The sequence below is a fragment of the Cannabis sativa genome, chromosome 4 (assembly GCF_029168945.1).
Source record: "Cannabis sativa cultivar Pink pepper isolate KNU-18-1 chromosome 4, ASM2916894v1, whole genome shotgun sequence".
NCBI lineage: Eukaryota > Viridiplantae > Streptophyta > Magnoliopsida > Rosales > Cannabaceae > Cannabis > Cannabis sativa.
Window position 1 is genome coordinate 9,692,289 of NC_083604.1, and position 72,089 is coordinate 9,764,377.

The window sequence follows — 72,089 nt, forward strand, 5'->3', positions numbered from 1 at the left end:
TTAAATATAAATAATATATTTTTATTTTTTTTTTAAAAAATCTAATTATTTGAATAGTAGAAACTAACAATAATAATTATAAAAAAAAAAAAGTGAAGAACGGTTTGGACGGGTTAACCCGACCAAACCGACGAAATTATTGGGCGGGTTGAACTTTCTCTAATTTTTGATTGGGCGGGTTACGATTAAATATTTGCAACCCAATATTTATATTGGGTTGATAAAAATATGCTATAACCCGACTAAACCGACCGACGTACACCCCTAATATTAACTAGAATTAATAATTAAGTTGATTTTATTCAAGATACTTAATTATTTATTTCTATTTTAAGAGATTAAATCAAATAATAAAATATATTTAAGTTGAAATTTAATTTTGATTAATTTTAGACTAATTTAAATTAGAATATTTTGGATATTAAACTAGAACTAATAATTAAGTTGATTCGTTCAAGATACTTTATTATTTGTTTCTATTTTAATATATTTAATTAAATAAAAAAAATTATATTTAAGTTGGATTTTTTTTTTTTTTTAATTCCATATCAACTTAAATTAGTATAATTTTCAAAGTATATTTTATTTTATGCTAATAATCATTCGAGGTTAAATGAACTTGCTGTAATAATTTCTACTGTTGTGTGAGCGGTGAATGAAACAGAATATAGGTGTTCTTAAGCAGGGCCGACCCTAGTTAGGCTAAGGCGGGCTAAGCCCATGCCTAGAGCCCACTCATTTTAGGGGCCCAAATAAAAAAAAAAAATACCTTTTAAAAAATATATATTATTTTTAATAATTTTTAAAAATAATATTTATTTTTATGGTAAGGGTCTAAATTTTTTTTTACCTATGACTCATTTAAACTCAGGACCCGACCTTGTTCTTAAGGTTAATTGTGATGTTACAATCTTTTTTATGTCATTTTATTTTAATTTTTTGTCAAATCATGATTTGAGAATTATAGGATTGATTATTTAGCTCGTTTTGCTAATTCTAGTCCTAGTCGTATTTCCAATGAAAGATATCCGATTGGATTGTAGACTATTATTTTAGTTAATTGTCATTAATAAAATTCTATTATTTATTTAAAAATAAAAAAATTTGAAAAGGAAATATCATACCTATCATTGTTTATATAATCTAAGCATTTGAATGTAATTATTTTTATCACAGTATAAAATTAAAAAATTATTGAAAAAATATACAAAGTGTGTGATTTGTGATAATGAAAAAGGACTAATTAATTGCTTTTCTTTATAGCGTTTTTTTAATCAATTAATATTTAGAGTACCTAACAACCTGTTTGTCCATTAATATATTTTCAAGAGTTTTATTTCTACCCTCAAAATAATAAATAAATTTCAATATTAAATTAATTTTAAAAAATCAATCTTAAGATTTTATTTTATTATATTATTTTAATTTCATATTTTCTTTTCAAATAATGTATGTTTTTTTTTTGTCTTTTTCATTTTTACATTTCAAAACCGTTTTTTTTTTTTTTTTTTTTTTTTTTTTGTATTTTTACGTAATTTCACATAAAATTTTTTTAACAACTAACGGAGCAACCAAAATTCACGTAGCAACCCACATAGAAATCACTAGAGAAATTTTCGGAGCAATCCAAACCGTAAATTTGAGAAAAAGAAAGTTAAAAAAAAATAGTATATAGGGTAATTTTCTTTTTTTTTTTTTTTTGGTTTTTTTATTCTAATAAAATTTGATATTAATTTTTTTTTATGTTAATATATAAATCATATTTTATGTATGTATTTTTTTAGAATATGAGAAGGAAAAAAATAGTACAAACTAAAAATATATTTATATAAAATAAAAATATTTAAATGGAGTGTCTTTTGTAATTATCTTTTTTTTGATGAACATCTGTTTTATAAATTTTTTAGTGTAAATAAAATTCTTTTTTTAAGAACTAAATTGTTACAATAAAAAAGTTAAAGGGTATTTTTACTAAAGTCCCAATAATAATTGAAAAATAATTTGGCATAACGTAAAACTGTATCATTCTCGTTCCTCCTGAATAAATAGTCATGGAAAACTATATCTTAATTCCAATTAATTGGGATTTGTGAGAATTTAGCGTAACGAACTATAAATGGGATTTGAGATTAATTAAAGAGAGTGAAATGAGGACGTTGCTTAACGCATTTGACATCTGTTTTTCTTTCTGTTTTTTTTTTAATTGTAATTATATTTATAATTTAATTTAATTTGATATTTTTGTTTTATTTTCTAGTCTCGTGTGTTGTGCAAAATCTCAGTAAGCATGCACACGTGGTGACCCAATATTTGAGTCATTTTTAAGGAATCTAAACATTCTCTGTTCATCTTCTTTTTATTTCTTTCTATTTTTAAGAACCAAATTCTTCCTTGAAAATTAATTAATTTAACACTCAAAAAGAGTACTCAATTAAATTACTTACAATGGAGAAAAGAAAAAGGTTCTCAATTGCATTACAGTTTACAGCCCACAAAGCAATTTTACCTTTGGACATAAAGACTTCTTCATTATTGGATATTTGAAATTGGTCAACAACAAATCTTGTTAATTTTGTAGGGTCTTCCTTTTGCTAATTGTAATTAATTGTGTCTAATTTTTGTTTTCTTTTAGTTAGAACTTTGTTTGACTTAATTACCCCTATACTCTTTAAAAGTGGCATATAAATGTATTCATAGAAATATTTTAGTCCACCAATTTTTTTATATCACGTTGTTGTTGTAGCAGAAGATTTCACTTGTTTCTAAAAAATTTAGAGCAATTTGTTGTAATTAAAAATAAAATTCAAACAATTATTAAAGCTCTCTCTACTGAAGCTACAAATCACACAGATTGGGAAAAATTGGTGCATGAAATCAAGCTTTTGAAGAGTTCCTTTCAATCTTTAAATTTTTTATTTTTTTCATAGAGATTGTAATAAAATTGCTAATAGTTTAGCTAGTTGGAGTCGTTTGACTCGTAAGTCCGAATTGTAGACTGATTTGTTACCGAATTGTGTTGCTGCTATGTTGTTAGCGGATGTGCCTAGTGTCGCTTAGTAATAAAATTCTCATTTAAAAAAAAAATAAATAAAATTCAAACAATATTACATTGTAGGTGCAATTAATTATTTTTTAATTGTTTTCAATATTATAAATTAATTAGATTTTTTTAAAAAATAGACAACATATCATTGTGTAAAACATCATATATTATATCTCCAAATATCGAAAATATAAATGTTTTTTTTGGATAGGAATAAAAGTGAGACGCATATTGTAGTTGTTGTTTATATTATCATATCGTACTTAATAGAGTAATGTGATATTAATTGTTTTTTTTACTGCCTAATTTTTTACTTCTATAATTAACTGCTTCTCTCTCTCTCTCTCTCTCTCTCTCTTAATAAAAAATCTAGGTGTTTGATCTTGATCAATTTCAACCTATCATCTAATAAAATCTTCATAATGATTTTTTGTTTTATTTTTCCGTAAATTTATATTTATATAAAAATGAAATGGAATATTAGTTCATCTGATAAACAATTTAGCGATTAAATACATTTATTAATTTACATGTATTTACCATTTTAAAAAAAAAAAAAATTGCATCTATTTATAGCTATGAATAGACTTTCAAAAAAAGAAAAAAGTAAAAACATTCATTGATTTGACTAATTAATTATATAATTATTAAATACTGATGTATGGCTGTAAGCAATTTGTTAAAGTTATTGGGTTGTAATATCTTCAAATACTTTCTAGCCAAAGAGTGAAGAAAATTAAAAAAAAAAAAAAGAGAAAAACCAACGATTCTGTATCTAATTAATTTTCTCCATATTAAATCCTTTTTAGCGTAAATGAAACTGTTGTATGATATATATATATATACTAGCAAAAACTACGTGCGAGGCACGTATACTAAATTTTATGCTAGTTTTTTTCTATGTTATTTGAAAGTGATACAATAAAAAATTAAAGAAAAAACATTATTAGTTATTAGGTGAGATTATTTGAATAAAGAACAATAAATAATCACGTAAAAATTAAAAATAATTATTTGAATAAAGAATTCAATATACACATTTATATATATATGAATCTCATTAATCAAAGAGAATTATTAAATATATGAACAATAATTTGTCATGCTATATGTTTCCCAATAAAGAAATCCACCTCCTCATAGTCAAAAATAAACAATATATGTAATACAGATCTTTGTAATGAAGTACCTAAAAGAAACAAAACTTCAGTTAGCATAATCGGAAAAGGTTTAAGTGAACTAAATAATGACTAAGAAGATCTAAATTACAAAATGAAAATAACATGTCTATATGAGTATGATTTTATTGCTATATGAGCATAATTGATCTAAGAGAAAATAGATAAACTTATAAACATATAAATATACTTAATATTAATTTTGACAAAGAAACAATTCAATTATAAACAATTCTAAATATCAGCCTGACAATTTCAACACACTAATTACTCATTAAATAACCATAATGTATACATCATGATAATTTTATTTTATTTGATATCAAATGATAGAGATTATTGAGATTTTCAGCCATGGAAAACACACTATGATCAAAAAGTAATGCTCATTAATTGTATATTTCAAAGAAACCCTAATTTCCATGAATGTCCCTAATAATATATAAACAATAAAGTTGTAAATTTAAAAAAAAAAAAGTAGCAAAATTTCATTTAATATAAGAAATAGAACAAATTGAAGATTTATACAATACTGGAATTTGAACTCTTAGAAGCCATTAGCGAAGGGGCGAAACTCGTTAGATCTCCTAGTTGAACACTACCTTAAAAAAAATTAAATGATGTGGAGGTTTTTTTATGTGTTTCTGTTTCGATACGTTCTTTTAAAACACCATAAATTGTAAAACAAGCCTAACAGTTGCTTAATGTTTCCTTAGCTTTAACGTGGCACCCACTTCTTAGATTGACTTTTTTATCTTGTATATTTATGTATCTTTGAGATTTAACGGAAAAGGCTCTATTGCCTTGAGATTTAAACCACGTTTGATTTTCTTATTATTTACAGGGCCGACATGCTTTGGTCTATGATATAAATACAACAAATGAGACTTGGGAGTGGGTTGACCTTAAGGAGGTAACAATTGTGTTTTAAAATCTTGGTTCCTGAAGAATGTTTCAAGATACAAGTATGATGGGTTTTTTATATTATAGACGATTTGTTCCAAAACATAATAGAACTAACCAATTTAGGTTAATGATCTGGCTTCTGATACGTCCATATTAAAGATGATTGGGGGTGTGCGGTTCTGTAAATGCTATGAAATAATTTTGTAGTTAGTCTGTGAATATTGCAATGAAAGTGTTGGTTTGACCAGGGCCGTCTTAAGGTGATGAGAGGCCTAGGGCGAAATTTGAAATGAGGCCTTTTATTTTAATAAAAATTAAAAATAAATTTTAATTAAATTTTGACACAGTATTAATTTTAATTCTTTAATCTCTACGTAATAAATATTTTTTTTGCAACGTAAGCTAACTCGATCAAAGTAATATTTAATTACTAAGAACATCTATATTGAAGTCAGGGTCGGCTCTGAGCAGAGGCGGGTTAGGCCTGTGCCTTGGGCCCACCTAGCTCAGGGGCCCAAAAAAATTTTGTTCCTTTTAAAATTACACATTTTGTTTTATTAATTTTAAAAAATACTACATTTTTTTCCTAAATGAGGACCCAAAAATATTTTTTTTCTATGGCCCACTAAATTTCAGGGCCGCCCCTGATTGAAGTGATATATATTTTAGCACATTTGAAAGAAAAAATAATAATGTGTTTAAATAATATATATTTTAAAAAAATAGATAATAAATATAAATCTTATTTATTATTAATATTTTAAAATTAAAAGTACTTTAATATATTTTTTTTATACAATCTAATACAAATATTTAAGTTATAATATTATTATTTATCACAAATAATTAAAAGTATAAAAAGTAGTGAGGGAAAAATTGAACCTTGAACATCAAGTCCAATAAAAGATCCACTTACCATTTGTGCTACATGTTTTTCATGTTTTTTGTTGAGTTAAATATTTATATATTATACGTTTTTATATGTACATATATTAATTTTAATTTTCTCCATATTAAATCCTTTTTAGCGTAAATGAAACTGTTGTATGATATCTATTCTATATAAAGTGTGCTTATATAACTGAAATTCTTGGTTTATGAGAAATTTATGGGTGACTTTTTATTTTTATTTAATAAAATAATAAAATATTATTTATATATAATAAAATAATAATAAAACAAATCCTATTAATATTTGAATTGATATTTAGCATATTTCAACTCTATATATAATTACAACTATAACTCTAGAAATTAAATATATATATATAAAATAATCGTCCATTTTATTTATATTATTTAGAATAATTCATTGTGGTTTAAGATCACAATGAACAAAAAAAGTGGCAAAAACACAAATGTAGTTCAAAATCATAGTAAACTAAGAAAGAATGAGAAGAGATTATTAAGCATTAAATATTCTCAGTAAACACACTCAAAGAATCGCATTGAGAGAGGAAAAACAAAAGAATACCAATTGTGATATATATAAATAAAAATAAAAGCGAAGAATATTATATAATTATTTTTATTCTATATAAAGTGTGCCTATATAATAAAATTCTTGGTTTATGAGAAATTCATGGTGACTTTTTATTTATATTAAAAATAAAATGATTTATTAATAAAAATAAAATGGTTTATTAATTTTGAAAATACAATTTTAAAAATTAAAAAGTAAAAACAAAACCAAACCAAACAGATTTTTTAAAACTACCAACCAATAAAAAATTTTCGTGTGGACTCATCTTTTAAATTTTCAGAAACATAAAACTTTTTTGAATTTTAAACTAATCAAGCCTTTGTATATATGTACAGTTTGATAATAGATATATATGGGGTGGATTTTTAAATAAATTTAATTTTGTAGGTGAAAAAAATGACAAAATTGGTTGTAAATCACAAAGAGATAATTGAGGTTGAAAGGATGAGTAGGGAACCGAATATAGTTTATGATCGTAGATGTATATTTATATTAAAAATAAAATGATTTATTAATAAAAATAAAATGGTTTATGAAAAATTCATAGTTTAAAATATTTAATTTGATATCTTAATTATTAATAAACAATACCATAAATATACATCTACGATCATATAAGAATTTTATTCTAAAACTATACGATCATAGATTAAGTGGTCAAGGTCTAAAGAAAAATAATAATTTCTTATAATTTGAAATCAAGACACGAAAAACAGAAACTAATTGAATAGGACTCTATTCAATTGAGGTATCGACCATGCATGGTAAGTAAAAAGCTATATATTAAATTTTATGCCATGATACAATTAAAAATTAAATAAGAATTTACTACTATTTATATATTATATATATATGTTGCTAAAGATGCAAAAGTATTGCATTTATATATCCCACGATGTTTCAAAAATACTTTGAAAAGTTCATCTTGAATTAATTATTAATATGTAATAAAAAATATTAGTTATTATACTATTACTTCAAACAAAGGAAAGTTCTAGCGGTGCTTCTACTTTCTAATCATAAACCTCAATTTTGGCTTTACCAATTGCCACACACAACTTACTTACTCTGAATTTATAACCATTTACAATTTTTTAACACTCAAAAAGTTACTGAGTTTGTTTTCTATAGCTCTACTTATTAAGGTAGAAAAATATTTTTAGATTGACTCCATTCTGTTTATTAAATGAATTATTTTCAAGTTGACACATTAACTTAAAAATGACACAATAATGACCTACTACAAAGTATACACTTATATTCATTCTATTTATTGAGAATCAAAACTTCAATCTTCTTCACTAGATTAGCCAGAGACACATAATATTTGGACATAAACACAGGACACAATATTATAACTCAAACTCAGAAACACTTAGTCGAAACTTGAATGAATAATGCCACTCTTTTAAGTTTTAAGGCTGTATATGACTAGGCAATTTTGGTTATTGTATTATTATTCCTGCTACATAGTTGATCATTTTTAGATTTTTGATGTGAAATTTCGTATTGTGAGCTTTTTAGAGTTTCTTATAGACTTCAATGAGTAATAGATTTATATAATTATACCTGGAATTTTCATAATGTTGTTTGGTGGATTTCTATTTTGTTATTAGGTAACATAATATTATTATTCGTTAGGTCTGTCACAATTATTATTAAGTGAGAATGAATCAATTTAAAAACCTTTTACTATATTGAAAGGTGAGATTGATTTTAATATGAGCTTAGTTATATTTAATTTTATTTTGTATGTCTATTGTTTTATTTGAAAACAAGTGAATAAATGACTACACTATATACAACAATTAAGGACATCACTCCAACTACAGAAAGTTGGAAGAATAAAATGAGAGTGTTAGAAAAATTTGAAAAGCGGACAAATAAGAGTTCACCACTCAAATATCAAAAGCTTAATGTTAGCAGACAAAAAAATATACAATCAGTTAATTTACTGTTGAAATTGTCAATACTCTACTAATAAATGCTATATTTTCTGAATTTTGTCTGTACTCGCGTTGCAACAAATTATTATTTCGTAAATATTTTTTTTCCTTAAAAATGAACACAGGGTAATGATGTTGAACCTAATAACTAATAATATTATTTTTTTAATTTTTAATTGTATCACTTTTTAATAACGTAGATAAAACTAGCATAAAATTTAGTATACGTGCCTCGCACGTAACTTTTTACTAGTATATATATATATATATATATATATATGATACATCTGTGCAAAAAATTAAGTAAAAGTTAATTAGTCATATAATATATGCGCCGTAACTTGAGGTATTTATTATTGTTAATTTTTTTTTTTTTTTGTAAGGATTATTATTGTTAATTTTAATATTATTATATTTTTACTAATGTTAATGTTTTAAAATAAATTAATATTATTGAGAATTTTGAAGAAATCTGAGAAAGAAAAGTTGGGCAGTAAAGATTGCTTATTGCTAGCCAGTCTTGGGACACCCTTTACTTACATGGTAAGTATGTTAGTGATATTGACCCCAATTTAAGTCTTAACTAACTATAAATTAACTCTTCCAACTGGGCTTAATTATTACCTAATCTTCTACAAATTGTCATTAAAGTTATCCTCTATATATATATTTATATATAAATTTCTTGTAATCATTCTAAACCTTTTTTATTAATGCTGTAAAAATACTCTTCTAATCAAATATACTTATTACAGTGTGAATGTTTCGAAAGTAACTAAAAGTAAAACATAGTAAAAAAGCTTTCACACATTACATGCCATTTTTGTTATAGCTTTAGATAGCATAATCATTATTTATGCGGCCAAAAAATGTTAATTTAATATTTTAAAGATACTGCAAATTATTTGTTTGGGCCCTAATAAAGAGATGTTTATTATTTAATTAGTTAGAAATCTAATAAATTAAATTTATTTGAATGAAATTGGCCTTTCAATTTTATATTTACTTTGGTTTCTCTTTAATTACGTAACTACTTGTTTTTTTCTTCGTTTGATTGTCATTTTCTTTGATGATTTAGGGACTAAGTACTAGCTATATGTACTATAAAATTAACATTCCATAAGAAAAGAGCAACTAAGCTATTACTATAAACATATATAGTCTCATATACTTTAATTAATTTGATGAGTTCACCAAAATTTCTGTGATAAAGAAATATATGTATAGTTATATATAATATATATAGTTACTAAGTAATATAGACAAAAGTACTTTATATTAAATCAACATAGTAAGTGTTTTATTGCTTTGAATCTTTGATGATGAGTATAACTATATATTATAATTAATAAAGAAAATTAAATAATAAAATACCAAAAAAAAAAAAAAGAAAAGAAAAAAAAACACTTATAATATTATTGAAGAAGAAAAAAATTATTAAGTTATGTAATTTAAAATTTTTTATATTGTAAAGTATTAAATTTTAAATGCGATGTTGACTGTTGTTAGATAGATAGTTTGTATAAGATTAACAATATGATATTTTTGTTTTCTTAAGGAGATATTAGTTTATTAGATAACTACGGGCGTTTTCTTTTTCAAGTTTCAACTAATTAATATTTTAAGTTTGTAAATCTAGATCACCTTTCCTATCAAATAATAAAAATGAGTCATAGTTTACCACTTCACCTTTAAGTTTAACATAAATGTATTTTTTTTTATCTGAAAAGAAATATTAAATTAATTATATGTCAAAAGGCACTTCTATATATAAAATTAAAATTTGAAGTTGTTTTTTTCTTTTTTTTTTTTTTAAAAAAGGAGTAAAATCAATCTTAATTTAAATAGATTTACTTATATATATATTTCACTATTTTTCTTTATTTTTAATCACAATAAATTATTTCCAGTCTAAAAAATATCATTAACCTTATGTGTTATATATCACTAAAAAAAAATGCAACTAAAAATATTAATTAATTAGTCACAAAAATTATAATTTATTATCATGAGTCGTGATTAAATTAAATTAGCAAAATTATGTATCTAAATGTGACCTTTTTTTTTGACAAATAAATTTTCTTAATTAATTTGACAAATGATTTAATTTTATGACAATATTATTCCAAAATTTATTGAATTTTAATATCATTGTCAATTAGTTAATTGTTCGATTAATTATTTTTTGACAAAGTAATATACAGATTAATATATTTTTAGTATATCTAATGTCTTAAAAAAATCATATGATAAAATGATTTATCTTTATAAGTTATATCATGTATTTGTCTGATTTATCAATTAATTAACAGATGTATATTTTTGTTTCTAAAAAAATTATTTTACTTTTATTCCAGTAACCTTTTATTAATTTATAAGCTAATTAGTAATTTTTCTCCCTGAATTTTGACATGTATTAAATCGCGCCCTCTGAATTTTTTGGCCGTTAAAAATTCTCCCGAACTATTAAGATTGTTAAATTTACGGACTTTTGTCTAATTTCATTCAATTTTACTATTTCAGTGATTGTTTATGTACTAAATCATGTTCCCTAGACTTTGATATCTACTAAATCATGCCCCTTAAACTTTGATATGTACTAAATCATGCTTCCTGAACTTTTATCCATGTTAGAATTTTTTTACTAAAATTAGACAAAAGTCCTTAAATCTAATAATCTCAATAGTTCAGGGGGAATTTTTAACCGTCAAAAAAATTCAAGGGTATAATTTGGTATATAATTCGGGAGAAAATATTACTAATTAGCTAAATTTGTAATAAATATTTATATATATACAACTATATATACTTACTTTTACCAATTTTTTTATTAGAGAAATTGGGATCACAATATAGTATACTATATATTCAATTTCTCACCCAAAAGTGATTTTTTTTTTATTATTTTATTATCACCACACAAATAAATAAATATTATTTTATTACCGACTTTATATTATATCCTTGCAAGTACAGGCCTTAAATTTTACCATATTTAGTTGTCGTTGTTCATTTGTCTCAGTGTATAGGTTTGGTTAGTAAATAGTTACTACTTTAAAATATTACCATATAATGTAGCAGCTAAGAATTGACATTTCAATTTACAATGCTTCCATTTATGCCTTCTCTACAGTTTATATTATTCCCTTAAACTATAGTTGATTTTATTGTTTATATAGTAAATGAGCAACGATATGACTATGACTGAAAACGACCAATAGAAATAAACATTTAGATAAGTACATTCATTTTTATAAAATTAAATTACGGCATGGTAGATGACAAGGGATAACATTTAAAGGCCTAATGGGCATATTATAATTATATTTATATTATGTATATTTAATAGTCTATGAAGAAAATGAAGTTATTCTATATTTTAAAGTGAATATTTATGTTACAACGTATATATACAGCTTCTAGAAATTAAATAGCACATTACGTAACTCTCGGATTAACATTGAATTATAAAATATAACATAAGCAAGATTGTGTATAATAATGATTTATATATATATATGGCGTATAATACCACGTCTAATTCACATAAAAATCAAAATAAGCATACTTTTCAATCAAAACTTATAACAATGATACAAATTAGTGACGCATACATAGGATTAAGTTAATTAACTCATAAGGAAAATGGGAAATAAGAATTAGCTATATAACAGATGATCACAACAAAAATTTTGTAACAAAAAATAAATTGTGTTACTCTCAGACGTACCTATCTCGTTACTAAAAGTCGGAGCTAATTAAAAATATTGGTTACCAAAATCACACTTGATTACTCATTAAATATATATATACATTACATAATTATCAAATATATTTTTATAATTTTATGTAATGAACCGTGAATAAAATTATATTTGGGACATCTCTAAATTAAGTACTATATAAAAAAAAAAAATTACTTTTAGTGACAACGTTTTTTTTTTTTTTTTAAAATCGGCGTTTATAGATAACATAAATTTTAGTCATAATAAAAAATTATTTGTGACTAAAATATACTATTTACATAAGTTGTCATTAATTTAATTTTAGTCACAATAAATATTATGACTAAAAATATATTTAGTCACAACAAATTAATTGTGATTTTTGTAACTAATACGGAAATTTTAGTCACAACATATATTTGGTGATTTATAATTAGTTTCAAGTTTTGTTGTGACCAAAAGTATTTTTTTTTTAGTTGTACTTTTATAATATATATAGAATAAATCATGTAATTTTATTAATATATAGCAATCAACTATACTAATAGTATGCAATCTAATAGGGACATTTTTTTATTGAATACACAACCAGTTAGAATTATAGAAAAACGAACTAAATAATTAATCGCCTAATTCCTAAATCGTTCGACATAAAAACTAAAAATAAAATAAGATGAAAAAATTACAGTATCTTACTTAGTTTTAATAACATTTATATATTCAGTTTCATCTATCCCTTAAAAGATAAAATACTATTTTCTTAATTATTATGATATAAATTAAAAATGAAGTCAAAAAAAATTTATGTTGTGATGTGTAATTTATATTGTTTTTTGTTTTGAATTTGCAAATTATATAACCGGCCTTAATTAATTATGAACTAGCAAGGCTTATAATATTTGTTCATGCATATCTTGACGAACAAGTTGTACTAGTTCTACTACTATACCAAGTTTGGACGTCACAGTTGAGAGCTCCATATTATCTAACTTTTGCTTATTGTCCTCACTTTTTTTTTTTTTTTGACTTATTTAACAAATAAATTTAATATATGTATATATATAACATGTCCCTAGGCAATGAGGTGGTTCACTATCAAAATGATAATAATAAGGACAATAATAGAGATAATCATAAAAAGGTTGACTAGTGACTATAGCTACTACTACTATATATAATATATATATTTATATGTATGTATATATAAGGTGATGACGGTCGAAGAGGCCGTCCAAAAGACCGACAAACGTATATTCTTGTGTATAAATTGATGAATAGGAGGAGATTAGGTGGTAGAGCATATTAGCAATATTGGGATTCTATATATCAACTCTCTTTGTATACCTAATACAAACAAAATCATGATGTTTTGGTCGGCGTCTAATCTTAATTAATTCATTAAACATATATATATGTACAAAATACAATAGTTGAAGGGCTGTGATTATTATAATAATATTATTATTTTCAATTATTCTGATTTTTATTTTGTATATATATTTCTTTTCATGGGGAGTTACTTCCTTCTTGAGTTATTGAGCTTTTATATAAGATGGGTCATTATCATCACTTCGATCGAGTATTGGAGAAGAAACTAAAAAGTTTATCACCATACACAAGGCTGTTATATACTTCTTGGTTTTTCTAGCTCACTCTTATATATATCTTGAGATTCTTGATTTGGTTGGTCTAGAGTTTGGTGCTATAAGGAGCTAAGAAATGAAAGTGACCACAAGTTTAGGATATATTAGAGTGGTTGGAGTAGTAGTAGGAGTACATATATATAGATATATAGGAACAAATTATATTTATACATACGTATGACATAAATTTAAATTGACATATTTTTAATGGTATATAAGTGAAAATATAACCAAAAAAAAAAATGAAAATTTGACGTGGGACAAAGATATATATTCAGACTTATTAAGTGAAGTTATTATAATGAATTCCCGAATTCGGTTCAAACACATTATAACGTTTCAGTATTTATTTATTTTCTTTTTTGAGGAAATTGGAATATTTAATTAATAGGTGTATAATGATGGTATTTTTAAAGGAAAGAGTATGAGGGTTAGTAACCCACTACTTAATCATATTGCTTAGAGTTGCATGATTTGTACATAATTCCTTGTCAGATGAGAAATGATGTTGTATCCAATTCTAGGAGCCTTATCAATATTATATATCATTGAAAGTAAAATCTCTGAGTGGGATGTCAAATAAAGATGATTATTTAGTGGCATGAAGTCATGAAAGCCTGTCCTATAAATTTATATATATATAACTCTTTTAAGCTTTGACTTCTCATAAAACTTCATCAGTCCGTGTAATATATATATACAAACACACACACATATATATAATTAGAAAGTGTTATTTGTAAGTGAATTCGATGTTGTATATATATCATACTTTTTCAACCAAAAAATTGTTCTAAGTGGCTTGCATTTGGACTAAATTAAATGTCAACTACGTCTAAGAAAAACAAGAGTTGCAGGCATGAACTCATGAGCCTTGACATTATTAATTAATTACATATATATAATAATGTGCAAACTTCATGTACAAACATTCATGTTTATATAAATTTATGTATATATATATTATATTATAAGGCACTAATGGAGTCAAAACACAAGTACATGAAATTGGTACTCGTACGCAAACAAACAAGAATAAAAAATGAAATCCCAAACTTCTTCGACATTTATATATAAATAAGAAAATAAAGTTAGGATATCAACTCAGGTATAAAAAAATTATCTGTCCAAATTAATTAAACAAAAGGTATGATGACCTTATTAAATATGTGATTTGGAATTGTTATATATTAGCATAAAAATTAGAGTAAAAATCTCCAAAGAAATCAACCCATTTATGTTTTGAAAATTGACATTTGAAAAAGAAATCTCCGATCTTGAACTTTTTTCTCATAATAATAATAATAGTCACAAAAGTTAATTAGATAAGCTAAGTAATTAGTGGTTTAGCGGTGTGCCACCTTGGCTACATGTAAGTAAAGAAAAAGGTATCTCAATTACCAATTGAATTATTATTATGAGTCCTAAGCTTTGCATTTCTTGTGATGCAAACTTTGGGATATTATTGTGGATTGGGTTCTTTTGGGATTTTTCATTAGTCCCCACAATCACAATTTTTGAACCCTTAAATATATATATTATGGGTAAATAAAAAAACACCCTACTTGCGGCATGTGAGGTGCATGATGAAGAGGTGTGAACATTAACTGAGAAACAAAATGATTAACTCTTTTGTGGGGTCAGAACTGATAGAGAATCCGACATAATAATCTTTGCTTTTTTTTATTACCAAGTGAGAATATATGAATTTAGTCATCATACCCTCCCAAAAATGTTGCATAAAATCTAGTACTTTCAGAACAGAAACAAATTAAGCTCACTAAAAGAGAGTTTGGTTCTTCTCTCTCTCACTATTCCACAACTCAAATCATTTCCCAGGACTGCTTCTTCGCTTGTTGACTCCGCAACTAAGGATTTAGTGTTGAAGTAAAAAAGGACCAGAAGAAAAAGCTAGCTACTCATTTATGGTAAACTCATTGACCCCACAATTATATTGGGTGACAAATTTTTATATATATATATATAAATAATTATCAAGGCTGATATATGTATAGCTAGCTCAGTGTGTTATAATTTGGATGTGACATAATTAAGTGAGACTGTTTTTATGCTATAATTCTTTTGGGACATAATTGCACTACTAATAGCCAGCACATGCTTGCATATGAATAAAAACTATATTATATGAGGAATCCAAAGCCAAAGGAAACTAAAAAAAGGTGAACACAAAATTGGAAAAATGTATATTAAAAAAGATCTGTTTCTCATTAAGGATTGCTGCTAAATCTTATCAAACATGCCTTGATATTGTTGGTAGACCTTAAACAATATCACTTATTATGATTGTATTGTATTAATTAGACAAAACGTTATATATTTATTAATTCCTAGCTCTTCCTTAATAAAATCCCCTACCAACCCAAAATCTCTTGGCGCTTTACAATATTATAAAAAAAATCCTCTTAATTATTACTTTTTTCACCTCACATATTCTAATTAAGAAAAAAAAAAATATTTTAAAATAAAATTATTAATTATATGCACCTTACTCACATATTATGTTTTGAAATTTGTAATTATCTCAAATTTTGACCCAAAATCACATGTGACAAGATTTTTTTTTTTTTTTTTGTTTGGAAGAAAGTTAAGTGCATGGATGGAATGGAATAGCATGTAGAATGGAGTGACAATTCTTCTACATACAGATATCATTTTTTTTGGTTTGTCAATTTTCACTAATAATTATAATCCATTTTCGAATAACTTTTATTCTTAGCCACACCCACTACCTAGTAGAAACATCACTACGGAAAAGAAATAAAAAAAAAAAATAGAAGCCTTTAGTGAGCACTTTTAGTGACAATATAAAAATTTGTGATAAAAAATATAAGTAATGTTTCATATGAATGAATAGAAATAAAAATAAGAATGAGAATATAAATGTAATAGAATTAAATTTAAAATATATAAAAAAATTAAAAAAAAAATATTAATTTTTTTTTCATTTTTTATTGAAATAATCATTAATTCCATTTCAAAATAGAATATTCATTTTATTAAAATGATGGAAAAGTTTCATTAAAATAACATTTCAATATTTTAAAATGCAACCAAACAAAATAATATAATAAAAATTATATCTATTTTTATTCCATTATATTTCATTACCTCTAACTAAATACCCATATGTGTCTATTTCCATCCTTTTAAAGTAAATTAAAATTTAAAACGAAAACCAACTATCACCCTCTCATTATTTTATTCGTTAATTAAAGTAGCATGAGTATAGATAGATCTAGTTTATTGCAAAATTAATTTCATTCAATTCCTTCAACTAACAAAATCCAATAATTTTGATTCTAATAATATATGCAAACAACATATTATTCAATACTCTTATTGGTAGCTTAAATATAAAGAAAATTTCATTAATTTTGGTATTAATAAAGATTCTCGGTGTAAGAGCTAAAATAATATGTTGAGAAGTAGACATTGACTTCAGATTTGATTTGAGTTAAAACAAGAGAATAGACAAAAGGTTATAATTTTGTCTATAAAACTAGTGCCAAGTGGTGCATGAAGATAAATTGAAGAAGATAATAATGAATTCTAGCATACAACTTGGTGTTATGTGATATTTTCAAATTAGAACTTTCAAAAACCTATCTTCTTAATTGGTGGGGTAAACATTTTTCTGTATTCTTTACATGTACGTTTAGTCCGGAACAAACATATATCTGTGTTGGAGAACCCACTTTTTTTTTTTTTTTTGAAGAAAAAAAAAACAGACATAAAACAAATTGATAGAGTGTCTGAGTCTGATGGGGTCCTCGTTTGGAAATTGGAAAAGAAATCTTCTTACATTCATTTCGGGCTCGTTTGGAACGCCGTATTAGGTCGTATTGTATTGTATTGTATTATATGGAATTGGATTATATATCATATTTTTATATAATACTATGTTAAACTTTAATTTATACTAAAATATTATATATTTAGGTGTCCATAAAAGTTAATACCACATATAGTTTTACATAAAAATATTGCATAAAATACAATTCAATATAATACAATACAATACAATACAATACGACCGCCGTTCCAAGTTGAATTAAGTTCAAGAATAGGAGGATAAAGAATTTGAGAAACTATGTTACACTACAGTTTTGTGTGTATAATGTATATGTACATTCTCATAGCTAAATGATGATAATATGGTATAATATTATTATCAAAACTCATCAATATGGCCCGACCATTTCGGCTGCTATAATGGGTTGGGCCTGATCAGTACTATTGTAATTTGAGGCCCCAATTTTACTCTCCACGACAAACCGTATTTGGGCCAATGACAATTTGCTGGGGGATCTTACAAAAATACCCATTTCTTTTGTCTTTTACAATTTTACTATTTTTTTTTACATTTTTACTGTACTAAGTTTTCAAAAATACTGTACTTAAGTTTCAAAATTACAAAAAGGTGAGTCACGAACAAGACTTCTCCCGAAGCTTGATTAACAATATCCAAGGTGTTCAATATGCACAATTTCAACAAGAAACAACACAGAGTAATACAATAATAAAATACTAAGAACTTGTTGGACTCAAATTCTTCACACAACAAAGAGAACACTCTAACTTTGAAAAGTAATATAGAATTGATACACCAAGAGAGCTAACCAATACCAGTGACTTAAGGGTGTATTTATACACTTTAGAAACCTTCTATGTCGTGGTCAAGCAACCAAGAAACGATCAAGTTATAAAATAAAAAATCTTCCCAAAAATGAAAGTCAAAATCTGTTTAAACAGACAATCAGTCTGTTCAAACAAATACAGAAAACCTGGACAGTTTTTCAATAAAATTTCTATAAATAAATAAGGGGAATTTTGAAATTCTATACATAATAAACCCTAATATTATTTTTCTAAACCTAAATGTTATACCATAGGCCATATATGACTACATTTTCTATATTCCCATAATACCCCTCACATTTGAACCAAACAATTCCAAAGCTTCTCTCTTTCTCTCTCGCCCAAACGACCACCCACAACCTCCACGGCTCAACCAAAGAGCACGACCCCGACACCTCCACGACCTCCGACGACCTCCACGACCTCCGAGGACCACCCAGCCCCTTCTCTCTTCCTCTCTCTCTCTCAACATGTGCAACCTACCGAAAACCAAAAAAACAAAAAAGAAAAAATAATGGGTCCGATGGTCCGATGGTCGGACTGTCATGGGGTCCGATGGTCCTATGACAGTCCGACCATCGGACCCCATGACAGTCTGACCATCGGACCATCGGACCCATTGTTTTTTCTTCATTCCAGTCCGACCAGTGAAATATAGCCTCTGTCCAACTTCATTCCTTCAACCACCTCTAATTCATTTTCCAAAGTTTTCCCATCCTACAAGAGATAAACACGGTAAGGTTTCAGAGAATCAAACACAATTCCTAGAACCCAAATATATATATAAACAGGGAAGAAGATAAAAAACTAAACTAAAAAACATGTACAACAAATAAGATCATAATCCTCTGCACAAGAAAAAAAAAATTGGAATGTGTGTCTAGCAAAGGAGGGAACACCATAAAGGCCAAGCAAAAGTTTTATTACAGCAGTTTATAAATAGAAAATTAGAACTCTGTTTCAGTTATGGGGAAAGAATTTAGAATTGAGAGAGATCTAGCCATCTTCAAAGGTTAGAATAGAAGAGAACCACCGAAAACCAAAAAAAAAGAAAAAACAATGGGTCCGATGGACCGATGGTCGGACCCATTATTTATTATTATTTTTTTTTGGTTTTCGGTAGGTTGCACGGGTTGAGAGAGAGAGGAAGAGAGAAGGGGCTGGGTGGTCCTCGGAGGTCATGGAGGTCGTCGGAGGTCGTCGGAGGTCGTGGAGGTGTCGGAGCCGTGCTCTTTGGTTGAGGCCTGGAGGTTGTGGGTGGTCGTTTGAGCGAGAGAGAAAGAGAGAAGCTTTGGAATTGTTTGGTTCAAATGTGAGGGGTATTATGGGAATATAGAAAATGTAGTCATATATGGCCTATGGTATAACATTTAGGTTTAAAAAAATAATATTAGGGTTTATTATGTATAGAATTTCAAATTTCCCTAAATAAGGCAACTTTGACAACATTAAATCCCATAACTGTACACGGTTTCTCGGTAAGAAATCAAATCAAAGAAATATAAATAAGATTAATAATTTCCTTAAAAAGCAAAGAACAAAATCGAATATTATATAAAAGGAAAACTAATATTTAATTCACCAAAGTCAAATAAGTATAAAGTCTGATTTTTAAAACCCTTTTCACACAAGAAAAGGAAATCATATTTTGGAAAATAATGAATAACCAAATAAGAACAACTTCGAATATTTTCGAAAATACCATAACATTATTTTTGTCTATTTTATCAAATATACCAATAAAAGATTTTACATATATAGTACTAAAAGTGATAATTATTCTTGATTTAAGTTTGGTTTTTTAAGATTAATGTAGCTGCAACACTCTTTGATAGCGACAATAAGTATAGTTTCAAAATTGTTGCCCGAAACCATCTTGGTCACCTTGTTGCAGCACGGGTCGGTTGCCATGGCGGAAGATATGCAGCTGAAGCCGTTGAAGCCATGGGGATTAAAGAAGCTCTCAGTTGGGTAAAAACCAATAATTGGCAACATGTTCAAATTGAGACGGACAGTCTTGTTTCAGTACAAGCTATGCGAAGCAACCAAGCAATGAGGTCCACTTTCGGCCTTTTAATCAAAGACTGCCAACTTTTGTTATCTACCCTCCCAAATGTTAATTTATTTTTCATTAGACGATCAGTAAACCGAGTAGCACATTATGTTACTAGACATTCTCGGTATCAATCTGATCGTAGCATTTCTAATATTTCTATTTCTGGTAAACTCTTACATCTTTTGTATTCAGAATGCTAAATTATTTAATGAAGTTGATATTTCATCTCATAAAAATTGAATATAAGTTTTTTTTTTTTTTTGTTTAATAAACATTGTTCTTTTTTTCAATTCTATGCATATATATTTTTTAGCTATATTATGTTTTAGATTGTCATGTATTTTTTAGTTGATTATATTCAAATTTTAACAATTTTTTTTTTTATTTATAATCGTTACTAATTTTATTTTTGTTTAGATCACAACTTTTTTTTTTATTATTTATTATTTATTTTTTAAAAAACATTGTCTCGTTACCATCGCAACTTTTTAATTGTCTTAGGGAAATTTCATTTTTTGCCCTTAATAAAACCCCCAATATCAAAATTTAGACCCTCCACTAATTTGTACAAATTAATTCCATTGATTACATGAACTTCCCATTTTACCCTTTTATTAAAAAAAATAAAAAAAAATTGTTAAAAACTAAAAAAACTTCCCCCTCTCTCTTCCCTCTCTCTTCCTCTCTCTCTTCTCTCTCGTGCACCCCTCTTTCTCTCTAAAAAAAATTGAAAAAACTTCCCTCTCTCTTCCCTGTTGAATGTTTATTTTTCTGTGGGCGGTGGTAGAAAACCGGAGCACACCCCAATCACTCAAGAATCTTACACCATTATAATGGATAAATTGTGTTTTAAGCATTTTGTTAGATTTTATGTAATTTGCTTTCGTTATATGTGTCGTATTTATTGAAACTGGTATTTTTTGGTTTGAAATGGTAGAGATCTTGTAGATCTAGTTTTCTGTCGAAATTTGGGTTTTCCAGAAGTTATCGATAGTTTATCGATAGAATATCGATGCTATGTCGATATCCTGCTAAGAAAGGTCAGGGATGACCATTATCGACATGTTGTCGACAGTTTGTCGATATCATATCGATTAAAAAGCAAATTAACCCTAAAATTGAAAGTAGTTTGACCAATAAAATTGTCTGTGTTGTTAATGTATATCGATGGGATGTCGTAGGTATATCGATAGGATGTCGACACAATGAGAATAAAAAAAATTTGACCTAAAATGTCGATAATTTGTCGACGGTATATCGATAATTTATCGACAATGTGATTTAATTGCTTTCTGTGTGATAATATCGACCTCATGTCGACATGATGTCGACAATTTTGTTTGCTAAATAGGCGTGATCATACTTGGAATATCGATAGCATGTCGACAGTATGTCGATATGTTGGCGACAATGTGATGTAATTGCTTTCTGTGATTGCTAAGTGTGATATCGATTGATTGTCGACATCATGTCGATAGTGTGTCAACAATTTTGTGTCGAAAAATTCTTAAATAAATTATGTATGTTAATTTGCTTTTTAATCGACATGATATCGACAAACTGTCGACAACATGTCGATAATGGTCATCCCTGACCTTTCTTAGCATGATATCGACATAGCATCGATATTCTATCGATAAACTGTCGATAACTTCTGGAAAACCCAGATTTCGAAAGAAAACTAGATCTGCCAGATATCTACCATTTCAAACCAAAAAATACCAGTTTCAACAAATACGACACATATAACGAACACAAACTACATAAAATCTAACAAAATGCTTAAAACACAACTTATCCATTATAATGGTGTAAGATTCTTGAGTGATTGGGGTGTGCTCCGGTTTTCTAACACTGCCCACCGAGAAATAAACATTTGACAGGGAAGAGAGAGAGGAAAGCTTTTTCAGTTTTTTCTAGAGAGAGAGAGGTGCACGAGAGGGAAGAGAGAGGGAAGTTTTTTTAGTTTTTAACAATTTTCTTTTTTATTTTTTTAAAAAAAGGGTAAAGTGGGAAGTTCATGTAATCAATGGAATTAATTTGTACAAATTAGTGAAGGGTCTAAATTTTGATATTGGGGGTTTTATTAGGGGCAAAAAATGAAATTTCCCTTGTCTTATTTTACAATCTCATCATGAATTCTATTATAAAAATTAATATATTATTATTATTCAAAACATCATTATTATTCTTTATAATATATATATATGTTGTCTTTTAATTTTCAAAAATCTACAAATTTCTTCCTTTAATTTATAAAATGTTGTTATTATTTTTTCAATACATTTTGAATTCAATTTATTGTTCTAAACTTTTTTTTTTTTGAAATAAATTATTCTAAAGTTTTGAGCATTTGTATTTATTTATTTATTTTTTCAAAAATATACTATTATATTTCTTTTTATAGAGTTTTAAATTAAATATTTTTATACTAAAATAATATTATTGAAATTATATATAATATTTTTATTCTAGCCTTTAAAAATTAAAACACTTAAAAAAGTACCTAAACATATAACTAAGTATACGTGCTTTACATCATTTCGAAAAAAAAGTATACGTGCTTTACACGTAATATTTATCTTATAATTTTTTAAAGATAATGATATACATAATTTTTTTTATGAATAAGAGATTTCATTACTTCAACAATCACTTAATACATCTTATAGTACCTTTTTAATAAGGCATTTGTATGCTCTATACAAGAATCTAAGGCTAATAGAATCTAATTATAATAAATCAAACCAATATTTGTCTATTTGAGCAACTTGCTTAGGCATAACACATGTTATCCTTATTTTGACTTGCCATTTTGTTTCTTGAACAATCACATTCTGACTCACAATTTTTGTTTTCCAAATCTTATTGTTTCTAGCCTTCTAGATTTGGTACACCAAAGCTACAATAACAACATTTAGTACTTCCTTCCTGAACTTGCTCATTTTGGACCGATTTATCCACCCAAGAATCCCATGTAAAGTCACTATTGTAGCTCTCCATCCAAGCCAGCTTTTAATCTGGCTAAGACAGGTTTGAGATAAGAGGCATTAAAAGAACACATGAGAGACTGTTTCTACAAGTCCATTGCAGAAAACACAACTCGGCTCTTCTACAATGTTGAATCTATACAACTTTTTCGTGGTTTTAAACTTATTTTGAACATCAATCCATAGCAGAAAACTGTGCTTTGGAGTGTTTAACTTGAACCAGACTTTTTCGCACCAGTGATAGTGCTCGTGGGACTTGGTTAGCAGCTTATAAACATAGGAAGTTTGACATGTTTCTGATGTTAATTGAATTGAATCGAATCCAATACTTTTTTCACTTCATCTTTGAGCTCAACTAACTTCCTCCAATACCAACTGCTTTATGTTGGGGCTTTGTACTCCTACCAATTTTCATTTTTAATGTACACATTATGCACCCACTTGACTCACATGTTGTCTTTTTTTTTGTTGCAAGTTACCATATATTTTTTTATTACAACAACTTGATTCTATTCATGGATGTTTATAAAGCCTATTCCACCTAATTTTTTTGGCGTGCATAGCTTGGTCCAAGCTACATAACCTGATCTAGACATATTTCTCTGTCCCTTCCACAGAATACTTCTACAAATGTCTTCTATCTCAGTAATAATTCTTTTAGGAAAAATCATGATTTGACTCCATTATGCATGGATAGTTAGAACTAAGAGTACAGAGTTGATTAGTGAAGACCTTCCAACATATGACAAATTACTAGGGCCCCATAATTTGATTTGAGCTATCATCTTCTCAACGATCAATCTACACTCAATTGACGAAATCCTCTTGGCACAAATTGGAATACCAAGATATTTGAAGGGAATTTCAAACTTGCTGAAGCCAGACATATCTACTGCTCTTTTGATTTTTTTTTTCATCCATGCCACTTCAATAAATGGTAGATTTGATACTATTTGGTTGTAAGCAAGAAGTGTTTTAGAATATTTATAAGCCCTGTAACATACGATATATGATTTTGAAATCTCCCTTGCAGAACAATAGCATATCATCTGCAAAACTTAGATTAAATAGCTTTAAATTACTGCATCTTTCATGGTAAGAGAAATCAAGTTTTCCCCAACTTTTTGCATAATTCTACTAAGATATTCCATCCCAAGGACAAAGAGCAAATGAGATATTATTCCATCCCAAGGACAAAGAGCAAATGAGATATTAGGACCCCTTGCCTCAATTCACTTCTTGCTTGGAAATATCCATTCATATAACCATTGAACATGAGCGAAAACCTTAGGGTTGTGGCACACTTCATTATAAGAGCAATGGATTTTGAAGGAAATTGGAAAGCATTAAGCATCTCCTCCTTAGTATCATAGACTTTTAAAGATCAAGTTTGTGTTGGAAATTTATTTTACCAGGATCTTAGATCTACTCACAAGTATGTTGATTAACACCCTAAATATGAACTTTTTAAAACGATGAAATAAACACATATAAAGTTTAGGAAACCTTACATTGGGTGCAGCGGAATATAATGACTCCTTCCGTTCAGATATCTAGCCCTTGATTCCTTTCTGTAGCAGAGCATTATCAATATCTGAACTTGGATCTCTTTCTCTAAATCTTTGATGCTGAAACTCCTTCTTGCTGAAAGTCTTTCTTCACGATCTTCCTCACTATGATTGAGGTATCACTTGCTGTGTGTGGGCATTACTCTTACACTAAGAATTTCGAAATATCAATGAGGAAGAGAGAGAGAGTGGGTTCGACCAAAGATAGGGAGAGAGAAGGCTCAGTTTTTTCTGAATCAGAAGTGTAGAAATTTAAGTGTAAATTTCCTGAAGCCTTCACTATCTATTTATAGCATTCCACTAGGGTTAGGTTTGAATTATTTGGCATTAAAATAATGAAAATATCATTTTAAATTTCCTACAAAAGTGGCCGACCCTACTTAGTGGATTTGGGCCTCACTTTTTGCAATTTTGCAGTTTTACCTTTTCTGCATCTGATTTTCTCAAAAACACCAATTTTCTAATTCAACCATTTAAATGCCAATTCTAACTATTTAATAACTATAAATAATTATTAAATAATATTGTCATTTATCATATTTATTAATTGAACCATACAAAGTATCATACTTAACAAATATGCCCCTAAAACTCTTTCTTTACAATTTCGCCCTTACTTAGTGAAAAATTCACAAATAGACATAGTCTAATTTGAGAATTATAATTGATTAATCAAAACCAATTATATGAGTCTTACAAGCAATATTATCTCAACTAGTGCGGGGACCATGGGTCTATATAACCGAGCTTCCAATAAGTAGATCAAGAATTTATTACTAAAATTCACTAACTTATTAATTCTTCGTTGAATCCACGCATAGAACTTAGAATTGTACTCTCAGTTATATAGAATGCTCTATATGTTCCACCATATAGACACATCATTAGTTATCCATTGTTATAATCCTAATTTGATCAATGATCCTCTATATGAATGATCTACAATGTAAATGGATTAGATTACCGTAACACCCTACAATGTATTTTATCCTTAAAACACTTGACCCCGTATAAATAATATTTCAGCTTATGTGAAATGAGTACTCCACCATTTATGTTCGTTTGGTCAAGCTCGAAGGAGATCATCCTTTGCTTACTATTTGCCAGATAGAAGCTATAGATTCCATGTTTATGGTAGCGCTCCCACTCAATTGCACTACCGTGTTCCCAAAATGTACGTATCACCCTGACCTAAAAGTAGGCTTAACTAACAAATCAAAGAACACGAATAGCCTTTCAAGATTGAGCCTAATCATAACAGGATTAAGATCATTTGATCTAGGATCAACTAGGCGATATTGACTTGAATAGATATTACGGTAAGTTTAATAAATCTAAGTCAAAGTTCAATATCGGTCCCTTCTGATGCATACTCCATGCATCCAACCTGAGCTTTACTTTAACCAATGCTCTGAAAAGAACATAGCACTTCTCCAAATGCAAGTAAACTCTGTTGTAGATTATCATATCAGTAAAACCCTATGTCTGATATATTTAGGAAACTTTATTCACATAGTCATGTTTACTTTCCAATGTGTTGACGGCACAATAAACAGGATCAAGTATGTGAAAAGGGTTTCAGATGAATTTATACATTATGTACATATAATCATGAAATAAATCATGTGAACCATGCAACATTAAATGTTATTTCTGATCTATATTAATAAGTAAATCTGAATATATTGAAATGAGTTTTATTTAGGGCATAAAACCCAACAGTTTGATCGTATAATTAGCCTTGATTGATTTCCTTACATAGTGCCTTATGAGATCTTAGCAGATCATTATATTATGAGCAATAAACCTGCCCTTAATAAAGCCCCCCTAATTTTAAGCCACTATATATGGTAAAATACTTTTAAGTCTACTATAAATAAGCTTAGTAGTAACTTTATAAAGAACATTGCAGCAAGCTATAGGTCGATAATCATTTACAATATTTGGGCACTTACTCTTAGGGATAAGAGTAAGTACTATTGAATCGATCTCCTTTAATCAGTGACCCGAGTGTAGGAAGTTAGTGAAAGCTTCAAATACCTCATCTCCAACTAGATACCAGTTATCTTGAAAAAAAAGCTGGTGTAGCCATCTGGACTTGGAGCTTTACTTTCAGGAATACTGAAGATAGCTCGCATAACTTCTTCTTTTGAAAACTCTGCTAGTAAGAGATCTGAATGGGATTTCGTGACTACAAGACCATAAGCCATTAACATAGTGGATACTTTTTTCCTATTCTCCATTTGAGTCCCCAATCGTGATTGATGATAGGCCAAAAAAGTTGCAATTATTTCACTGGGGTTTTCTACTTGAATTCCCTCAGCATTAACTATTGATAGAATTTTGTTCTGATTCCTTCTCTCTCTGATGCTGAAGTGCAAAAGGGTAGAGTTCTCATCACCATCTTTAGTCCATGCCAATTTTGATTTCTGGTACATAAATGAATAAAAGTTCTTGTGTATCGATGCATATAGTCTTTTGGCCTCTATTTCTTGCTCTTGTAACTCAGCATTTAAAGGATCTATCTGCAAGTTATTTTGAAATTCATTTAGCTTTTGTCTAGCTTGAAAATTAGCTGTATGATTTTTTGAGAAATGCTATTTATTCAGCTCCTTAAGTACAGGTTTAAGTACCTTCAACTTGGTTACTATTTAATATATATTTGTACCTTGATATTCCTGCATCCACACACTACCAACCATCTAATGAAATCGGGGATGAGAAGACCATATCCTATAATACTTGAAAGGCTTTCTGCCACTTGGAACAACAGGATGAACAGTAAGCACTACTAGTGTATGGTCAAATTGGCTTTCAGTAAGGAAGGTTGCTTCAACAGTTGGAAACAAATCAATCCAGGCTTCATTTGCCATAACTCTATCAATCTTAGAATAAATTCTATCTGAGGCATACTGTCCATTGCTCTAGGTGAAGAAGCTCCCAGAGTACTTAATATCTTCAAGATAACAGCAGCTAACACAATCCACAAATGCACTTGATGAACCATGCTTAACCCTTTCTCCTATTCTTTTATTTTTGTTTAAAATATCATTAAAATCTCCAAGTACCAGCCAAGAATCAATACTTGCAAGATCTTGTAAGCTTTTTCATAGATTTTTCCTTCCATCTTCATCATTAAGCCCATAAATAAAGGTAACATAGAACCTATTTTTATTGTCAACAATTGCAGCAAATAAATGTATAAATTGGCTTGAGCGACTCAGAATACTTACATTGAATTGTAATGGATTCCAGGCTACTATGATCCTCCCACCTTTATGCCATGCCAAATTTAAGGTAAAACACCACCTCAAGAACATGTTCATATATAAAACTTTGAGTTTTGGAGCCTTAACCTAGTCTTAATGAGACCAACAAGACAGACTTTCTAACTAGCAATAAATTGCTTGATCGTGTTTTATTTTTACTGGCTATCGATCCCTCGAACATTCCAACTTTTGAGCTTATCTATTGGAGAGTAGAGGTTCTCCCCCTCCTGTAATCTCCAATTCCTTGTCCTGTATAAGATCCTCTTAAATTACTACTTTAATTTGATTCTCTCATGTTGGAATAGTAGCTAAAGCTTGAAAGGAGTTAGTGGTGGTAGGACAAGTTAATGGATCTTTGGCTTTGACCCTCCACCCTTTGGTAACAGGTTGGAATTCTCCAGGAGCAGGGTCTGGTTTCTCCTCTGGTTTTTTGTTTTATCATTTTGACCACCCATTCTTGTTTTTTGCCATCTTTCCTACGAGAGTCATTAGTATCATGCCCAATTCCTTTGCAATTTCTACAGGTTGTTGGTTTCCACTCATAATGAACTTCCACAGGTATATTGCAACCAAATTCATCCTCAAAATAAATGGTACCTGAAAATTCTTAATGAATGGAAACTTGAATAAGAATCCTCGAGAAACTGAGTTTGTCTCTCTCTTTGGTTACATCATCAACCATTAGAGGCTCTCCTATTGGGCCAATGATCTTGAATAAAGATTTTTGACCCCAATATTTCAGTTCCAAATCATTCAATTGAACTCAAATTGGGACTGTTCTTATATCCTCTTTTTTAAAATTAGTGTTTGGATTCTAAGCTTTCATGATGACACATCTTTTGTTAAAGAAAGTGTACCTTCCATTGAGTATTTCATCTTGATACTTAATGGTATCAAAACGAATCAAAAAAATTCTATAAGAAAGCATGCCTACCTTATATACCTTTTCTTTCCATAGTCGCCTAACAAAGCCTTCAAGCACAGCTAAGGGTGAATTAGCTCCAAGTACGTAACACACAATAGAAGAATTCCAACAGGACACCTCTTCTTCAATATCTTAGTTATATTGACCTTATTGTCCTTCTCAGAATTGCCGAATGTAGATGCTAGGTTCTTAAATGTAGATGCTAAGTTCTTAATATTGCGGAAGAAATGGAAAACAATAAAGTGTCTTTATTGAATGAAATTGCATTAATTGTACAAGAGGAATTAAGCCTTTATATAGGCTAGCAGTAGAGAATGAAAACAGGATTCCACAAAACAAGGAACACCATAAAACCAGGAACAACAGAAACGGAAATAACTAATTAAAGACAACAACTCAACAACCATAACAGAACACTAACAGAACACACTAGCTGGTATATACACTAACCGGTATATACACTAACCGGTATAATCTTGTTACCCCCTCAAGATGGACCATAGATGTCATGAATGACCATCTTGGATAAGTGTGAAGTGAGGATGGTGGAGGGGAGAGGCTTGGTAAATGCATTTGCGAGCTGAAGGTTACTGCTAACGGGAATGAGGCGTATGGCTGATTTTGCAATTTTTTCACGAATGAAGTGGTAGTCTAATTCGATGTGCTTTGTGCGTTCGTGAAATGTGGGATTATGTGCAATGTGTATTGTCGATTGGTTGTCGCTGTAGATGAATGCTGGTGTAGGTTGATCAATATGAAGATCTTGGAGTAAATACTGTATCCATGTGATTTCACTTGTGGTGGAAGCCAAAGCACGGTACTCTGCTTCAGCAGAGCTTTTTGAGACAGTGGGTTGTTTCTTTGTCTTCCAGGATATGAGGCAATCACTAAGAAAGATGAAATATCCGATAGTTGACCGACGAGTGATTGGACAAGTGGCCCAATCTGAATCAGAAAACCCACGGAGATGAAGAGAGAATGTTGGAGAGTACATAATTCCTTGTCTTGGTGATCCTTTTAAGTAGCGGAAGAGATGGTGTAGATCTATCAAGTGTGTTGTTCGAGGACAAGACATAAACTGCTGAGAGTATTGACAACAAACGTGATGTCAGGCCGTGAGAGTGTCAAATATAGAAGAAGGCCAATGAGTTGTCTATAGTGAGACGGGTTGTCGAGAGTGTCCCCGTCTTGATCATTGAGTCTTAGTCTTGGATCCATGGGGGCTTTGGCAGGTTTGCTGTTAGTATACCTGGTGTCAGCAAGTAGTTGAAAAGTATACTTGCATTGTGAAAGGAAGAGACCGGAATTGGCTCTTGCAATCTCGAAACTGAGAAAATACTTGAGAGGGCCGAGATTCTTGAGCTTGAATTTGGCCTGAAGGGCGTCTTGTAATTGGTGCAGAATGTTTAAGCTGGGTCCAGCAAGTATTATATCATCTACCTAAACAAGAAGCACCACAAATGTGTTGTGTGTTCCTCGAGTGAAGAGAGTGTAGTCAACTTGCGATTGAGTGAATCCCTCTTCAAGAAGAGCATCAGTGAGTTTCTTATACCATTGTCTTAAAGATTGGCGAAGTCCATAGATAGATTTATGGAGTTTACACACAAGATTGTCACCCGTGATTGATGAAGGGAGTTGGAGACCTTGTGGGATTTGCATGTAAACTTCTTCGTCTAAGTCACCATTTAGGAAAGCATTATTGATGTCGAGTTGTAAAGTGTACCATTGCTTGATAGTGACGATGGCAAGTAGGAGTTTGAAAGTAACCATCTTTGCCACGGGGGAGAAAGTGTCAAAAAAATCCAAGCCTTCATGTTGAGTGTATCCTTGTGCTACAAGGCGTGCTTTGAGCCTTTCTACACTTCCATCGCCGTTGTACTTAATTTTGTACACCCAACGACATCGTTGTTAGGTTATATTTAGCATATGTTTCAGGTCTGAAAAGTAAGCATTTTCTCGTCTATTGGTGTCTTTTGGAGCGGTTTTACGCTTGATTTTCCTTGTTTCAGGTTCTCGGGGTATCAAAGTTCAAATTCAGTCAATTGATGAAAAGACGGGACAAATTGGTGAAAAAGCAGAAAAATCTATTCTTCGAGTGTCAGTAGTCGCGACTACCAAGGACTCTGGTCGCGACCATTTTCTTTGGTCGCGACCATGGTCGTGACTGGGAGATTTTGGCAGAACCTATGATTTTTCAAGGTTTGCCTGTAGTCGCGACAGCCTTTAAGTTGGTCGCGACCACGTACGGAAAACGCAGTTTTTGACCTAATTCAGATTTTTTCCCAATTGGAGGCACACCTTTCATTCCTATATAAGGAACACGATTCAGGAGGTCAAATAAAGCAAGAATAGACCTGAAAAGTGGATGAAAGTGGAGAGAAAGCTATCTTGAAGACCTGGAGCAATATCACATTCTAGTTTCTTTCTTTTACCCTTATTCTTTCTTTTATGTCTAGTGTTGTTTCAGAATTAATCATGGATGTTTTTATTGTCTTTATGAGCTAAATTTCCCATTTAGGGAGGATGATGAATGTTGTTTAAGTTTCTGCCTAGTTAATAAATAATTGCCATTCCTCCATCCTGATTGTGAAAACTATCTATATTTGTGTTTAATTCCATGTGCAAGATTGATCACCTTTTACATGTTTAATGATCTCAATTCGAAATCTGAAAAGTGAGGATTGAGAATGCTAAAATTGGATAGTCTAGGTTTTGATGTGAAACGAAAGTATTTACATAGCCTTTGTGACAAATAGATTATTGCTTAATGCTGATTTCATGTTAGTTTAATTAAGAGATTAATTAGAGAGCATGAGATTTAGAACCTAAAAGATCTGAAAAAAGTTAGGTTAATTTATAATCTGTCATTCACTTCAAGTAAATGATAGCAATTAGGCATTAACATTGGTAACTTAACAATAAGATTCTCCTCCCTATTCTCTCATCTTGATTAATAGTCATTTGTTATTTTATTTTTCTGAATTATTTTACTGAATTCACAAAAAGTATTGTTTTGCCAAATAGAATCATAAGTATAATTTAGTAGTAATTAGTTCAATTCCATGTGGTTCGACCTCACTTGCGTGAGCTACTACTTGACTGCGTATACTTGCGTAGTATTCATAATTTTCGTAACAATCCTATAGCTCGCTTGTTAGGTGGGAGAAGCACCACAGTCCATGTATTGTTGGTGATGAGTGCTAAAAGCTCATTGTCCATGGCTTGAAGCCATTTCTTGAATTGAATGGCCTGCTTGTAGTTTTGAGGCTCGAATTCGGCTGTCACTTCAAGAACAAACATTTTATAAGCCTTTGAAAGTTTGGAATAAGACACATGTTTTGAGATGGGATAAGAGGTGGAATTTTTATCTTCTTGTAGGTTGTAACACTCAAAATCTTGTAGATAACTAGGTGGCCGTGACACTCTAGTAGTCCTTCTAGGCATGATGTGTGGTGTAGGTGATGAATCGGGTTGAGTTGAGCTTTCTTCTTGCTCCTCAGCGTCATTTGCTGGTGTTTCTGCTGCAGTATCCTGCAGAATAGGATCAGGGGAAACAGAACTAGGATGTTGCATAGGGTAATCATCAACATGTGTGTTAGTTATATGCTCATTTGGGAGAATAAGAGGCAAAAATGGATCAATATTATGACTAGTTGTGTTAAGTTTGTGAAAAGGAAATACATGTTCATGAAAAACAACATATCTAGAAATAAATATCTTAGATCATATAACCGATAGCCTTTAACTCCCCTTGGATATCCCAAAAACACGCATGTCCTTGCCCGAGGCTCGAACTGAGTTCTATGAGAAGTAATGGTAGAGGCAAAGGCAAGGCACCCAAAACATCTTAAGCCATCATAATCAGGTTGTTTACCAAATAAAATCTCATAAGGTGTTTTGTTTTTGAGATTCGGTGTAGGTGTGCGATTGATCAAAAAAACAGCAGTAAGAAGACATTCTGTCCAATATTGTATGGAAACTTTAGACTGAAAAGCAAGGATCTAGCAACATTTAAAATGTGTTGATGTTTTCTTTCAGCAACGATATTTTTTTTTTCAGGAGTTTCAATGCAAGAAAAGTCATGTAAAATACCATGTTTAGAGAACAAATCTTTGAAAGAAAGTTCAGGTGCATTGTCGGATCTGAAACGTTTGAAAACACAATTGTATTGAGTTTGTATATAAGAAATAAACTTAGGTATAATAAAGAGAACATTTGATTTTTGTTTAAGAAGATAAATCCAAGTAAATCTTGAATGATCATCGACTAAGGTAAGAAAATATTTGTGATTAGAGTGGGAAGTAACATGATAAGGCCCCCATATATCACAATGTATAAGATCAAAGCAATGAGTAGTAAAGCTTTTATTATTAGGAAAATGAAGCTTTCTTTGCTTTGATAGAGGACAGATATAGCAAGGTTCAACATTATGTAAATCTTTTGTTTTACAATGTAAAGAATCACTAAGAAAATCTAGACATTTATTTGACAAATGACCTAATTTTCTATGCCAAATTTCAGCGAATGCGAAGGCATTGATAGAAACGGTTGTGGTGTCCAAAAGGTAGAGACCATTAGCCGATTCACTTTTGCCAATCGTCTTCTTGGTGTGTGTTTCCTGTATGTGAAACTCATTAGCAAAGAATTTGAGGACATAGTTATTGTCTTTTGTCAAACAACTAACATAAACAATGTTATATTGGAAAGTAGGGACATAAAGAACCTCTTTTAAAACCAGATTGTTGCTGATGTGAATATTACCACATTTGTGAACCATGACATGATTATTGTGTATTGTAGTCATTAGTATTCGAACCCGTTTCATTTGAGGTCTGAAATTGATTAGCAGCTGCCTCTTTCGATTTTCCTGCTTTGTTGTATCCAGGTGGGTACCCGTGCATCTTGTAGCACTTCTCAATGGTGTGTCCGTGCATATTGCAGTGTGTGCAAAAAGGCCTGCCATGTTTTTATGCTTGATTCTTGGGAGGATCTGGTTTCCCCGAGTTTCTTTCTCCTTGAAAGGCAAAAGCCATGTTGGAGTTGGGATCGACAGAAACATTTTGCCCCCCTCTTTGATTCTCTTCCTGTGTGACTAAATGAAAAACTCTATTAATCTCAGGTAAAGGATCCATAACAAGAATATTACCTCTCACTTGTGAATAGAGATCGGACAATCCCATGAGAAAAGACATGATGTATTCCATGTTGTGATGTTCTTGCAACTTCTTGACTCCCCCACATGTACAGCCATTACATGTGCAACTAAATCTGAAGTTTGACAATTCTTCCCACACTGTTTTGAGCTTGGTGAAATACATACTAACAGACTGAGTTTCTTGTTTAAGTTTCATCAAAATCTTCCTGAGATTGTAGATATGTGCACCATTCCTTTGCTGAAATCTTACCCTGAGATCATTCCATATTGCAGCAGCTGACTCGTTGTAGAGAATGCTGGAAGAAATCTCCTCAGAAACCGAGTTGATTATCCAAGAAATCACTATATTGTTGTTGCGAATCCAAGCATTATAGACTGTTTGATCAGACATGGGAGGTTTAGGTATGGAACCGTTCAAGAACCCCAATTTTTTCTTGACTGAAATGGCCAATTCCATTGCTCGACACCAAGCAATGTAATTTTCCTACCCAGTGAGCAATTGGGATACTAGGACGTTTCCAGGATTATCTCCGTGGTGTAGATAATAAGGATCAGAGGGATCCTCAATAAGATTTCTAGATCTTGTTATTTGTGTATTCGTTCCAATATCAGGTGCTTGAATTTGATTATCGCCATTGTTGATCTAGGCAGGAGCTTCATTGTCATGCTCTGTTTCTTGGTTATTTGACATGGTGGGATCGGAATGATGAGATTTGTGCGTCTATTAGAACTTAGAGAGAAGAGTGTAGAAGAAGAAGAATGTTGATTGAAGAAATGAATTCTTCAACTGCAGACATCGAACGTCACCGGGGAAGATGAACAAAGAACATGGCAAGAAAGAGCAGGGGGAATTAGGATCGAAAGGAAGTATATCTTCCTTGCTCTGATACCATATTGCGGAAGAAATGGAAAACAGTAAAGTGTCTTTATTGAATGAAATTGCATTAATTGTACAAGAGGAATTAAGCCTTTATATAGGCTAGCAGTAGAGAATGAAAACAGGATTCCACAAAACAAGGAACACCATAAAACAAGGAACAACAAAAAATGAAAAATAACTAATTAAAGACAACAACTCAACAACCATAACAGAACACTAACTGGTATATACACTAACTGGTATAATCTTGTTACTTAACCACGTTCTCAGATCTGAGGACTGAGGACTGAGGAGTACTGGAGGAGTAACTGACATTCCTTTAGATAATGAACTCGAGCATTTGTTATTAGCTTTCATATAAAAAAAAAAGCGAATTCTGATCGAATATCTTCTTGCAGGATTGACTTCTTTGTGAACTGTTTTTTTTTTTTTTGTTCTTTTGCTGAAGAATTGTGTGAAATGTTAAGTTCATATTGAATTTAATTCTTAAATTAAATTACCTGTCCATAAAAAAAAAACACAAACTAGTTTACTAATTAGTCTTTTTCAAATATAAATTATTGTAGAAAAGTTTACTAATTAGTCTTCTTCAAATATAAATTATTGTAGAAAAGGAGTGATGATTTAATATCATTAGCATTGAAGATTGTTGATAAACTAAATTAATTTGAAACTATAGAATCATTACATGGCAAGAAGCCCAAAAGAAAGAAGAGTTTTATCACTATCCTTTTATAGAATGGCCCACTTGTTAAGAGAAGATTTTCAGATAATCCCATTAGTCCCATAATGATATACATATACCCAACCCAAATTATGTAGTGTCTAAAAAAATCATCCTGATGACACACGGGGGTGGAATGTGAACCACCAGATTGAGATTATTCCAGGTAAGCAGGAGAGAAGAAATAATAACAATAATATTAATAGGTGAGGAAGATGGTGATGTGGTCTCCATCTCAGATTCTTAATGCCACGTGGCAAGCACGAAGCCAATAGGACATCCACACTCCTATCCTTGAAGATAAGCCATTTCCAATTCTATTGTCTTACTCTTACATTACATTACCTCATAATTTTACATGTGTTTAGCCATTTAGACTGATCACACCAAAATCAGACTCTTTTACACACCAACACACCGTAACTTGTTCTGGGCACAACTATGGCCTCCGCTTGTGCTTCTTCTGCCATTGCTGCCGTTGCCATTTCCTCCCCTAGGCAATTAAGTTTTTATTTTTTATTTTTAATTTACCAGTTAAAATATATAGTTTAGTTTAATGATCAGTTGATTAATCTATGCAGCTCCCAGAAGAGTGTGACAAGTTTGGGGGTCAGCAAAGGTAGTTTTCTTGGAGGAAGGAAACTAAGGGTGAAAAGCTTTACAGCCCCAACCAGGTCTAACTCATCGTCGGCTACTGTGTGCGCCGCAGCTGACCCCGACAGACCCTTGTGGTTCCCCGGAAGCGTTCCCCCTCCATGGCTCGATGGCAGGTATATATATATATAATTGTACATATATGCGATATCCAATATACATCGTATTAATTATGGTTATTACTTCCTCCTAATTAGTTTTTTTGATATATTTGTTGCACTTAATTATCTATATGTAAAAAAATTGGTGGTTTGTTACAGTTAACAACATTTACTATTATCTTTTTTTGGTCATCAAAGTTTTTATAATAAATAATTGGTCGCAATAAATAAAACTATATAAGTAATTTTGTCCTCAATTTTTTTGCATAAGTAATTAACTGGAACAAATAAAACTACATAGCCAGGAAGTGTCCTGTCCCTTTGTTATATATCAAATTGAAGTGGAAAATATAAGATAATACATCATATGTGTGTTGACATAACTCTTTTTTTATAGTAATATGTTGTTAATTATTGTGATATAATGTTGCAGCCTTCCAGGAGACTTTGGATTTGACCCTCTTGGTCTTTGTAAGTCATAAACCAATTAAAGACTACCTTATTATGTTTAAACTAATTAATTCATTTTATTCCTTAATTAATGGTTATATTTTTTTATTATTTATAGCATCGGACCCTGATAGTCTAAAGTGGAACCAACAAGCAGAGCTGGTTCACTGCCGATGGGCAATGTTGGGAGCTGCTGGTATTTTCATTCCAGAATTCTTAACAAAGATTGGTATTCTCAACACACCATCATGGTACACAGCAGGAGAACAAGAGTACTTTACTGACACAACTACCCTTTTCATTGTTGAGCTCATCTTTATTGGTTGGGCCGAGGGAAGACGTTGGGCCGATATTCTAAAGCCCGGTTGTGTCAACACTGACCCAATCTTCCCTAACAACAAACTCACTGGAACCGATGTGGGCTACCCTGGTGGGCTCTGGTTCGACCCACTTGGATGGGGAAGTGGTTCCCCTGAAAAAATCAAGGAGTTGAGAACTAAGGAGATCAAGAATGGAAGGTTGGCTATGTTGGCTGTTATGGGTGCTTGGTTCCAACACATCTACACTGGTACTGGCCCAATCGACAACCTCTTTGCTCACCTTGCTGATCCTGGTCACGCCACCGTTTTCGCTGTAAGAATATCATGTTTTTGTAATAATTCTATTTTAAGTGGTATTTTTCTAAAATTTGTTATGACACTAACTTTTGTTTTTTTTTTTTGTAGGCTTTTACACCCAAGTGAGGTTGAAGCTTGGGAAGGATGGTATGCTAACAACGGTGGTATATTTGGATCAAATGATAACGAAGAGAAGAAGAAAATGGTGTTGAGATGGAAGATCATGTCATCATGTGTAATGTTGTTTCACTTGTTCTAAGGGAATATTTAATTGGCTCGATAGAACTTGCATTTTCCTCCGTACGTACGTATATTTTGTTCTATAGAATTAATGATCTGGCATTGTACAAAATGTTCCTTTGAAACTTTTTGATTAAGATTTCATGAACATAAAGTCAGCTAGTATTCAAATTCGTCGACTATGATATCGTTGCTTTGTTAGTAATTGCTACCTCCTTTAGATATTATATCAAGGCTTTTTACGTTGTTACACATTGCGTTAAAAAGACTGTCAAAACTTGATCCCAGTAAACAAATAAAGAATTTACAAGTCCCAGTGTTAACAGTAAGAAGAAAACTAAACAACATGAACAAAAATGTATTACAATCACCACTCAAGATTACTGTTCCTATATGCAAAGAGAGGCAGCAAACCTCACTTTAATCAACTAACTCAAAGATCACACAAAATGTATAAATATGTATACAATACACTAATTCCCTGATCACACAATAATGCTCTCAATTCTCATGAATGAACCCTCTCTAATCTTTACAATAAATCAATGAATAATCCCACCGTCTAACCTAAACGCAATATAGCTTTAGGCTATAAATAGAAGTCGATAAGGGTTGGAAAACTTGAGAATCTTTTAACTATCTCATCTACAGACGACATCGTCAATAGAAACAATCTACACGAGTTACTCAATTTCATTAGTTTTGAATTTGAATCTTTGAAATGAATTTAGAGATTTATAATATATGTTATAGATCATGTTTAATAACTATGAAACAAGAGTAATCATACACTTGATCTTATTATAATTAAGTATATAGTCATAAAAATATTCGTGCAGAAAGTGATGAAAGGCTATCAATTCTGTAACTCATTCACTAAAGATTATTGGCAAAATATTTTTATATGAGGGAGGAAATTGAGCTTTTTCACAAAGTCCTAAGAGATTTGCGTACGACTTTTGAGTGAATTCTTAATGTACATTTTGGTGAGGAAAATAAATTTGTGAAGGATTGATTCTATTTTCATTGATAATTAGATTGAGTACAGAGTATTTATACATAAGTTAGTTAGATATAAAGCTGGAAAATTAGTTATAAAAGGAGCTGAAAATACAGCTGGAATAACTAACATAGTAACAACTTTAACTAATTATGGAGAGATCAAGTACTAACTCTAACATCCCCTCAAACTTAATTAGTGTGGAGAGATCACGATCACTAAGTTTGTTTCTAAGAAGAGTGAATCTCAAACACCCTAAAGCCTTGGTAAAAATGTCACCTACTTAATCACAACTAGGGAGATAATGCACACTGAGCTGCTTTGATAGTACCTTCTCTCGAGCAAAAAATTATAGTCTAGCTCTATATGCTTTGTCTTAGAATGAAGTATAGGTTTAGCTGACATAAGGATTGTCTCAGATTGTCACACCAAGTTATAAGAGTTCGAGATTGGGGTACTTTAATTTCTGCAAGAAAAGATTGAACCCAAATTATTTCTGCAGTCAGATGAGCTAAACTCTTGTACTTTGCCTCTGTGCTGCTTCTACAGACAGTGGCTTGCTTTTTGAAAGACCATGTAATAAGATTTCTTCCAAGGAACACACAATATCCTAAAGTACTTCTTCTGTCAACAGGATCACTTGCCCAATCTGCATCTCAATAACCAGTGATGTCAAGATTCATTAGCAGGCTTCTGTGCAATCCATATTCAATAATAACTTTGAGATACCTTAGAAGCCTTTTAACAGTTTTCCAATGAGATTGTAAGAGGATTTGCATGAACTGGGACGCTGTTTTGACAGAGAATGCAATCTCTGATCTTGTGATACAAACATATTGGAGTGTCTAACCTAGACTCCTATATAGATTAGGATCTTGAATAGGATTACTATCCTTAGCGAAAAGCTTTTCCCCACCTGACATAGGGGTAGCCAATGAATATGCAAACTAAATTTTGGCTCTACAAAGAACATCCGCAATATATTTTTTTTTTTGTGACAAAATAAGACCATGTTGGGTTTTATGCCCTAAATAAAACTCATTTCAATATAATCAGATTTACTTATTAATATAGATCAGAAATAACATTTAATGTTGCATGGTTCGCATGATTTATTTCATGATTATATGTACATAATGTATGAATTCTATTTAAGTCCAAAACATATCAATTTGTTAATGATTATAGTGTTGTCAACACAGTGGAATATAATCTTAATTATATGTTCGAAAGTTTATTCCCTGATTTGTTAGAACACTAGATTTAGACTGACATGGTATAATCAGCGATAGGTATTCTTACACCTTGGATAAGTGGTATGTCCTTTCCAAGACATTGGCAAAGTTTACCAGCATCGGATGTATAGAGTATACATCGGAAGGGACCGATATTGAACTTTGATTAGATATATTAGAATTTACCGTAATATCTATTCAATTCAATATCACCTGTTGATCCTAGATCAAATGATCTTAATCCTGATATGATTAGGTTCAATCTCAAGAGTGTTATTCGTGCTCTTTGATTTGTTAGTTAAGCCTACTTTTGGGTCAGGGTGATACGTACATTTTGGGAACACGATAGTGCAATTGAGTGGGAGCGCTAATATAAATATGGAATCTATAGCTTCTATCTGGCGAATAGAAAGTAAAGGAGGATTTTCTTCGAGCTTAACCAAACGAAAATAAATGGTGGAGATCTCATTTCACTTAGCTGAAATATCATTTATACAGGGTTAAGTGTTTTAAGGATAAAATACATTGTAGGGTGTTACGGTAATTTAATCCCTTTACAGTGTAAATCATCTATATAGAGGATCATTGATCACATTAGGGTTATAACAATGGATAACTAATGACGTGTCTATATCGTGAAACATATAGAGCGTTCTATATACTGAGAGTGCAATTCTAAGTTCTATGCGTGGATTCAACGAAGAATTAATAAGTCAGTGAATTTAAGATATAAATTCTTGATCTGCTTATTGGAAGCTCGGATATATAGACCCATGGTCCCCATACTAGTTGAGACCATACTGCTTGTAAGACTCAGTTAATTTATTTTGATTAATTAATTATAATTCTGAAGTTAGACTATGTCTAGTTTATGAATTTTAACTAAGCAAGGGCGAAATTGTAAAGAAAAGAGATTCTAGGTTTATTTATTAATTAAGAGACTTTATATGTCTAATTAATAAATATATTAAATGACAATATTATTTAATAATTAATTTTAGTTATTAAATAATTAGAATTGAGATTTCAATGGTTGAATTTGAAAATTGGCGTATTTGAGAAAATCAGATGCAGGAATGATAAAACAGCAAAATTGTATAAGTGAGGCCCATTATCCAAGCCCATGGCCGGCCACACTTATAGGGTTTTATCATTTATTTTTTCATTATTTTAATGCCAAATAATTCTAACCTAAACCTAGGTGGTTACTTATAAATAGGTAGTGATGGCTTCAGGAAAAGATGATACATTTCATTCCTTCACAGAAATTTTTCTAGCCGCCACTTCCCTCTTCTTTTCTTCTTCTATTTTCGAATTCCTTGAGTGAATGAGTAAGTGCCCACACACATCAAGTGGTATCTCAATCATAGTGTGTAAGACTGTGGAAAATCAACCAACAAGAAGGAGATTCAGCATCAAAGGAAGGAGAGAAAAGATCCAGGTTCAGATATTGATAATGCTCTGCTACAGAAAGGAATCAAGAGCTAGATATCTGAACGGAAAGGAGTCATTATATTCCGCTGCACCCAATGTAAGGTTTACTAAACTTTATATGTGTTTATTTCATTGTTTTAGAATTCATATTAGGATGTTAATGAAACATACTTGTTAGTAAATCTAGATCCTGGTAAAATATATCCTACAGACCATTTGTTGTAGAAAGCACTTGTATTCCTAGAAAATAGTTTGAGAGTTTTAATGTCTTTGAGAGCAAATTTGGATTGCAGAAAAATAATCAATTCAGTAACCATAGTTTGAGAGCTACTTGTAATGATGATATAATTAACATACACTAAAACGTAAGTAGTGTGTTGATCTTTCATCCTTATAAAAAGAGAATGACCTGCTCGAGCATTGTCAAAACCATATGAAATGAGTGTAGAACTAAGCTTGTCAAACAAGCCTCTAAGGGCTTGCTACAAGCCTCCAGCGACTTGCTTCACGTCACAGAGAGTTTTGTGCAATTTACAAACCATATTAGGATGATCGGGGTCTTCAAAGCTAGAAGACTGGATGATATAAACTTCTTCTTGTAACTACCCGTTGAGAAAAGCAATATCAAGCTGATGCGTAAACCAATTGTTAAAGAGAGCAACTAGCTATTAAGATCACCTTGAGTAGTGTGTTTGACAACAAGACTAAAAGTCTCATGAAAATCAAAGCCATAGGTTTGGAGAAATCCCTTAGCAACAAGCCTAGCTTTATATTTGTTGACACTGCCATTTGAATTTTCTTTCAATTTATAAATCCATTTACAGCCTATTGCCTTTCTAGCTGTTGGTGGTAGTACTAGAGTCCATGTTTTGTTCTTTTTCAAGGTTGTATTCTCCTCTTGCATTTCTTGAAACCATTTGGGATCGTGTAAAGCATTCTGCAAATTTAGAGGTTCTTTGGAAGCCATAAAAACCTTATAGGCTTATAGATACCAGCCTTAGACCTAGTAACCATACCATGATTGTTGACTATAACATGGGCATTTCGTGAGGAACCAAAAGGTTGTAGGGATTATGCGGAATGAGATGTGGAGGATATGGATGATGAGTGAGACACATATGGTGAACTGAAACTTGTGGAAGGGGAATCTGTGGAGGAGGAGGATGATTGTGTTGGGTTTAGTGCCCTAACTAAAATCATATTTTAATGTAATCTTTAATTTTACTATCAATAAAAGAACATAAGTTAGTTCATTACTTATTTAGTGCAATGCTTGGTTCACATGTTTATTTCATGATCATATGTTTAATATAAAATTCTATTAAATCCCTATCACATTATTATTCATGATTATTGTGTTGTCTACATAGTGAAAAATAATCATGATTATATGATTAAACTATTAAGTCTCATAATTTATCAGTGCACTGAATTTACACTGATATGATAATCAACAATATGGTTTACTTACACTTGAATAAGTGGAATGTCTTTTCCAAGTCATTAGCAAAGTAAGACTGTATTGGATGTATTATTATACATCAAACTTGACCGATATCCACAGTGAAAAAGATATCATTAACTTATCGTAATATCTTTTCTAAGTAAATTTCACTTAATTGATCTTAGATTAATGATCTCAATCCTTAGATAGTTAATTAGGTTATGACTTTAATGTAGTACATGTGTTCTTTGACCTGTTTGTTAAAGCTAATCAATTAGATTGGCTCAATATTTACATCTTGGGAACATGATAGTGCAATTGAGTGAGAGCGCTAATCATATATATGGAATCTATAACTTTTACAATCACATAGAAGCGAAACGATAGTTTCCTTAGAGCTTGGCTAAACGAGTTTAAATGGTGGAATACTTATTTCAGTAATCATATTAGTTTATAGGAATATTCTTTACAAGTAGCTAATATTTTAAGGATAAAATAGTAAATTTCTCCCTACTCGATGTAAATCATCCATAGAGGATCATTGATTATTTAGATTGAAACAATAGATAATTTATAACGTATCTATACTTGGTATAGAGCGTTCTATGTAATTAAGAGTGTAATTCTGAATCTATAGTGGAGTCCGGAGGAATTAATAAGATAGAAAATTTACTCGGTGAATTCTAAAACTACTTATTGGGAGCTTGGTTACATAGGCCTATGGTCCCCACGCTAACTAGGATAATATTATTTTGTATTTCGACCATAAGGTTTAACTAAAGCTAATTTTATCTTTTTTTATTCCATTTAAATTCTAAACCTAACTCTAAAGTTGCCATATAAATAGAATATGATAGCTCTTATTTTCATAGCACTATTGACTCACTTTGTCAAACAAATAGAAAATCAAATAGAGCTCTCATTTTTTTTTTTTTAAAAAAAAAATCTCTTCTTCTTGTTGTTGTTAATTTCAAACCTTGAGTGATTGAGTGATTTCTCACACATTTCAATGCAATAGTCAAGATAGTGTAGAAGTCTGTGTAGTCTTTTTGTTACTTGAAGGAGAATCTAAGTTTAGATCTTGATCATACTCTACAACAAAAAGGGTGAAGGGTTAAAAATCTGAATGGAAGGAGTTTTGGCTGCCATCAATGTAACGTTTTCTATACATTTATGTGTTTAATTCATTATTTTTAGGAAATTTATATTTTAGAATGTTAGATATAGAATTATAATCCAACATACATATTAGTAAATCTTGATCCTGGTAAATATATCAAATAGATGGTGGATTTGGGGGAGGAGGAGTATGCTCAGGAACAATTGAAATTGGAACATGCGGGTAAGAACTAGAAGTGTTGGAATTGGTAGGAGTGGGAAGAGATGTATTGGTAGTAGAGTAAGGGAAAGAGTACTCATTGAATAAAACATCTTTTGAGATGTATATATGACCAGTGCTATAAAGACATTGATATCCTTAGTGTTTGATACTATAACCAAGGAAGGTACATTCTTCAGACTTAAATTGAAACTTGTTCCTATTGTTAGGTCTTGTATTGGGAAAAAAAGAACAACAAAAAATTCTCAACTTAGAGTAATAAGTGTACAAGGCCTAAAAATGAGACAAGTTATTGATAATATGTGATGGCAACCTATTAATCAAGTAAGCAGAAGCTTTTATAGCCATGGTCGGCCTTAAAAAAGGGCATAAGACAGTTTTAATAATAATAAAAAAGGACCCTTTTATATATGTAGTTTTTATTTTTTTTTTATTTATGTAATTTTTAATAAAATGAAAATGGTGATCTATTGGTCCTGGAGAGAGAGAAGGAAAAAGGACTGTCGAGAACGATATAGAACGACCAGGCTTTTGAGTTTCCATTTTTTTTCTTTAGCCTTTCTTTACTGTGAGAGACTTAAAGCTACTTTTCGGTTTGGTAGCTATTGGGCCGCATGGGGCCAGGGTTTAAGTTTTATAAACCTTTATTTTTTTTCCTTATAGGGGTATATATATATATGTTTGGCTTTTGGTTTTGGGCCTTAGGCACGGGCCTAGTTTGCCTTAACCTAGGGTCATGCCTGCTTACAGCCTCATCCCAGAATTTGAGAAGGAGGGAAGCATGAACTAAAAGAGTAAGAGAAGATTCAATAAGAAGCCTATGCTTTCTCTCATCCACTCTATTTTTCTCATGAGTGGTTGGGCATGAAAGTCTATGAGAGATGCCATGTGAGAGAAGAGTGCTTTCAAAAGCTTGAAACTCACACCCCAATCAGATTAGAGGGCTTTAAATTTGCAATCAAACTCATTCTCAACCCGAGTTTCAAAATTAATGAGGTATCAGATTTGCATTTCAAAAGAAACACCCATATGTACCTAGAATATGTATTTATGAAATGAATATAATATTTGTTACCACTAGATGATAATCACTAGGGAATGACCCTAGAGGTTAGAGTGAATAAGTTGCGGTGGTTTAGTAAATTATGTCTCAAAATTTGGAAACGGTAGCTTATGAATTTTTCCTAAACAAAATGCATTAAAAAAATCAAATGCAATTTTATCAGACTTTGGCAAATTACATTGAGAAAACACATTTTTAACCACTTTTGTAGAGGGATGTCTCAATCTGCTATGCTAAAGAGAAAACTGACAAATAGTGGAGACATTACAAGCTGCAAAGTTAGAAAAATTTGTAGTAGCATCATTGAAAGACAAATGTTAAGGTACAAATGGAAAGAAGACTGAGAGAGAGAGAGATATATATAGCATACAAGCCATTTCTAAGTCCTCCTTCCATGAGAACTTGCTGGGAATCCTGATCCTTGACAAAACAAATATTAGAATGAAACTCAAAAGAAGATTTTATTATCTTTAGTAAATGGAGAGACACTAAGTAAATTTTGAGTGATTTTTGGAGCAGGAAGAAGTTCATCAAGAACAAGATATTTTTGAGTAAGCTTGGAGTGTGTTGACCCCAAAAAATTACTAAGTGTAATATTTGGAGTCATAAGTATGCCCAAAAGTTTTCCAAGGGGAGCTCCACGCGCCCTCGCTCCCGGCTCCCGCTCGCTCACCCTCGGCCCGCGGCCCTCCTCATGCGGCTCTCGCCCGTGGCCCTCCCCCTGCGGCCCTCGCCCCGTGGCCCTCGCCCCGCGGCCCTCGCCCCGCGACCCCCGCCTGCAGCCCCCGCCTGCGTGCCCTCGTCTGTGACCCTCACCCGCAGCCCCTCACCCTAGTGTCCGCTCCCCCGTATGCGTCAACACCCTGTTGATTCTCCTTTCCTTCCTGACACCAGCAGACCTAGTAAGAAAATATCAGGCGAGATAAAGATGGCACGATAAGTATAAATAATGGGGACAAATTTCATTTCACCTAAGGTACAAAATGGAAGGGGGCAATTTTAGTGAAATTAAGGATTTCAGATGTGTCAGATCACTTAAGATACTGTGTTATAATGGATGAAAGTGACTTGACATAGGGAGTATTGGGATATGCTGTGAGTGCAAAGGGAGAAGGGCTCACTATAAATAGGACCCTTAAGTTCATTGTAAAGGGATCTTTTTCTTTGAATGAAAAAACAGTAACTTCTTAAAATAGAAGAGCTTTGGAGATTTATACTCTAAACATTCTTTTGTTAAGTTTTTTTTTTAGAGATAATTTTAAATCCTAACTTTATTGTTGAGGAGTTTTAGCCGTTAACAGAGTGAAAGAAAACCTTACCAACATTTTGGATCTGAAGACCATCACCATCTCCTACATAGATCTGGTTTGGACCATAATATTCCTATTTTTGCATCAGATTACCCTCTTGAGGAGTTGAATGGTTAGTAGCGCCTGAGTTAGGGTACCAAGTAGGGTCATTAACAATAGAGGCTGAAGCAGCCATAGCCTGCATCTGAGATAAATTATCATCCATTACACAACAAAAATACATGGAAAGTCCATATTAAACTATTGATAACACTTTGATGAGACATGACAAAGCCTACCACACAGTTAATAAGTAGGTCGAGTTCTAGATGAACTGGAGAAACCATCATGGGAAGAATCGGAGGATGCACCAGATGAAAGGGGGAAAGGAATAAGAGATGAACCTCGAGGTCTAGTAGCATACAAATTCTAGGGAGGAGTTTTTGATTGTTGAGGAAAGCCACCTTAAGATGCGTCATATGAATGTTGATTACCACTGCCATAAGTATGATCAAAACCAAAAGATCGAAACTTTAAAGCACCACGATTATGTGCTAAGTTGGCTGAAGGATGAGACTCAAAATCACTTTTGTGCTTATCAATATGATGTTCCTCAACAAGTAGAAGAGATTCAATTTGGCAACCGTATATTCATCTTGATGAGAATTAACAAAAATGATGAAGATATCATAGTCCGAAGGGAGGCATTTGAAGATGGCAGCAATATTCTCTTTCACAGTGAGTGGATGACCAACATATCCAAGGCAATCAACTGGAGGTATGACAAAGAGGAGGTAATCATTGATTGACAGGGAACCTTTCTTGAAATTTTGAAGCTAATGATACTGATCAATCTTGACTGATGATTGTGATGAAAAATACTGACCAAGCATTTTCTAAACAGCAGAGCAAGTATCACAACCAACAATACACATTAGAATTGTGTTATTTGATCTAAACACTGTAAGCAAGATTAATTGTACCAGCTCGCTCATCCGCGACATATAAAAATCATGGAGGTTCGATCGGATTTGCAGAGATAAAATTGGACAGATCATAGTCACAAATCGCAGCAAGCACTTGAGGACGCCAAAGAAGAAAATTATGATTATCAAACTTCACAGAAAACTTGTGCGGATAGATGATTAGATCAGTGGGAACAGTCATTGTCGCTTGAATTGGAGCGGCCATAGACACAAATCAAAATCACAAAGATGTAAATCGAGAAAGAAAAAAATTAAGAGAGAGTTACTCTGATAAGAAAAATAAATTTGTGAAAGATTGATTCTATTCTTATTGATAATTAAATTAAGTAGAGAGTATTTATATACATTAGTTAGTTATATAAGGCTAGAAAGTTAGTTACGAAAAGAGCTGAAAATGCAGCTAGAATAACTAACAAAGTAACAGCTTTAACAAAGTACCAACATATTCATCATGATCATTCTCTTTATATTTGTCTATAGCTATTATAATTGTGATCATCTTTCTAATATTGTGTTTGTAGTCTATTTATTTGTAATTTGAGCACTTGAGTTGTAATCTTTGAATTTATTATTCCTGTGTTAAGGATATCCAACATTTTTTGTAATCCCAATATTATGTGAGAACTTATTTCATATCTAATATGATAACTTTATAAATTTTGAGGTCTTTTGGCATTTTTCTTAATTAACTTGGTAAACTATTTTCTTATATAACTAAGGCAGTTAGGAAAACAATAGTTTTTTATGATAAAAATACAAATAATTAAAACTGTTGTTAATAAGGTTTAGGGTTCTTAAGTTTCTAGGTTGTTTGTCAATGTATAATAGCCGTACGAAGACAAGAGTAAGCAGCAAAATATTGCTTGCAAGCATTCAGTTACGTACTCTTTTTTTTGCAAATACAACCTAAAATAATGACAAAATCTCATACATCAGTAGTAAAATCAAGATAGAACCTATAAAAATCACTCAACCATAATTGCAAGCTGCCACTATTTGTCTTTTTCTTAATTTTATGTCTTTCTTAGCTTTATGTATGGGACTACTTCATAAATACCCAAAAATGGTGATGTACAATTTTTTTTTTTTTTTTTACAAAAAAAATACAGAAGGTTATTTTCTTATTATTGTGAAATCAATAGTGTTTTTACATTATAACAACTGTTATGGGAAACCAAAATAAAAATAATATTTTTCGAATGAAAAAAAAACAAGTAAAAACTTGTAAAAGAACAAATCCGTAAAAATTTTACATTTTGGATTATTGGGTTTTAAAAAAGCAGCAAAACAACTAAATGAATCCAAATGACACCTTTTTATTTAATTAATTTTTCTTTCTCATTAGGGGCTTCAGTCTCCACTCTCCAAGCTTCGACTCTTATATGTATTATTTAATGGAAACTAGAATCGTATATGGCGGCTTCTAACTCACTTAGACCCTTTCAAATATGTTAAATAAAGGCTATTGAGAGAATGGCTTAGCTGACCAAATCATTATTAGGTGCCGATATACACCGGCTAACAAGGAAGATTCACCAAAGGTCCACAATTTTTTTTTTTGTGTTTTTGTTTTTTTTTTTTAATACTATCGAGTGGGATGAGAACCCTTTTATCCAATTTGGCTAAGGCAAGTGGTCTTGCCAGCCAAGATAATATGTTAACAAGTGGCTTTTGAATGATCACTGTGATTGGTTGTTAGATACTGGCTGAGTTTGAGTTGCCTATCTATTCTGCTTTTGTCATTTTGGTTTCCTGTTGCTTGGTTTGGGAATTTCTTTTGTTGTTGCTGCTTACTCTTGCCTTCATTATTCCATAAATTAAAAACATTGAGAATGTTTTATTTATTTATTAAAAGAATTTATTAAAAAAAAAAGGCAATTTCATAGTAGACATCCTCAGAATTTACGAGTATCAAGTATCAATTATGTGCACAGATAACTATAATAGGTTCATTCAGCCAAACTCATAACATGGATGTTGTCATTGTTGATAACTTCACAACCAAATTGAGCTGACCCAAATCAATGAGAGTATTTGTGTACTTTATTTATTTACATAATTAAATTAGTTGAAGCTTGTTAAGCCACAAGCCTTAATAGGCCAAAATCTTATCTCTTATATTGTTAAAGCACTTCCCCAAATATCAAAAGAGGGTTATTACTTATGAGTATCTCATCAAATGAGATTATATCTTTTCATGTCTATGTAAACCTAAAATACACTGTACCAAAAAAAAAAAGGCTATCAACAATTTTATAAATACATTTATGTATTGTCCTAACTGAAAATGAATGCATGCTTGGATTTGAATCAAGAATTTCAAATTAGCAGCTTCATTAACAATACAATGAAACTAATAAATTACCCCAAATTTTCAATATTTACCACTAAATATTAATATATATGTGTGATATTGTCCCATTTCAACAATTGAGGTCATTACAGCCTAGCAAATCTCTCACATCCTCTGCCTCTCTCAAAGTATCATCAGCTTAATTATATATTACAGAATTAATTTTAAAAAAAATGAGGAAGAGGAGATTAGATTGTATATAGAGAACTAAAGAAATCTAAGAACAAACCCATCACGACGGAGTGTTTGAACGCCGAACAGTAATCTGGGCCGGAAGGGGCCGACCCGTACCCGTACCACCGCAGCTGTTACAAGCCATCCTACCCGACCCGGAACATGTCCGACACCCGACATCTCCGTCGGACCACCGCGAGCAAAAGCAGGAAACTCGGCCGGTTCCGTTGCAGCTGGGACACCTCGGAAATGAGCCGCCGGCCATGGGGTTGTTCTGGTCCATCACTGATTTGACCAAGGCTGCTCCGGCCAACACGCTAAGCCCAGTTGCCAACTGTGTCAACACAATCGGACCCATTATCTATCGATTGATGAAGAAAAAGGAAGAGATTTTCAAAGAGAGATAGAAAGATAACTCTAAGCAATTAAGACGAAGAAGAAAGAGAGAAAATTGTAGAAAAAGATTTTATTGAGTTTTGGTGATTTTTTTCTTTAATTTAATATTTATTGAGTGGAAGCGAAAAATAAATATAAAGAAATAAAAGAATAAGACAATAAAAGTGGTGGTGGAATTGTACACGTAGACGCGTGCATTGGTGGCATGGTGTTATACAACTCAAGATTTAAGAGGTCGGAAATTTTGGAATGTAGTATTGTAGACAGTCAAAACTTATTTTAGTAGAAAGAAAGAAAAGAAGTGCTTTGTTTTCTTTTCTTTTTTTTAGCCTCTTATTTGGACGGTCCTGATTCAATCTTCAATCATCGTATGGAGTTTTGTAATTCTGTAGTTGTTTGTATTGAAATATCTTCTGAGTGACAAAAATGAAGTGGATACATTTTCATATCTTATCCTTTAAATTTTTTTTTTTAAAGTAAGAAAAATGAAGAGAGAAAAAGATAAAAGATTAATTATTCAAAATAAATAAATAAATATCAATTTCTCAAATAGATCTTTTGTAGGATATTTTGGATGGAGGAGATTGAGTCTGTATTTACTCTTTCAAACCATGTTTATTTCATGCACGGCGCCCCCAAAAATGACGTGATTACCGTTTTGACTCACCATTATGTATGCAAATGGAAATGGTCATAGAAGCTTTATGAATTAAATAAAAACCCACGTTGGTTAATGCTACTTTGTATTTCAGTTTTGGACTTTGTTGATTTTTCTTTTTCTTCAGTAAATACATTTACTTGTTTCGTTGTTCAGGTTTTGAAACTCATACCATGTCCTTGAAAACTAACAAATTAATGATTTTACATTGTACTAATTGTCATTATCATCATGTATTATAATCCTCATTAACCAATGTAATAACTGCGTTGTTAGGAAACATTAGTTAGTATACTTCAAGCCATTACACTTTGTACAACCATAGCATCTAAAGTAATTCAAACAGATCACATTAAATCAGCATAAAAATTGTAGTAATTTATGAAAGATTGCTTAGTGTCAATTTTTTTTCCCCAAAACTGTTGATCTATCAAGACCTGAATTTTTTATGAGACAAAATAACAAAACTTAAAACACTTGTCTAATATTAATGTTGATTCTTGAAGTCTGGATGTAGTCTAAGAAACAGTTATCTTCCTTCGAGAAGTGTAATTCAAGAGCCGAAATTTCAGCATTTTCTTCGTCTGTGAAGATTCGCGGCACACCTGCAAAAGGCAAGAGACGCAAGAACCCATATTTTTAATATCTTACGAGTTATGAGGAAAAAATGATACATACAGTAGGTAATCATTATTATCTTTTTATCAGTCTCTCAATATTTGGAATTCAAAAAACTATAGCAATTACTAAATATGTCGACAAAAAACTTGAACTTCTTTCATGCCCGATCATTTTAGCGACCTTCTTCAGTAAGTAATCATCCATTATGTTAAACACTACTACTAAGTGATACTCTTGCTTATTCATAAGGGATCCATCATCTGTAGCTATCTTAATAGCAGAAAACAATGTACTTATTTGCAGTGTTTTGCTCTTCTATCAACCTACATCATTACCCTATTTCATTTGAAAACATTAAACTCAAGTTTCTGACTGGATACTAAAAAATATGGTAAGCTGAAGATTTGCCCTTACCATGGTAACATTCTCTTGCTTCTCCAGCCATAAGTACAACATCACCACTTCGGAGGAACATTGCTACTGGAGGATCCTCTTTACACTTTCCACCCAAAAGGAAAATTGCTTTACAGCCCAAACTGAGAGAAAGACAAGATATAACCAATTGGAAGACATTTTTGCACCGTAAACAAAAGAATATATATTAATGAACCAGAAAATCAGATCATTACAAACATAGTAGCATACCTCAGGCTTACTATAGGTTTACTCCAATCCTTTTCCATGTCATCAAGGTGACCTCCAAGCGTATCACCTTAAAAAATATCAAGGAATCAAAGTGAATTTGAGACTTCATTTAACTCTAGATCATCAAAACATTTCAAAAGAATAACAGCTTTAAGTCAGAAAAGAATAAGACTCAGTAATTTTCCTATTATGGTGCAATCCTTCCCTTAATAGGGGTAATTTACAAGCTTTCTTACAGGTTTGTTCGATAACTTTGACTGATTCTATTTCAATTGTCTTGATAAGTTTTCATTTATTTTGAATATGTTTTTAATGAAAAAGAAAGAAAGAGTAAAGTATCCAAAGATACCGAATGTACCTAAACCAAAGTAGTTGACAATTGCAGCTTCTGGTTTAAATTCTTCCCCAGAAGGCATTGCAGGCGCAGCCAATCTTTTAGCCAGTCCACAGAGTGCATCAGGGATCTTGTTGTGTGGAAGAGACACATCATAGTTTCGCTAAATCACAGAGCAAAAAAATTCCCATTACAAAAAGAACTTGAAACATTCTTAGGGGTTCAATGATAAACACAAAAACTTATGTCAATTGATGCATGAAACACAGCAAAATATCAAGCTTTCCTCAAATACAACACGATGGGCAATACTATATATACTACTCAAAATCCAATCATAGTTCATAACTTAAACATGATGAAGTAAAAAAGAAAAACTGAATTATATTTAGAGTGTCACCTGCCTTGGACCACTCAAATTGCAGGCCAAGGGTGCTCCAACGCAGCTTCCTTAGTAGAACAGAAGCTGAAATTGTTTTGCAACTCTTTCCTATTGAAGAAACTTCTTGTTCCTCAACAAGTTTCCATCTTTTAGGATCCAAACTAGAGTCCACACTAGGAGCAGGAGAAGAAGACAATTCTTCAACAAAAACTTTCTTCTCCTTCGCTGCAACAAATAAATTATCCATAGGCCCATAAAAGGGATTATGATTAGTTCTATTTGGAGGCTGAGGAAAACTGATCAAGCTCTCCTTTATCCACTTGCATTGTTCTTCTACACTCAAAGCCCCAGGAATGAAATAAAACCCTATAGAGAAAAAAAATGAAATTAATCATCTTTCATTCATTCTTAATTATACAGTCATAGGCCATAAATAAACGATTGATTAATACCAGGACAATTTTCCAAGCAGAACAGTCGGTGACCGGAATGGTTTTCGAGAGTCACTATTCCGGCAGGAATCTGACCCTTCGTATTGAAAGACTGTAGAATGGATTTGAAATCAAGGACCTCAGATAAATCCACCTCTCTGGGCACTTTTTTCCTGAAAGAAAAATCATTACGGAATTGGAGAGAAGAATAATCGGTGGCTTAAGGAGTGTGTAATGCTTACTTTTTGTTTTTGAGAGTTGAATCATAGTAGAGCTTGTACTTCTTCTCCGCTCTTCTGAAAGCGGTTAGCTCTAAATCGTCGGAAACTTTATCGGATCCGTACATTTCGTGCCGTCGTTCTCACCGGGAAGAACGACGAAACTGGAAAGGGATTTGCTGGGTTTGATTTGATTTTGTGTTGTTCGTTTGCGTTGGCCTCGCCCTGCCCTGGTCTCGCAAATCTAGAGCTGTCGTTTCTATCAAGTCGTAAAAACGACATGTCGTTTTTGAGTGTTACCTTAAACAACATGTCATTGATCAATTAGCATTTTATCGTATGATTACTAAATGACACATACACCACCATCCCTTGTCGTTTTAGTATATTTTTTCTTTATTAATGCTCAGAAAATCAAAGTTGAAATAATTTGTTACACTTTTACTATACAGTACTATTCGCAATTATTTTAAAATCATAAAGGAGACTTACAATTTCTGTTTTGACACTATAATTTGATCTTTTAGTGACATTATTGAGTGATACACATAAAAGTGCACATCACTAAAGAGTTAGAAGTAATATGTATCACTAAAGAGTAAAATCTAATTTTCTTTTCTTTTTTATTTTTATTAATTTAAAAAATATTGACTTATAGTGACACCACAATCATGAATGGCTAAATATATCATAATACACTTGGCACGTCACTATATCATAATTTTTTTTTTAATAAATATACAACTGTAATTAATAAAAAAATAAAAAATAAAAAAGAAGTATTAAATGAAAAATAATTTTTTCCTTTTTAGAAAAAAAAAATAAAAATCAATTTTTTCCTTAAAAAAGAAAAAAAGGCAATAAAATAAAATGCACTCTCTCTTTATCGCCAGAAAAAAAAAAAAAAAACCTAAATGTTTTCGCCAGTTCTCTCTATCTCGTCTCTCTACCTCCCTCCTCTCAATCGGAGTTGTTGCTCCTGTACTCCGGCGATCAGCGAACGTCTCTTTCTCTCTCCCTTTTCTCTTTTTCTTTCTCTTGATCGAAGCTGCTACTCCTTTTCTCGACGACCAGTGACATGCCTCTCTCTCTCTCCCTCCTCAGTCCTCGAAGCCCCAAGATCTCTCCTCTGTTTGGCGTTCTGCTGCTCATGCCGAATGCTAACTCTGGCGAACCAACATTATACGCCTCTATTTCTCTCTTTAGTTTCGAGGTCTCTCTGAAAACCCCATCATGTTTCTTGGGGAAGAACACCAGAGCTAGCGACAATGGTGGAGACTAAGTTAAATCAATATTGGTGGCGCTGTTGGAGAAGAACTGGTATAGATCTCTCTCTCTCTCTCTCTCTCTCTCTCTCTCTCTCTCTCTCTCTCTCTCTCTCTCTCTCTCTCTCTCATATTTGTATGTTATGTTCAGCTGGTATGGATCTAGGATTAGTTCTTTATCAAATCCATCTATGTGTATTTTTTATTCTTTTTTTCTTCAATGTCTAAGGATTGAGTTGTTGGAGCTTGTTCTCTGTTTGTTTTTGGATTTTTGTTGAAATATTGTTAGTATTTTTAAATTTAACTTCTAAATCTCATGTACTGTTGGTAGCCGTTTCATTTTGAATATGAGGCTACTTTGGGGTTTTATATTGTCATTTTTTAAGTATTTATATAAATATATGTATATATAATTTGATTCTTGAATGTTGGATGATCTTGTAGCCTTCCATGCAACATGTTTTCAGTCAAATCCTTTTCCCATCTAATCTAAAGATGAAGATGCATTGGGCAAGACCAAGTTGAAGATGGTGTCAATTGAATTTTTTGTTTCTTGATGCTGTTAATGTTTTTTTTTTTTTTGATGAAACCACTGTCTTTTTTGAATTGGAGCTCATTTTTTGTTTTATGATTTGCTCATAATTTTTTATTTAATGAATTTTTAAAAAAAATTAATTGTAATTTTTTTATATTGGTTTCTTATCAAATTAATAGCTAAACTAAAATATATTAATCCATAATTAAAATATATGGTTAATTAAAGTATTATGAAAATATAATTAATTAAATTATTATTGTAAATTTTATAATATATAAGTTGAAATTAGAAAAATTAAATATTAATATTTTTATTGAAAAAAGCAGGATATAGTGATTTGAGTGTGGTTGTTATCAGAAAAATAATTAAAATAAATAAATAAATTGATATAGTAACGCGCTATGTGGGTAGCTATTACTTTTACAGTCTAACAAGGTGTGACTCTAAAAGCTTATAGTGACGCACGGTGAGCAACTCTAAAAGGGTTTAGCGACCCATACTGAAGGGTCACTAAATAGTATTTTTCCAGTCACCCACATTAGTGACGCACAGTGAGTGTCAGTAAAACATTTTAGAGTCTCTCAACGTGGGTCATTGAAACCCATTTTTTGTAGTAGTGTGAGAACATGTTATACAATAAGTGGAATCAAAACATTCCGAGAGGATCAAATATTAATTCTCTTTTTAAGTGTTAATTCTAAGAATGAATTTAGTTATTGACCTCAAATCGATAATTGGATTATAGATTAACTAGTTATTATGGATTAATGGTACTTAAGGATTCAAGAGATAATTAAAAGCGTAAATAGTTATTTTGACTAGCTCTAATTATGAACTAATAAATTGGAGAACAAACTACTTATATTGATTATGTTTACACCAAAAGTAGCCCTGGTGATGTGGACAAGTGTTTGACACATGGCAAGAAAGAAAATATCCCGAAATTGAGTAGTCCCGAATCATAGCAAGTCAACCTGGGAGGGGTCCCTAGCCCTGTGCCCAAGTTGACTTTGGAAACTTCGGAATGGGTGTTTGAACCCCGCCAAATTGTTTTCAACTCACTATCTTTCATTATTTTTTACCATGAAGTCATGATTTCAAAATTTAAGTCACCTGGTGAAAAAGCAACAGTGACTGAAGGTAAAAATAAAGGCCTCGCTAAGGGAATGATAGATAAATTTTGAGGCTCAGGCCAAGTAGCTTCTCGCAAAAAGTGGCGTTTACCCTCAATTATTTCTTGTAAATATCGCCTATATCATCCTGAGGTTTCGTCTTGACTAGTCTTAACGAGATGATCCCAAATCTTTTCATTGTTTAATTCAAGAATGGTTTTGGGTATTTGTATTTTGGGTTTGAATTTAATGGCAGAAATTTGAGGATAATCTGATTCTAGAAATTTTGAGATTGTGATTTCTAAAACGAATTGGGACATACTAATAAATAACAATATCCCAATCTCCAAAAAAACAGAACACAAACTTAACTCCGAAAATCCACGAATCGAATAACCTAAAAATATTCCTACCCCTATAATTATTCAAACAAACGAAATCAAAATTACCTAAACAGTAAAACAATGCAAACATGGGAACACTAACCAAATTATGAAGATAGAATAAAAAAAATACAAAGAAAAGAGAGTGTGTCACTTACTGTCTTGTTGAGGATTTCTGGGCAACGGAGATTGCAAATGAAATCTCGAAGATTGAGAAGCTAGGTCCTGACGATTTTTAGAACTGGAAGATTGGTCAGATGTAATACGCAAGAAAAATGTAAGAGACAACAAGGGCATGCAAGGTTGAGAAAGAGCAATTGAAAAAATTCTCTACAGAAAGGTTTGAAGGTTTGAAACGTGAAAATGGCGAAATGAACTTTCGCTTCCAATTTTATACCCAAATACTGATCACCATTTGATCAAAATAAATCTAATCTAACGGATGGGAACATTGTAAATGGGAACAGTCAGAGCATTAAATGCTAATGATGTGCCTCGAAGTTTTGAATCGCCAAAACTCAAGGCATGCAATTTTTCAAAAACGGGTTAATACGATTGTACTCCTGTAATCATTTAAAAAGTTCTTTTTAATTTAAAAGTACTTTTTAAGAGGCAATTGTATTACCCGAAATTCGGCTATATACTAGAAGCTAACATGTGTCCTATAGAAGAAATGTGAATCAACTCAGATAATATAATAATGATGTATCATTAAATGTAATTTAAAATAACTCGTCCCTATTAAATATAAGTTTAATAGATAATGTTCAAACTTGTGATAGCAACACACAACCGCCTCGCGTTACACATAGCGAGAAGATCACCTCGCATTATTAATACCAATAAAGGAATACAACAAAGTAAATTATTTTCCAACACAACGATTTTTTCCTAATAAGATGGATAAGAAGGAGAACTCACATCTGACAAGATATAACCTTCCAAATCAATAATAACCATCAAGAGGATAAGAATAAAGAGCGGTTGGGTAGTTTTTAGATATTATCTCTTGTGTGATTAAATGAAACGTGGGGATTGTCCACGTTTCATGATCAATTATATATGAACCAATCCCAAAAAGAATAACTGTCAACCTATATTTTTATAAATAGGGACAGAATCCATGAAAAAAAGAACAGCGAATTCGAGAGAAAAAATGTTATTATTTAAATACTGATATTGTATTCTGTACTTAATAAATATTCCTAATAATGACTCATGAAGTATGTAGATTTTAACTACAAAATCACGTAAAATATCTAATTTTTATTAATTATACATTTATTTTTGTAGTATATTTATTGCAAAAAGACTACAAATTTAGTTAACGAAAATCTGTATTAACACATTAAATAGCTAAATATACATTTCATTATCATATGATTAAACCCAACATTCAATAGTAGATAATATAACCAACCATATACATAGAATTAGATATGCTCATATATTTGCACTACCTAATCAGGCAAGCCTATATCACAATGCAATATCATATATAATACTATTGTACCACCTAATCAGGTGAGCCTGTGTTATAATACACTATTATATATAATACCACTACACCACCTAACCAGATGAGCCCGTACCACGACATGACATCAAATATAACGCATAACTTAATTAGACAAGCCCGTACCTACGCTCGGTACTCTCATGTCACTGACACCCATACTTACGCCCAGACATGATGCTAGGAAGAAACCCAACAACGATTTCGATCTATGCCATAACCCTGCATTTTCATGTCACTGATGCTCATACCTACGCCCGATACGTCGCTAGGAAGAACCCAATAGCGATTTTGACCTATGCCATACCCATGCATGTTCATGTCACTGACACCCGTACCTACGCCCGATACATCGCCAAGAAGAAATCCAACATTGATTTCAATCTATGCCATAAGCAGGCATTTTCATATCATTGATGCCCATACCTACATCCGATACGTCGTTAGGAAGAAATCCAACAGCGGTATCGATCTATGCTATAACTAGGCATTTTCATGTCACTAACGCCCATACCAAGGCCTGTACGTCGCAAGGAATATTGCATACTCATCTGTCACTAACGCACGTACCTACGCTCAATACTCATCTGTCACTAACGCCCGTACCTACGCTCGATACGTCACCAGGTATATCGAGTCACCTAATCAGGTGAGCTCGTATATTATGTTCATAATATCATCACATTATCATTGTCTAATTAGATAATCGATAATTTCAAAACTTATTGTGCCATGTGGTACATTATACTTTTCTTACCTCAAGTTCTGGTTCAAGTATGTTGGCCAACTTTCTTGGAGAACGATCGATGATCCTGGGCCCTATGTGATAAAAATGATAAACCAATAAGTGTTTATCTCAAAACACTACTTAGCAATTGCAAAGAACAACCTAGGATTTCATACCAAATCTCGTAATTCAAATACACTAAATAAAACTTATATTTTGGCTCTAAAACATATACCATATGGTAGAGCTCGTCGCAATCTTTGAAATGTTATATAGAACATTCAAAAAGGACACCAGAGTGAAAAGTTATGGCAAAAATACAATTCTTAAATTCTCGAGACTGCCTAGAAACGACAAACCGGTTCACAACCGATTAACCGTTTCTAGTAGAACCGGTTGACCAGTTCACAACCAAATGACCGATTGGGCAAGGTGGTAAAACTCCCGATTCTTAATTTATTCACTCACCGAAACACTACCGAAACCCGTCCAAACCCCTCCAAACTTCATAGGGCACATAATTACCATATATACTACTATACTTACGTAATGGAAACTAAAATTGAGCCTTTAATTGGCAAACGCCACTAGTATTCAAACTTAAATTATAAAAAGTTTCAAACTCAATTTCTAACCCAAAATATCTTCCAACCACTTGAGGCTAGCTCAAGTGGCCATAGGTGGGTGTGTGTGTCTTGGAGGTCCTGGGTTCAAGTCCCAGGTAAAACATGATTATAATATATAAACGCTTAAATAAAAAAAAAAAATCCAAAATATCTTCCATTTCAGCAAGAAAATATCAAAACTAGTCCCATGACTACCCGAGAACAATCCTATAAGGTCAGAACCTTCACAATAATTCTATTTCATAAACCCATATACAAAACTAATCGTTTCTCACTTAAAACGAAATTAAATCTTACCTTAATTTTTCCCACTCCGAGAATTTGCTATCCTGCTACTATCGGAGCTTAGATCACTAAGTTTCAGATTAGAAATCGAAGAAATAGATATAAGGAGAAGAGGGTTTCGTTGAAAAAGAAGGAGAGTTCGTTCTATTTAGGTTTACTATTTATAAACTTATAATATATATAATAAATTTATCAGTATGATAAATTTTCATAAAAAAAATAATATAATAATAATATTAATAAAACTTTATTATTAATAATTATCTTATTATTTTTTAGTCACTAAGAAATATCTATTCTTAAGGTGCCAAGTCAAATTCCACAGATTCCTAATAATCTCAATACCTACATTACTAACTTATCACAATATTCCCATTAATTCTATTGATTAAATCTATTGTGACATTTTTGGCCCCCGATCGAGTCTCTAAGGTCGCCAAACCTGAAAATATTTTTATTCCACAATAGCTCATATTACCATTCACACATGTTATATAAATCTCCATAATTTATAAATTAGGCTTATTTACTCACTTATAGCAAATTTAAATTTTTTGTTGAAATAGATTAGTAGAATCATAATCTCACTTATTACATGATTAATCCATAATATATATAAACCCTAATTACTTACCATTAGGCTTATTGCGATATTATAACAATACACAATTTAGAGTTAGCAAGAGTAGTTTTTGCATTAAAGATATGGAGGCACTATCTCTAGGGTAGAAATGTGAAATTTATACCGACCAAAAGAGCCTAAAGTACTTCTTTACGCAGAAGGAACTCAACATGAGGCAGAGACAATGGCTATAGCTTGTTAAGGACTATGATTGTGAAATCTATTACCACCCGGAGAAGGCCAACGTAGTAACAGATGTGCTAAGTGGACGCAGTTATGCCAGCTTGGCAATACTGGCACAAATGGAAAAGCCACTACAATGGGAACTCCAAAAAAGTGGTATAGAGATCATTACACAAAGAATATCTAACCTAACCATTGTCTCGACACTGCTACAAGAACTTAAAGATTCACAAGTTGCTGATGAGTTCTTACAAAAGAAAAGGGCAGGCCTGCCGGAGAAGGAGGCAGAGAATTTCTCTAAAGATACAAACATCATGCTGAGGTATAAGGGAAGAGTGTGTGTAGCCAATTACGACATAGAGCTTAAATGAATGATCATAATGGAAGCACACGCTACACCCTACTCGATGCATCCCAGATCAATCAAAATGTACAATGACTTAAAAACCATGTATTGGTGGCCAAGAATAAAGAAGGATGTAGCTGAATTTGTACACGATGTCTCACATGTCAACAAGTTAAAGTTGAACATCAAAGACCAGCAGGGATGTTGCAACCCTTGGAAATCCTGAAATGGAAGTGGAAAGATATAGCCATGGACTTTGTGACAGGGCTACCCCGAACAACCAAGCAACACGACTCTATTAGGGTAATTATAGACAGGCTCATAAAGTCAGCTCACTTTATTTTTGTAAAGTTTACTTACAACACACATTAGTACCCTGACTTGTACGTACAAGAGATATTGATGTTGCATGGAATTCCAAGTACGATAATCTCTGATAGAGGTTCAGTATTCACCTCCAAGTTTTAGGAGAGCATATATAAGGCAATGGGGACACGATTAAAACTTACTACGACATTTCATCCTCAAATAGATGGACAATCTGAGAGCACCATCCAAATACTTGAGGATATGCTTCGAGCGTGTGCGCTAGACTTCACTGTCTCGTGGAGTAAGTATTTACTTCTAATAGAGTTAACCTACAATAATATCTATCAAGCCACAATCAAAATGGCATCGTATAAGATGTTGTATGGACAAAAATGCAAATCACCAATTCATTAGGATGAGGTCGGAGAAAGATAGTATTTGGGTCCAAAAACAGTAAGAAAAACTTCAGAAGCAGTTGAAAAGATATGGCAAAGGATGCTTACTGCCCAAAGTAGATAGAAAAATTAAATTTGAAAAGGCGGGAGGTTGAGTTTTTTTGTAGGAGACTTGGTGTTCTTAAAGGTATCACCAATGAAGGGGATTATAAGTTTTAAAAATAAGGAAAAGTTAAGCCCAAGATTTATAAGTCCTTTCGAGATACTGGACAGAGTTGGTCAGTAAATTTTTAAGGTTAAGCCCAAGGTTAAGTCCTGAGTTGTTCTCTAGTAAGTAAATTTTGAGAACGGAATTCTTTTAACGAGGGTAGGCTACAATAACTAAAATATTCAGTTATTATTTTCTATTATGTTAGTCTAATTACCTTGATGTAGAAATAATAATTTTATAAACTAAATTATTTTCTTCAATTTATTAGAGAGTGGTAGTTCTAAAAATAGTACAAGCTCATATAGTTTTAGAAATAAAAGGATTATAAATGATAATTATCATTTAATTTAAGCTGTAGCCTTATAATAATTAAAGATATAAAATTAAATAGCATTGTTGTACTATTAATAGAGCAAGAGCACTCCTAACAGCTTTTTTACTCTATCCTTTATAATACCTCACCAAAACTCTACTTTTTCTATTTTACTTCAAATTCTGACATTACATTATACATCAGCTTTTCTATTTTTATCTCTATATCATTTAAATATTATTATTTCCAATACACATTTATATAAAATAATAGAGAAAAATCAATAAAATAAATAAAGAGATGGTATGAGAAAAGAGTGAGAGTAAAATAATAATAAAATAATATAGCTCATTGAATAGTTGTAGCTACATTTAGAGATGCTACAGTACCATTTTTTAAAATAACTTTAGAATAACTCATTTGATGTATGAGTCATTTGATCATTTTTAGCTAAATTTTTACATTGAAAGGTATTTTAAAGAAGATGATGTGAGTGCTCTAATAATGGAATGTAATAGTAGTAGTAGTGCCCTTATGGTACCATAAATGATAAGTATGAAATTGTATTACCTATGGAGATTTAGGAGCTAATTATGTGAAGTCTTGGAAGTGTACATGGTTTAAGTGGAATGGGTCTACTCATGTGGCATCATTTGAGAAATGCATGGAGTAGTGTATATGTAACGTCCCCACTTCAAGTCTCCATTGTGCCCTTACACCCACGGAATGAATGACTCTTATACACGAGTACGTCGCTCTAGCTGCTTCATGGACTGACAACTGATCCTACAAACCAACACGAGTGTTTCCAGCATGGTTTGTCCTCACTCGCACGTTTCTTGGGAAAACTTCCCAAGAGGTCACCCATCTTAAAATTGTCGCAGGCCCAACACGCTTAACTGCGGAGTTCTTTCGTGATGGGCTACCGAAAAACAAGATGTACCTTATTGATATAGGTAGTACTAATCAATCTATTTAAGCTCTCTTCAACTGTGAAGTCCCATACCTACACAGTCTCAGAATCATCCTACTTGACTTTCCCCAGGCGGTGTGGGATTGCACAGCTTACCCGGTATTTCCCTTTACGGATCACGGGACTACTAACTCTCACAATCACCCCCTTACGGGGTCCGACATCCTCGTCGACCACACTTTTCGACTGGGTCAAGGCTCTGATACCATTTGTAACGTTCCCGCTTCAAGCCTCCATTGTGCCCTTACACCCACGGACTAATGACTCTTATACACGGGTAGGCCACTCTGACTGCTTCCTGGATTGATGACTGACCCTACAGACCAACACGAGTGTTTCCAGCGTGCTTTGTCCTCACTTGCACACTTCTTGGGAAAACTTTCCAGGAGGTCACCCATCCTGAAATTGTTCCAAGCCAAGCACGCTTAACTGTGGAGTTCTTTCATGATGGGCTACCGAAAAACAAGATGCACATTGTTGATATAGGTAGTACCAATCAATCCATTTAAGCTCTCTTCAACTGTGTAGTCCACCTTGTTTTTCGGTAGCCCATTGTTGACCTTTATACTACTTCTTTGGAGTTTCCGTTGTAGTGGCTTTTTCATTTATGTCAATATTTTCAAGTTCGCATCAATGCGTCTGCTTGACACGTCTATAACTACATTGGCCTTCCCTGGGTGGTAGTGGATTTCACAATCATAGTCCTTAACAAGCTCTAACCCTCGTCTCTACCTCATGTTGAGTTCCTTCTACTTAAAGAAGTAATTTAGCCTTTTGTGGTCGGTATAGATTTCATATTTTTCCTAATAGAGATAGTGCCTCCATATTTTTAACGCAGAAATTACTGCTGCCAACTCCAAATCGTGTATTGGATACCTTTGCTCATACTCCTTAAGTTGTATTGAGGCGTACGCTACTACTTTCTCATTCGGTATTAGTACGCATCCCATCCTTTGTTTCGATGCATCGCAGTACGCCATTAACTTTTACATCTTTTGAGTCAAGTTAGTTAGAGGAGTTGCTATCTTGGAAAATCGTTCAACGAAACGTCTATAGTAACCACGTAGACCCAAGAAGCTTCTTACTTCACTTCCAGTCTTAGGTGATGGCCAGCTCTTAATCGCTTTGATCTTTGAAGGATCCACTTCAACTCAATCTTTGGAAACTATATGGCCTAAGAATGCCACCTTCTCTAACCAGAACTCACATTTCTTGAATTTGACATAAAGTTTGGTCTACTTAAGTTGGTTCAGAGTCAACCTTAGGTATCCTTAACGTCCTTCCACTAATTGAGGTATGGACAATGTCATCAACAAATTTGACAATGAATTCATCCACCTAATTTTAAACACTCACTTCATCCTCAGGGTGTTTGACTAATTTAAGGTGTCACCAATATTCTTAGTGCCTTGCAGTGTTCTGGGTGCCAATTGGAATGCCAAAATATTTTTGTACTTCTTGTTATTGGTGTTTAGGTTTAAGAATTTAGTCTCGTCGTAAAAATTAATGTTGCTTATTCATTTTGAAAAGTGAATTCCTAAGTAAAGAGAGAAAATGTCTTCCTCATTCATTTTGTTGAGTTCTTAATGCGTAAATGAATTTAACTTTAGTCAAAAGAAAAGAATTTACTTGAAGGAACAATCTCTATTTATTTGAAAGCATAATAAATCTCTAATTATATAAGCACTAGATTATTAGAATATGAACAAAAGTCTTGTCCTTGGATAAAATTGGACAATTTTAAAAAACTACTAATTATCCTCCACGCATGACTCGTCCTCAAATTCTTCTCCTTGGAATCAATTTTCATTTCCACAGTTGCTCGGATTGGTGCTGGTATATTTTCAGGTTCTGAGCCTAACTCATCGATTTCCACCTCATAATGATAGTTAGGTATGCCACCTTCTGGTTCATCGATACTTGTTATTGTGCTTGAATCTAAGTCCTCGCTCTTCAACACTTGAAGGTAATCCAGTTCATTGTACCCTTCTGGCATTTCCTCATCATTGGGTTCTTCATCTGAAGGAATCTTTATAGCTCTACTATTTCCTCTACTTCTATTTGAGGTAGGCATTTTAGTTCAAGTTCTAGCATTTATGCAGTCACCTCAAAATAGTCTGACATTTTTTATTCTTCCAAATATCGTTCATTCGTTAAATTCACAAATTCAGTAAGTCCTCCTTACTGTCGTCTCTTAGTTTATATTGTATATTCCTGACATGTTCTTCTTCCATGCTGTTTGTTTCCACAATATAAGTCTTTTCGAAAATAAAGTTGAGGAGGTCAAGTGTCAATTCACATATGAAGGTTGTGTATCTGATTGCATCGCCAAGACCCGAGACACGGTGCCAAACATCATCAATATAGTAGAGGAGTTCGAGGACATGTGACAATGCAACACTTAACACTAGAAACTTTTCTTGTGATTTGACTAAGGCTCCCCTTTCATGTACGACTCTTTTGATTTCTTTATTAATTGCGATGACCTCTCGTAAAGCTCTAAGAATCTTATCCTCTTTGAGGCGGATATTTTCGATCTTAAGCGATAGAATGTTTTTGATTTTTATAAGTATTATTTCGTTTGACACCTTCATTTTAAGAGATATACCTCCTAAATCCGCAACAATTTATTGTTATAACTATTTAGTAAGACTTAACATAAGAAGATATATATTTATATATATATTTATAAATATTTACGAGATAGAATAAAACTTCTTTATTTATTTATGGATTCTAAAGGATAACAAGTTAAAGGAGTTACACTAAAACTCCTAACTAAAGTGGAGTCATACTAAAACTCTTTATTACATAAATACATAAACACATGAAATAAAATACAACTTGACTATTCTAATCTTCTATGTCTGACCCTTTCTCTAATATATCTTCTGTCAAATCTACATAGTCGAGTTCTAAATACACCGAGTTTGACGAGATTGGTAACTTTTGAAAGAATTCAAACATGACAACATTACTGGGTTAATGATATATTTCTTTTTTAGTACCATTACAGTCGATAATCTTGTATTGATCTACAAGGTTGATCATGAGTAGGTCATATCATTCAGCCTCATCTACCCCGACATGTCCTAAATGTTCCCAATTTGCTCTTAGGCTACATTGGAGATGTGACATATTGAGTGTGTGCATCAGGATTATGTACTTCTCACGTGACTTCAATAAACACTTACAATAGTATATTATCTTATCTATCCCCTCATGTATTTTGTTAATTCTATCAAAGCTTTTGTTTCCTTCACACATGGTGGGGACATGGGAACTCTCTTTAAGGCTTTAATGTTCCTAACAATGTGTTCTACTTGCTCTGGTGTGATAGTCAAAGTCCCATGATCTGTAAGGGAAAAGACCGCGAGTTGTGCAATCCCACATCTCATGGGGAAGGTTAATTGTGATGATTTTAAGACTGTGAGGTATGGGACTACACATTTGATGAGGGCTTAAAATGATTAATTGGTAGTACATATATCAACAAAATGCATCTTCTTTTCTGATAGCCCATCACGAAAGAACTCCACAGTTAAGCATGCTTGACCTGGAGTAATTCCAGGATGGGTGACCCCTTAGGAAGTTTTCCCAAAAAACAGGCGAGTGAGGACAAAGTATGCTGGAAAGACGTCTATAAGGTCAGTCGTTAGTCCAGGAAGTAGTCAGAGTGACGTACTTGTGTAAAAGAACCATAAATTTGTGGGAAAAGGCCCAATGAAGGCTTGAAAAGGGGATGTTACAAATGAGTTTAGAGTCTCAACCCAGTCAGAAGTGTTATCGACGAGGACGTCGGACCCCGTAACAGGGGTGATTAAGACAGTTAGTAGTCCCGTGATCCATAAGGGGAAATACTGGATCAGCTATGCAATCCCGCATCACTTGGGGAAGGTCAAGTGTGATGAGTTTGAGACGGTGTAGGTATGAGACTATACAGTTGATGTAACGTCCCCGCTTCAAGCCTCCATTGGGCCCTTACACCCACGGAATGAATGGCTCTTATACACGAGTATGTCACTCTGGTTGCTTCCTGGATTGATGACTGACCCTACAGACCAACACGAGTGTTTCTAGCGTGCTTTGTCCTCACTCGCACGCTTCCTAGGAAAACTTCCCAGGAGGTCATCCATCCTGAAATTGCCCCAGGTCAAGTACGCTTAACTGTGGAGTTCTTTCGAGATGGGCTACCGAAAAACAAGATAGCACCTTGTTGACATAGGTAGTACCAATCAATCCATTTATGCTCTCTTCAACTGTGTAGTCCCATACCTACACAGTCTCAGAATCATCCCACTTAACCTTCCCCAAGCGATGTGGGATTGCACAGCTTACCCAGTATTTTCCCTTACGGATCACGGGACTACTGACTGTCACAATCACCCCCACTTACGGGGTCCGACGTCCTCGTCGACCACACTTCCGGCTGGGTCAAGGCTCTGATACCATTTGTAACGTCCCCACTTCAAGCCTCCATTGGGCCCTTACACCCACGGAATGAATGACTCTTATACACGAGTATGTCACTTTGGTTGCTTCCTGGATTGATGACTGACCCTACAGACCAACACGAGTGTTTCTAGCATGCTTTGTCCTCACTCGCACGCTTCTTAGGAAAACTTCCCAGGAGGTCACCCATCCTGAAATTACCCCAGGTCAAGCACGCTTAACTGTGGAGTTCTTTCGAGATGGGCTACCGAAAAATAAGATGCACCTTGTTGACATAGGTAGTACCAATCAATCCATTTATGCTCTCTTCAATTGTGTAGTCCCATACCTACAGAGTTTCAAAATCATCCCACTTGACCTTCCCCAGGCGATGTGGGATTGCACAGCTTACCCAGTATTTTCCCTTACGGATCACGGGACTACTGATTGTCACAGTTGAAGAGGACTTAAATAGATTGATTAGTATTGCCTATATTAACAAGGTGCATCTTATTTTTTGGTAGCCCATCACAAAAGTACTCCACATTTAAGCATGCTTTACTTAGGGTAATTTTAAGATGGGTGACCGCTTGGAAAATTTTCCCAAGAAGCGTGAGAGTAAGGACAAAGCACGCTAGAAACACTTATGTTGGTCTGTAAGGCCAGTCGTCAGTCAAGGAAGCAGGCAGATTGACGTACTCGTGCATAAGAGCTATGAGTTCGTGGGAGAAAGCCCAATGGATGCTTGAAGCGGGGATGTTACATCTGGCCTCATGATGTTGGTGTTTAGTTGGTTCTAGGGTTTTGAAATTGAAGAGAAATTTTGAAATCACTAAAATGCATATAATGTAACGCCCCGATTTCTCGAGACGTTACTTCTAGAGTCCATTTAAATCTTATAAAAAAAATTCTTTAATATACCAAATAAAATATTATTTAAAAATTTAAAAGACACGCAATGAGATCTCATATTTTAAAAAAAATAAAAAAAAATGTTGGACTTTAAGTTCAATAACAACATAAGAAAATAATAGTTTAAAATCTAAAAGTAAAAAAAATGTCATTTAATTCTAAAACATAAATAGCTGTGCCCAGCCTCTAACATGCTTTGTCCACGCCTCGAGCCTGCAATACTCACTGTTTTACTTTGCCTTTTCCTGCACACAGAGTACCCATGAGCTAACGCCCAGTAAGAAGAGCTATGTAGGACATAACCCCCATACCCGAAAACATAAAATTCCAACTAAACATAACTATATCATTGTGAAATATGTATCACACCAACATGATACGTGTCATACACATACACATTACTACTAACAAGTCATGTTGATCAGACATGAAATGTAAATTGCCCTGCCTGTGCTGTACTCACACTCGGCATTCCCACGGTGGCATCTAGTCTAGCCTGCGCTGTACTCACACTCGGTCATTCCCACGAGACATCGTTTCCCTGCCTGCGTTGTACTCACACTCAGCAGTTCCGTGGTGGCATCCTATTACCATGAGTTATGCACACCCAAGATAATTCCTGCAACTATAATCTAGTAGCACGCCTACTCTATTGTCTAAGCATCTCTACTACTAAAATCGCTAGCATTGTCTTCACACTAATCAATCTAGCATAACAAATCATGTCGCAACATAAAAATAAATACATGATTAAACACAAGAAAACAAGCATAATCTACACCTTGTGTACAGATGTCTACTCTTCTTACCTTAGACTCTCCCTGCCAATGAATCACCACCTTTGGAGTAAAGCCGTATTCCTATGACAAAATTATAAAGGCACATAATTAAGGCACCAAAAAAATGATCCTACTACCACATGCACCCTAAAGATATCCTTGTGTCATACTCATTTATTATATTGTCTAAAACCATTAAATATCATCTTAAATAATTACATACAGTTTTAAATTAAATATATCTTTATTCATATTATATAAATACATGATATATAATAGATAACTAAACTCATCTAAACTGATATATATATATACTAATAAGGTACATATAGAGATGCTAGAATTTTACTTTATTCATTAAATGCTATTGATTTTCTTTAACTCAACCATCAAACACCACAAATATGCACAAAGTACACCTAGCTGATCCTCCTTAAATCCCTTACACCTAACAAAAATCATCCTTTAATCTAACCACACTAACCTATTCATAACAATAAGTAGTATATCTATAAACATGATCGTCCAACTACAATTGGCATATATATGACCCATATAACTTAAGCTATATACTAATAAATAGTATTATTTTTATTACAACCCAGTATATATATATATCCCTACAACTCAAAAGTCACATGAGCCATTATATAAATATACAGTAACAGTCAAAATCCAAAAATAAAACCAAGTATTTATAAAAACACATAACTGGGAGAAGCCAAAAAAAAAATGCATGTAAATGTATATATAACCCAAAACACAAATATCCATTTATACGTATATATATATATGTACATACACACACAAATAAAAAAGGTGAGTACCATCTTAGAATCAAACAAAATAATAATAAACTAACATAACATCTTCCTTTCATACATATATATATACACACAAATAGAAATTAAGAATCAAACAAAATAATAATAAAATAACATAACATCTTCCTTTTATACATATATATACACACAAATAGAAACTAGGAATCAAACAAAAGTACTAATAAAATAAATTAAACTCTTACCAATAGAAAAGTCAATCTCTATCACACCAATCACACCAATAACACCAATCACACCATGAACACTAGTTCTTCTCTTTTCTTATGCACCACAGCCAAGAAAGAAAACTAAGGTTCCCAATGTTAACACTTTTCTCTTAAATAGATTAATAGTAATGGGTTTTTGTCTTTTACTAAATTACCCTTATTTCCTTCATTTCCAATTATAACCATTGACCATTTTAAATATATACTCAAAGCCCACAAAAGAAAAAAAAAACTTGACCACTTCTTCATCTTATTATTATTATTATTATTATTATTATTATTATTATTATTATTATATAAGCACACGTATTCACATTATCATCCTTAATGGAAATTTTCTTAATGGAAAGTTCTAAATATATCTTAATGGAAAAAAAAAAATTCCAAGGCTACCTTTATCAAAATTGATACTACCATTATCATCCTGATAAGAAGTCTTTATCACAAAATTAATTTAATTAAATAATAATATCATGGCAACTATAAAAATTCTTTAGTAACAAAAATAATATCTTCACTAATAAATTAGAAAAATTTCTCTTTTCGACATAATGGATATTACAATTATCCCCCCCTAAAAAGAAATTTCGTCCCGAAATTTTACTCAAACAACTCGGGATGTTGTTGCTGCATATCAGACTCCAATTCCCAGGTTGCCTCCTCAACAACACTGTTTCTCCACAAAACCTTTACCAAGGAAATGGTTTTATTCCTTAGGACCTTGTCTTTTCGATCAAGTATTTTCACTGGACGCTCCTCGAATGACAAATCCTCCTGCAAACCCAATGTTTCATAACTCAGCACATGTGAAGGATCAAATACATATTTTCGAAGTTGTGACACATGGAATACATTATGCACTGTAGACAATGATGGTGGTAAAGCTACCCTATAAGCC

General features: G+C 32.1%; 4 protein-coding genes across 5 annotated transcripts; 1 reads left to right on the plus strand and 3 right to left on the minus strand.

Moving 5' to 3' along the window:
- Nucleotides 1–34,358: 34,358 nt before the first annotated feature.
- On the minus strand, nt 34,359–35,003 carry LOC115713199 (uncharacterized). The gene has a single exon (XM_030641682.1). It carries the CDS (start codon nt 35,001–35,003, stop codon nt 34,359–34,361), a length of 645 nt encoding a protein of 214 aa, XP_030497542.1.
- A 1,208-nt stretch (nt 35,004–36,211) lies between these two features.
- Nucleotides 36,212–38,383, plus strand: LOC115712845 (chlorophyll a-b binding protein 7, chloroplastic). 2 transcript variants are annotated; one of them, XM_030641235.2, is made up of 5 exons: nt 36,212–36,647; nt 36,732–36,920; nt 37,339–37,376; nt 37,474–37,988; nt 38,081–38,383. In XM_030641235.2, the coding sequence occupies exons 1-5, from the start codon at nt 36,592–36,594 to the stop codon at nt 38,096–38,098; spliced, it is 816 nt and encodes a 271-aa protein (XP_030497095.1). In that variant the 5' UTR covers nt 36,212–36,591; the 3' UTR covers nt 38,099–38,383. The 2 variants fall into 2 exon arrangements, with proteins under 2 accessions (XP_030497095.1, XP_060970807.1); XM_061114824.1 differs by having other exon boundaries at nt 36,302–36,647; nt 37,474–38,383.
- Nucleotides 38,384–50,373: 11,990 nt separating this feature from the next.
- LOC115711954 (uncharacterized) lies at nt 50,374–51,024 on the minus strand. Its single transcript, XM_030640152.2, has one exon. The coding sequence runs from the start codon at nt 50,885–50,887 to the stop codon at nt 50,588–50,590; it is 300 nt and encodes a 99-aa protein (XP_030496012.1). The 5' UTR covers nt 50,888–51,024; the 3' UTR covers nt 50,374–50,587.
- Nucleotides 50,374–54,656, minus strand: LOC115712519 (alpha-ketoglutarate-dependent dioxygenase alkB). Its single transcript, XM_030640806.2, has 7 exons — nt 54,239–54,656; nt 54,018–54,169; nt 53,588–53,931; nt 53,208–53,346; nt 52,850–52,916; nt 52,619–52,740; nt 50,374–52,188 (listed from the first exon to the last, which is right to left on the minus strand). Exons 1-7 carry the CDS (start codon nt 54,340–54,342, stop codon nt 52,052–52,054), a joined length of 1,065 nt encoding a protein of 354 aa, XP_030496666.1. The 5' UTR covers nt 54,343–54,656; the 3' UTR covers nt 50,374–52,051.
- Between the last annotated feature and the right edge of the window lie 17,433 nt (nt 54,657–72,089).

What these genes read in the sequence shown, in the direction of transcription:
- LOC115713199 (XM_030641682.1), bottom strand. Translation starts at nt 35,003, where the DNA reads ATGGAATTGGCCATTTCAGTCAAGAAAAAATTGGGGTTCTTGAACGGT.
- LOC115712845 (XM_061114824.1), top strand. Translation starts at nt 36,592, where the DNA reads ATGGCCTCCGCTTGTGCTTCTTCTGCCATTGCTGCCGTTGCCATTTCC. An exon ending in GTTGCCATTTCCTCCCCTAG is followed by an intron (nt 36,648 to 36,731) that starts GCAATTAAGTTT and finishes TAATCTATGCAG; the next exon opens with CTCCCAGAAGAGTGTGACAA. An exon ending in ATTTGACCCTCTTGGTCTTT is followed by an intron (nt 37,377 to 37,473) that starts GTAAGTCATAAA and finishes TATTATTTATAG; the next exon opens with CATCGGACCCTGATAGTCTA.
- LOC115711954 (XM_030640152.2), bottom strand. Translation starts at nt 50,887, where the DNA reads ATGGGTCCGATTGTGTTGACACAGTTGGCAACTGGGCTTAGCGTGTTG.
- LOC115712519 (XM_030640806.2), bottom strand. Translation starts at nt 54,342, where the DNA reads ATGTACGGATCCGATAAAGTTTCCGACGATTTAGAGCTAACCGCTTTC. An exon ending in TGTCAACTACTTTGGTTTAG is followed by an intron (nt 52,917 to 53,207) that starts GTACATTCGGTA and finishes ATATTTTTTAAG; the next exon opens with GTGATACGCTTGGAGGTCAC. An exon ending in AGCAAGAGAATGTTACCATG is followed by an intron (nt 52,189 to 52,618) that starts GTAAGGGCAAAT and finishes TGCCTTTTGCAG; the next exon opens with GTGTGCCGCGAATCTTCACA.